Here is a 72,089-nt window from a genome sequence, read left to right on the forward strand (position 1 = left end):
GGAAGGCACAACGCTGTGGGGAAACCGTGCTTTAGCTCCCGCCGTTCACTGGGTGAGAGGATGCCGTGTACCGTGCACTGTGGCTGGGAGCCCGGGGAACGGCCTCCCTATGTAATGCCGAGGGAGACAAAGGCCAGAGCCGGGGACGCCTCTCGACTCAGCTCTCGTTTCTGGGGCTAATACCGTTGCCCCGTGTGTGCGGGCAGGCCGAAAGCCAAACACCTACCTCCGAGGAACCACACTGTAGGGAGTCATGCTTCAGCCAAAATCGCCGTTGCTGAGGGTGGAAGCTTTCTGCTGTGTGCGTACGAGAGAGCCCTGCCGCGGAGTCCAACAGCGTCCTCTGGGTGAGACTCGGGCCGAGGCAGAAGGCAGACACGACTCTGCACTGGTTTCAGCAAGCTAGCCCTGCGGCCCCACTTCTGCAGACAAGTCCAATGGCTAACGTGCAGCTCGAAGCAGGGAAGAGAAACCGTGCTTCAGCTACAGCCGACATCCCCGGGGGAGAAAGCGGCGTACGGTGTACCCTGGGTGAGAGCCTGGGGAACGGGTCCCATTTCGTACAAGCGAGGGAGAGAAGCAGGCCGGTGCGAAGGCACCTCTCAGCTCGGCTCTTGATACCTGAGGCTAATGCCACCGCTCCAGAGTGGTTTGGAAGGCTCAGAGCGCAGCACTGCCTCGGCAGGAACGAGCCTGTAAGGAAGCCCAGCTTCCACTCCCGTCGCCTCTGCCCAGGGTGGCCCCCTATTCAACTGTGCTTGTGTGCCAACCTGGGGAGTGGGTCGCAGCCGAATTCCAAGGGAGAAAGACCCGCTGGGTCCAAGGCAACTCTCGACTCAACTCCTCTTTCGCGGAGCAGAGCCGTCCGCCCGCTGGGTGCGTTTGGTCCTAAGTGCCATCCACCAAGCGCAGAGGAAGAAAACGGTTCCGCTTGCGGACCCACCGCCTCGCCCAAGAACGCCCTTCCCAAGGGCAAACCTCAACTGCTGTGTGTTTGTTTGTGGAAGCAGGAGAAATGGGAACTAGACGTTACGCTCACTGAGAAAGTGGCCTGCAAGCAAGGCTCCTCCTGACTCCCTTCTTGCGTGAGGAGGTGAGCCCTGCTGTACGCTGTGTGTCTGGATGCCTAGGTACCCGGCAACTACTGCAAAGAATCCAAGCTGTGCAGTTACCGCACGGCAGCTAGCATTGTTGTTCTTGGAGCTGGAGGAATCGGGCAGTGTTCGTGTAGGAGAGACCGGGGAACCGATCCCATCCGTGAAACCGAGTGAGAAAGAGAAGCGTTCAGAAGGCAGCTCTCACAAACCTTTTGTTTGTTTCAGGAGGTTGGGCCTGTGTTCCCGTGTGTGCTTGGCCTGGCAGGCATACAGGCAGGCACCTCACTCGAGAAGACAACGCTGTAGAGAACCTGTCCTTCCTCTCCCGTCGCCCTCCTTCAGACTGGACGCCTCTGGCCGTGAGTGTGCGTGCGAGTCCTGCAAGGGCCTATGAAAGCATATTCTGAGTGCGACTCAGGACTTGGCAGAGGAAGGCAGAAGACGGCTCCCCTCTTGTTTCAGGAAGCCAGGCCTCGGCCCCACATTGCCCAGGAAGCCTAACTGCTGGCGTACTAACTCAAGAAAGAGCAGTGGAGAGGGACAGGGTTTTGGAGAGAGCATCGCTATACCGGGCTTGAAAGCACTTGCAGTGAGTGTCCTTGAGAGACTGGGAAAAGATCGCTTCAATCGATGGGCGAGAGAAACGGCTTCATGCAGGGGCAACTCTCCAATGAGCTCTAGTTTCAATGATAGCAGCGTTAGTCCCGCCTGGGTGCGTGGAGGCCCGAGCCGCAGGGGGCTCCCTGGAAGGAACAACGCTGTGGGGAAACCGTGTTTTAGGTCCCGCCGATCACTGGGTAAAAGGATGCCGTGTACCGTGCACTCTGGCTGGGAACCCGGGGAACGGCCTCCCTACGTAAAGCCGAGCGAGACAAAGGCCGGAGCCGGAGACGCCTCTCAACTCAGCTCTCGTTTCTGGGGCTAGTACCGTTGCCCCGTGTGTGCGGGCAGGCCGAAAGTCAAATACCTACCTCGTAGGAACCACAGTGTAGGAAGGCCGTGCTTCGGCGAAGAACGCCTTGCTGAGGGTGGAAGCTTTCTGCTGTGTGCATGCGAGAGAGCCCTGCCGGGGAGTCCAACACCGTCCACTGGGTGAGACTCGGGCCGAGGCAGAAGCAGAACACGACTCCCCACTGGTTTCAGCAAGCCAGCCCTGTGACCCCACTTCTGAAGGCAAGTCCAAATGCTAGCGTGCAGCTCGAAGCAGCACCGGGAAGAGAAACCGTGCTTTAGCTACCGCCGACCTCCCCGGGGGAAAATGAAGTGTCCGGTGTACCGTCGGTGAGAGCCTGGGGAACGTGTCCCATTTCGTACAAGCGAGGGAGAGAAGCAGGCCAGTGCGGAAGGCACTTCGCGGCTCGGCTCTTGCTACCTGAGGCTAACGCCACCGCTCCAGAGGGGTTTGGAAGGCTCAGAGCGCAGCACTGCCTCGGCAGGAACGAGGCTGTAAGGAAGACCAGCTTCCTCTCCCGTCGCCTCTGCCCAGGGTGGCCCCCTTTCCAACTGTGCTTGTGTGCCAACCTGGGGAGTGGGTCGCAGCCGAATTCCAAGGGAGAAAGACCCGCTGCGTCCAAGGCAACTCTCGACTCAACTCCTCTTTCGCGGAGCAGAGCCGTCCGCCCGCTGGGTGCGTTTCATCCTAAGTGCCATCCACCAAGCGCAGAGGAAGAAAACGGTTCCGCTTCGGGACCAAGCGCCTCGGCCAAAAACGCCCTTCCCGAGCGCAAACCTCATCTGCTGTGTGTGTGTTTGTGGAAGCAGGAGAAATGGGACCTAGACGTTACCCTGACTGAGAAAGAGGCCTGCAAGCAAGGCTGCTGTCGACTCCCCTCCTGGGTGAGGAGGTGAGCCCTGCTGTGCCATGTGTGCCTGGATGCCTAGGTACCGGGCACTACCGGAAAGAATCCACGCTTAGAGTTACCGCAGGTTAGCCTGCATTGCTGCTCTTGAAGCTGAAGGAATCGGACAGTGTTCGTGTAGGAGAGACCGGGGAACGGGTCCCACCCGTGAAACCGAGTGAGAAACAGCAGCGTGCGGAAGGCATCTCTCACTCACCTCTTGTTTGTTTCATGAGTTTGGGCGTGTGACCCCGTCTGTGCTTAGCCTGGCAGGCGTAAAGGCAGGGACCTCACTCGAGAAGACAACGCTGTTGAGAACCCCTCCTTCCTCTCCCGTCGCCTTTCTTCAGACTGGAGGCCTCTGGCAGGGAGTGAGCGTGCGAGTCCTGCAAGGGCCTCTGAAACAACATTCTGAGTGAGACTCAGGACGGGGCAGAAGAAGGCAGAAGATGGTTCCCCTCTTGTTTCAGGAAGCCAGGCCTCGGCCCCACGTTGCCCAGGAAGCCTAACTGCTGGCGTACTAACTCAAGAAAGAGCAGTGGAGAGGGACCGGGTTTTGGAGAGAGCATCCCTATACCGGGCGGTCAAAGCACTTGCCGTGCGTGTCCTTGAGAGACTGGGAAAAGATCCCTTCAATAGTTGCGCGAGAGAAACGGCTTCGTGCTTGGGCAACCCTCGAATCAGCTCTAGTTTCAACGAAAGCAGCGTTAGTCCCGCCTGGGTGCATGGAGGCCCGAGCCGCAGGGGGCTCCCTGGAAGGAACAATGCTGTCGGGAAACCATGCTTTAGCTCCTGCCATTCACTGGGTGGGAGGATGCCGTGTACCGTGCACTGTGGCTGGGAGCCCGGGGAACGGCCTCCCTATGTAAAGCCGAGCGAGACAAAGGCCGGAGCCCGGGACGCCTCTCGACTCAGCTCTCGTTTCTGGGGCTAATACCGTTGCCCTGTGTGTGCGGGCAGGCCGAAAGCGAAACACCTACCTCGGAGGAACCACACTGTAGGTAGTCCGTGCTTCAGCGAAAATCGCCGTTGCTGAGGGTGGAAGCTTTCTGCTGTGTGCTTGCGAGAGAGCCCTGCCGCGGAGTCCAACACCGTCCTCTGGGTGAGACTCGGGCCGCGGCAGAAGGCAGAACACGACTCCGCACTGGTTTCAGCAAGCTAGCCCTGCTGCCCCACTTCTGCAGACAAGTCCAATGGCTAGCGTGCAGCTCGAAGCAGCACAGGGAAGAGAAACCGTGCTTCAGGTACCAACGACCTCCCCGGGGGAGAAAGCGGCGTACAGTGTACCATCGGTGAGAGCCTGGGGAACGGGTCCCATTTCGTACAAGCGAGGGAGAGAAGCAGGCCGGTGCGGAAGGCACCTCTCGGCTCGGCTCTTCCTACCTGAAGCTAACGCCACCGCTCCAGAGTGGTTTGGAAGGCTCAGAGCGCAGCACTGCCTCGGCAGGAACGAGCATGAAAGGAAGCCCAGCTTCCACTCCCGTCGCCTCTGCCCAGGGTGGACCCCTATTCAACTGTGCTTGTGTGCCAAACTTCGGAGTGGGTCGCAGCCGAATTCCAAGGGAGAAAGACCCTTGCGTCCAAGGGTACTCTCGACTCAACTCCTCTTTCGCGGAGCAGAGCCGTCCGCCCGCTGGGTGCGGTTCATCCTAAGTGCCATCCACCAAGCACAGAGGAAGAAAACGGTTCCGCTTGGGGACCAAGCGCCTCGGCCAAAAACGCCTTTCCCGAGCGCAAACCTCATCTGCTGTGTGTGTGTTTGTGGAAGCAGGAGAAATGGGACCTAGACGTTACCCTGACTGGGAAAGAGGCCTGCAAGCAAGGCTGCTGTCGACTCCCCTCCTGGGTGAGGAGGTGAGCCCTGCTGTACCCTGTGTGCCTGGATGCCTAGGTACCGAGCACTACCGGAAAGAATCCGCGCTGTAGTGTTACCACAGGGTAGCCTGCATTGCTTCTCTTGAAGCTGAAGGAATCGGACAGTGTTCGTGTAGGAGTCCCACGGTCTCCTTCATCCTCTCCACTGCTCTTTCTTGAGTTAGTACGCCAGCAGTTAGGCTTCCTGGGCAATGTGGGGCCACATGCCTGGCTTCCTGAAACAAGAGGGGAGCCGTCTTCTGCCTTCTTCTGACCCCTCCTGAGTCTCACTCAGAATGTGGTTTCAGAGGCCCTTGCAGGACTCGCACGCTCACTCCCTGCCAGAGGCCTTCATTCTGAAGAAAGGCGACGGGAGAGGAAGGACGGGTTCTCTACAGCGTTGTCTTCTTGAGTGAGGTGCCTGCATTTACGCCTGCCAGCCTAAGCACAGACGGGGTCACACGCCCAGACTCATGAAACAAACAAGAGGTGAGTGAGAACTGCCTTCCACACGCTCCTGTTTTCAGACGGTTTCACGGGTGGGACCGTGAACGTCGAGCGTGCAGCTCGAATCCGCACCGGGAAGAGAAACCGTGCTTCAGCTACCGCCGACCTACCCGGGGGAGAAAGCCGCGTACGGTGTACCGTCGGTGAGAGCCTGGGGAACGGGTCCCATTTCGTACAAGCGGGGGAGAGAAGCAGGACGGTGCGGAAGGCTCCTCTAGGCTCGGCTCTTGCTACCTGAGTCTAACGCCACTGTTCCAGAGTGGTTTGGAAGGCTCATTGCGCAGCACTGGCTCGGCAGGAACGAGCCTGTAAGGAAGCCCAGCTTCCACTTCCGTCGCCTCTGCCCAGGGTGGCCCCCTATTCAACTGTGCTTGTGTGCCATCCTGGGGAGTGTGTCGCAGCCGAATTCCAAGGGAGAAAGGCCCGCTGCGTCCAAGGCAACTCTCGACTCAACTCCTCTTTCGCGGAGCAGAGCCGTCTGCCCGCTGGGTGCTTTTCATCCTAAGTGCCATCCACCAAGCGCAGAGGAAAACGGTTCCGCTTGGGGACCCAGCGCCTCGGCCAAGAAAGCCCTTCCCGAGCGCAAACCTCATCTGCTGTGTGTTTGTTTGTGGAAGCAGGAGAAATGGGACCTAGACGTTACCCTGACTGAGAAAGAGGCCTGCAAGCAAGGCTGCTCTCGACTCCCTTCTTGGGTGAGGAGGTGAGCCCTGCTGTACCCTGTTTGCCTGGATGCCTAGGTACCCGGCAACTACCGCAAAGAATCCAGGCTGTGGAGTTCCCGCACGGCATCTAGCATTGCTGTACTTGGAGCTGGAGGAATAAGACGGTGTTCGTGTAGGAGAGACCGGGGTACCGATCCCATCCGTGAAACCGAGTGAGAAAGAGAACCGTGAAGAAGGCAGCTCTCACAAACCTTTTGTTTGTTTCATGAGGCGGGGCCTGTGTTCCCGTGTGTGCTTGGCTTGCAGGCGTAAAGGCAGGCACCTCACTCGAGAAGACAACGCTGTAGAGAACCCGTCCTTCCTCTCCCGTCGCCTTTCTTCAGACTGGAGGCCTCTGGCCGTGAGTGTGCGTGCGAGTCCTGCAAGGGCCTATGAAACCATATTCTGACTGCGACTGAGAACGGGGCAGAAGAAGGCAGAAGACGGCTCCCCTCTTGTTTCAGGAAGCCAGGCCTCGGCCCACGTTGCCCAGGAAGCCTAACTGCTGGCGTACTAACTCAAGAGAGCAGTGGAGAGGGACAGGGTTTTGGAGAGAGCATCGCTATACCGGGCGGTGAAAGCACTTGCGGTGCGTGTCCTTGAGAGACTGGGAGAAGATCCCTTCAATAGATGCACGAGAGAAACGGCTTCGTGCTTGGGCAACTCTCGAATCAGCTCTAGTTTCAACGATAGCAGCGTTAGTCCCGCCAGGGTGCGTGGAGGCCCGTGCCGTAGGGGGCTCCCTGGAAGGAACAACGCTGTGGAGAAACCGTGCTTTAGCTCCCGCCGATCACTGGGTGGGAGAAAGTCATGAACCGTGCACTGTGGCAAGGCCCCGGGGAACGGCCTCCCTACGTAAAGCCGAGGGAGACAAAGGCCGGAGACGGAGACGCCCCTCGACTCAGCTCTCGTTTCTGGGGCTAGTGCCGTGGCGTGTGTGTGCGGCTAGGCCGAAAGCCCACCACCTACCTCCGAGGAACCACACTGTAGGAAGTCCGTGCTTCTGCGAAAATCTCCGTTCCTGAGGGTGGAATCTTTCTGCTGTGTGCGTGCGAGAGAGCCCTCCCAGGGAGTCCAACACCGTCCTCTGGGTGAGACTCGGGCCGAGGCAGAAGGCAGAACATGACTCCCCACTGGTTTCAGCAAGCCAGCCCTGTGGCCCAACTTCTGCAGGCAAGTCTAGTGGCTAGCATGCAGCTCGAAGCAGCACTGGGAAGAGAAACCGTGCTTCAGCTACCGCCAACTTACCCGGGGGAGAAAGCCGCGTACGGTGTACCTTCGGAGAGAGCCTGGGGAACGGGTCCCATTTAGTACAAGCGAGGGAGAGAAGCAGGACGGTGCGGAAGGCTCCTCTAGGCTCGGCTCTTGCTACCTGAGGCTAACGCCACCGCTCCAGAGTGGTTTGGAAGGCTCAGAGCGCAGCACTGGCTCGGCAGGAATGAGCCTGTAAGGAAGCCCAGCTTCCACTCCCGTCGCCTCTGCCCAGGGTGGCCCCCTATTCAACTGTGCTTGTGTGCCAACCTGGGGAGTGCGTCGCAGCCGAATTCCAAGGGAGAAAGACCCTTGCGTCCAAGGCAACTCTCGACTCAACTCCTCTTTCACGGAGCAGAGCCGTCCTCCCGCTGGGTGCGTTTCATCCTAAGTGCCATCCACCAAGCGCAGAGGAAGAAAACGGTTCCGCTTGGCGACCCAGCGCCTCGCCCAAGAACGCCCTTTCCGAGCGCAAACCTCAACTGCTGTGTGTTTGTTTGTGGAAGCAGGAGAAATGGGAACTAGACGTTACCCTGACTGAGAAAGAGGCCTGCAAGCAAGGCAGCTCCTAACTCCCTTCTTGGGTGAGGAGGTGAGCCCTGCTGTACCCTGTGTGCCTGGATGCTTAGGTACCCGGCAACTACCGCAAAGAATCCAAACTGTGGAGTTACCGCCCGGCAGCTAGCATTGTTCTTCTTGGAGCTGGAGGAATCGGGCAGTGTTCGTGTAGGAGAGACCGGGGAACCGATCCCATCCGTGAAACCGAGTGAGAAAGAGAAGCTTTCAGAAGGCAGCTCTCACAAACCTTTTGTTTGTTTCAGGAGGTTGGGCGTGTGTTCCCGTGTGTGCTTGGCCTGGCAGGCGTAAAGGCAGGCACTTCACTCGAGAAGACAACGCTGTAGAGAACCTGTCCTTCCTCTCCCGTCGCCCTTCTTCAGACTGGAGGCCTCTGGCCGTGAGTGTGCGTGCGAGTCCTGCAAGGTCCTATGAAAGCATATTCTGAGTGCGACTCAGGACTTGGCAGAGGAAGGCAGAAGACGGCTCCCCTCTTGTTTCAGGAAGCCAGGCCTTGGCCCCACATTGCCCAGGAAGCCTAACTGCTGGCGTACTAACTCAAGAAAGAGCAGTGGAGAGGGACAGGGTTTTGGAGAGAGCATCGCTATACTGGGCTTGAAAGCACTTGCGGTGAGTGTCCTTGAGAGACTGGGAAAAGATCGCTTCAATCCTTGGGCGAGAGAAATGGCTTCGTGCAGGGGCAACTCTCCAATGAGCTCTAGTTTCAATGATAGCAGCGTTAGTCACGCCTGGGTGCGTGGAGGCCCGAGCCGCAGGGGGCTCCCTGGAAGGAACAACGCTGTGGGGAAACCGTGTTTTAGGTCCCGCCGATCACTGGGTAAAAGGATGCCGTGTACCGTGCACTGTGGCTGGGAGCCCGGGGAACGGCCTCCCTACGTAAAGCCGAGCGAGACAAAGGCCGGAGCCGGAGACGCCTCTCGACTCAGCTCTCGTTTCTGGGGCTAGTACCGTTGCCCCGTGTGTGCGGGCAGGCCGAAAGCCAAACACCTACCTCGGAGGAACCACAGTGTAAGAAGTCCGTGCTTCGGCGAAAATCACCTTGCTGAGGGTGGAAGCTTTCTGCTGTGTGCATGCGAGAGAGCCCTGCCGGGGAGTCCAACACCGTCCTCTGGGTGAGCCTCGGGCCGAGGCAGAAGCAGAACACGACTCCCCACTGGTTTCAGCAAGCCAGCCCTGCGGCCCCACTTCTGAAGGCAAGTCCAAATGCTAGCGTGCAGCTCGAAGCAGCCCCGGGAAGAGAAACCGTGCTTTAGCTACCGCCGACCTCCCCGGGGGAGAAAGAGGTGTCCGGTGTACCGTCGGTGAGAGCCTGGGGAACGTGTCCCATTTCGTACAAGCGAGGGAGAGAAGCAGGCCAGTGCGGAAGGCACCTCGCGGCTCGGCTCTTGCTACCTGAGGCTAACGCCAGCGCTCCAGAGGGGTTTGGAAGGCTCAGAGCGCAGCACTGCCTCGGGAGGAACGAGCCTGTAAGGAAGCCCAGCTTCCACACCCGTCGCCTCTGCCCAGGGTGGCCCCCTTTCCAACTGTGCTTGTGTGCCAACCTGGGGAGTGCGTCGCCGCCGAATTCCAAGGGAGAAAGACCCGCTGCGTCCAAGGCAACTCTCGACTCAACTCCTCTTTCGCGGAGCAGAGCCGTCCGCCCGCTGGGTGCGTTTCATCCTAAGTGCCATCCACCAAGCGCAGAGGAAGAAAACGGTTCCGCTTGGGGACGTAGCGCCTCGGCCAAAAACGCCCTTCCCGAGCGCAAACCTCATCTGCTGTGTGTGTGTTTGTGGAAGCAGGAGAAATGGGACCTAGACGTTACCCTGACTGAGAAAGAGGCCTGCAAGTAAGGCTGCTGTCGACTCCCCTCCTGGGTGAGGGGGTGAGCCCTGCTGTACCATGTGTGCCTGGATGCCTAGGTATCGGGCACTACCGGAAAGAATCCACGCTGTAGAGTTACCGTAGGGTAGCCTGTATTGCTGCTCTTGAAGCTGAAGGAATCAGACAGTGTTCATGTAGGAGAGACCCGGGAACGGATCCCACCCGTGAAACCGACTGAGAAACCGGAGCGTGCGGAAGGCATCTCTCACGCACCTCTTGTTTGTTTCCTGAGTCTGGGCGTGTGGCCCCGTCTGTGCTTAGCCTGGCAGGTGTAAAGGCAGGCACCTCACTCGAGAAGACAACGCTGTAGAGAACCCGTCCTTCCTCTCCCGTCGCCTTTCTTCAGACTGGAGGCCTCCGGCAGGGAGGGAGCGTGCGAGTCCTGCAAGGGCCTCTGAAACCACATTCTGAGTGAGACTCAGGAGGGGTCAGAAGAAGGCAGAAGACGGCTCCCCTCTTGTTTTAGGAAGCCAGGCCTGTGGCCCCACATTGCCCAGGAAGCCTAACTGCTGGCGTACTAAGTCAAGAAAGAGCAGTGGAGAGGAACCGGCTTTTGGCGAGAGCATTGCTATCCCGGGCGGTGAAAGCACTTGCGGTGCGTGTCCTTGAGAGACTGGGAAAAGATCCCTTCAATCGCTGGGCGAGAGAAACGGCTTCGTGCAGAGGCACCTCTCGAATCAGCTCTAGTTTCAACGAAGCCAGCGCTCCTTCCGCCTGGGTCCTTGGAGGCCCGTGGCCGAAGCGCCTGCTTGGAAGGAACAACGCTGTGGGGAAACCATGCTTTAGCTCCTGCCGATCACTGGGTGGGAGTTAGTCATGAACCGTGCACTGTGGCTGGGAGACCGGGGAACGGCCTCCCTACGTAAAGCCGAGGAAGACAAAGGCCGGAGGCTGAGACGCCTCTCGACTCCGCTCTCGTTTCTGGGGCTAGTACCGTTGCCCCGTGTGTGCGGGTAGGCCGAAAGCCAAGCACCTACCTCGGAGGAACCACACTGTAGGAAGTCCGTGCTTCTGCGAAAATCTCCGTTCCTGAGGGTGGAATCTTTCTGCTGTGTGCGTGCGAGAGAGCCCTCCCCGGGAGTCCAACACCGTCCTCTGGGTGAGACTCGGGCTGAGGCAGAAGGTAGAACATGACTCCCCACTGGTTTCAGCAAGCCAGCCCTGCGGCCCAACTTCTGCAGACAAGTCTAGTGGCTAGCATGCAGCTCGAAGCAGCACCCGGAAGAGAAACCGTGCTTCAGCTACCGCCGACCTACCCGCGGGAGAAAGCCGCGTACGGTGTACCGTCAGTGAGAGCCTGGGGAATGGGTCCCATTTCGTACAAGCGAGGGAGAGAAGCAGGACGGTGCGGAAGGCTCCTCTAGGATCGGCTCTTGCTACCTGAGGCTAACGCCACCGCTCCAGAGTGGTTTGGAAGGCTCAGAGCGCAGCACTGCCTCGGCAGGAACGAGCCTGTAAGGAAGCCCAGCTTCCACTCCCGTCGCCTCTGTCCAGGGTGGCCCCCTATTCAACTGTGCTTGTGTGCCATCCTGGGGAGTGTGTCGCAGCCGAATTCCAAGGGAGAAAGACCCGCTGCGTCCAAGACAACTCTCGACTCAACTCCTCTTTCGCGGAGCAGAGCCGTCCGCCCGCTGGGTGCTTTTCATCCTAAGTGCCATCCACCAAGCGCAGAGGAAGAAAACGGTTCCGCTTGGGGACCCAGCGCCTCGGCCAAGAAAGCCCTTCCCGAGCGCAAACCTCATCTGCTGTGTGTTTGTTTGTGGAAGCAGGAGAAATGGGACCTAGACGTTACCCTGACTGAGAAAGAGGCCTGCAAGCAAGGCTGCTCTCGACTCCCTTCTTGGGTGAGGAGTTGAGCCCTGCTGTACCCTGTGTGCCTGGATGCCTAGGTATACACCCTGCAACTACTGCAAAGAATCCAAACTGTGGAGTTACCGCACAGTAGCTAGCATTGCTGTTCCTGGAGCTGGAGGAATAGGACAGTGTTCGTGTAGGAGAGAACGGGGAACCGATCCCATCCGTGAAACCGAGTGAGAAAGAGAAGCGTGCAGACGGCAGCTCTCACTCACCTCGTGTTTGTTACATGAGGTTGGGAGTGTGGCCCCGTGTGTGCTTGGCCTGGCAGGCATAAAGACAGGCACCTCACTCGAGAAAACCACGCTGTAGAGAACCCGTCCTTCCTCTCCCGTCGCCCTTCTTCAGCCTGGAGGCCTCTGGCCGTGAGTGTGCGTGCGAGTCCTGCCACGGCCTTTGAAACCATATTCTGACTGCGACTGAGGATGGGGCAGAAGAAGGCAGAAGACGGCTCCCCTCTTGTTTCAGGAAGCCAGGCCTCGGCCTCACATTTCCCAGGAAGCCTAACTGCTGGCGTACTAATTCAAGAAAGAGCAGTGGAGAGGGACAGGGTTTTGGAGAGAGCATCGCTATACCGGGTGGTGAAAGCACTTGCGGTGCGTGTCCTTGAGAGACTGGGAAAAGATCCCTTCAATCGTTGGGCGAGAGAAACGGCTTTGTGCAGGGGCAACTCTCGAATCAGCTCTAGTTTCAACGAACGCAGCGTTTGTCCCGCCTGGGTGCGTGGAGGCCCGAGCCGCAGGGGGCTCCCTGGAACGAACAACGCTGTGGGGAAACCGTGCTTTAGCTCCCGCCGTTCACTGGGTGGGAGGATGCCGTGTACCGTGCACTGTGGCTGGGAGCCCGGGGAACGGCCTCCCTACGTACAGCCGAGGGAGACAAAGGCCAGAGCTGGGGACGCCTCTCGACTCAGCTCTCGTTTCTGGGGCTAGTACCGTTGCCCCCTGTGTGCGGGCAGGCCGAAAGTCAACCACCTACCTCGGAGGAAACACACTGTAGGGAGTCCGTGCTTCGGCGAAAATCGCCGTTGCTGAGGGTGGAAGCTTTCTGCTGTGTGCGTGCGAGAGAGCCCTGTCGGGGAGTCCAACACCGTCCTCTGGGTGAGACTCGGGCCGAGGCAGGAGGCAGAACACGACTCCCCACTGTTTTCAGCAAGCCAGCCGTTCGGCCCCACTTCTGCCAACTCAGCTTTCATTTCTGCCCTTAGAGACTCTATGTTGCCATTAATTGATTTCTCCATTTAGCCATTGTCTTCACAATGGCTAGCCTGAATTCCATCTCCAACATCTTGGTTATATCTGCACCCATTTGTAAATCTGCAGCATAAGTCATAATCTTTGAGTCTTTTCTATTTGGGGGGTTTCTCCTCCTAGTCATTCTGTTGATGGGTGGTTGAGGGAATGTATAGAGTCCAATTTATTGACCAGAACCCAAGCAAGATGCACCTGTTTTCTAGGGACCTTAGGGTTGCTGGCCTCTTGTTTTCCCAGCCTTCTTCTGTGGGAGTGGCCTGCTGTGCAGTTACTCAGGCAACCCTGTTTGAGGGGAGTTGCCCTGCCCCCCTGTGGTGGGAGATGGGATCAGTGGAACCAGTTTTGCGGGCTTTTGTTCCCTGAGGGATTTCCCTGGTGGCTTTGCAGGTCTCTTCTGTGAGTCAGTGCAGAAAAGACCATTTCCAACCCCCTGCCTCAGAGCAGAGAGATCGCAGTCTGTTCTTCAGTGAGCTCTCCAGGCCACACTGTCTCCGTTTCTGTCCATGCTGCTATAAACTGCAGCGGCCTGGGTTGTCACCCCTTTGCAGCGCTCCCGGTCCTGCCTCCAGGTCAGTGCCCGTCTGTGCCCTTTGTGCTTCTAAAACCGCCAGCCACTCCCAGTTCGCACTCGTGACCCCACCACTCTGGGTTTCCACCCTGGGGCCTGCCCTAAAGTCCTTTCCCCGCCGCTACCGGTCTGTGAGTCTGTGCCCTGTCCCCAGCAAGTGAGGCTGTTGCTCACCAGCGGTGTAGGATCCCCCCGGCCCGGCACCCTCTTGCTGCCATTTATGCTCTGATATCTGCCTGCAGAATCACAGCTCCCCGCTTCGTACCTTGAAACCAACGGCCTGCAATATTCTGTTTGTAGGGATCCAGATCCTCTTACATCTCAGGCTGATTTCGTGGATACTCAGAGTGGTCTGGTAGATATCCAGCTCAATTCTGGGGACCAGTTGAAATAGGGTCCCCTACTTCTCCGTCATCTTTCCTCCAACCGGCTTTTTGTATCTTTGCCTTTTCTTTGTAACTAAGCCATTAGTTCCATGAGTGGAACTTACTTTGGGATTCTTGGGGGACTTCAGATAGCCAAGGTTGCTACCGCTCTGACCTCTGGACAAGTAATAATGGTCATGGCTAACATCTATTGAGCCAAGCACTTCATGCCAAGTGTTATACAAGCATTCACCTATTTAGTCATCAAAAGCACTGAATAAAGTAGATTTTGCCTTCTCAATTTTGCAGGTGGGAAAAATGGAGACCAGGTTAAATTTATTTGCATAAAGCCACATAGCTTGTAAGGAATGGAGTCGAGAGTTAAACAGACATGGTTAGAGAAACTCTGGGCTCATGTCTTACAAGCATGTGTGTATGGATGCATGTACGTATGCTGCAGAGATTAGGTCCTTAGCTCTGGCAGACTATGAGGGTGCAAGATGTCTTCAAACTGAGAAGCAGTCAGCTGAGGATGGGCACAGGTGTCCAGATGGGACCCTCGCTCACTAGCAGGAGCAGCTGCAGCAAGTCGGGAGGTGTGAGGGCCACCTGGCTGCCACCTGGCAGCCAGGAGCCCAGGCTCTGGAATGTCCTCTGAGGACCTGGCTTCCCACGTGGGTGAGAAGTGGAAAGATGAGACTGCTGCCCAGGCCCCTGCAGAGGTAGGTATGTGAGCTTTCAGGAGAGGCTGAACAGCCTGCCAGACGCTGACTGGTGGGATGGTAGGGGCTGGCAGATGGGGTGGCTCGGGAAGTGGTATTTCAGACTGCAGTTGCCCACATAACCTCATGTCTCATCGTGAGCTTCAAGTCCATCCTAACCTCTGGGCTGGTCAGCACGATTTCAGTGGAAGGAAGGGGCGTTCAGCAGGATGGGGGGTAGGGGTTGATGAGGATGAGATCCTCCACCTCTCTGAGTCTCCTTGTCTTCATCTCTGAAACTGAATGGTAATGCCTACCTGGTAGGATTCTTTTGAAGCTTAAACGAGATGCTGCTTGTCAAGAGTTTTGTTCCTGCCTAAGATGGAATAAGTGCCCAGAAAGTGACGGCCAAGAAACAAGAGAACAAAAGACAATGCGCAGAGAAAGTGTGTTTCTGAGCCAGCAGGTGAAAGTCAGAGTCGCTCGGGGGTGAGGAGGTCTTCCCTGTGACTCCCCCCACCCCCACTCTCTTTTGTCCACACCCTTTTTTCCAGCCCAAAACATTCTGGTGCTCTGGAGAGGCAGTCTGTGTGAGTACTGTCCTGACAGCCTTACACAGACTGGGCAGGAAGCAAAACTGGGGTTTAGGAGTGTCTCACAAGAGCTAAAAGGAAACTTCGTGGTTTTATGACAAATCTTGAAGAAAACACACTACAGGGAAGAGGCATCTAGAAAGATTTAGCATTGTTAATACCATGGCATTAAATTCAGGAATTGAACTTGACACCTGGCCTCTGAGTGCTGACGCTGTGACAGGCACCGGGCTGGGCAAAGATAAGGAAGACATCATTCATGCCCCAAGTTATCACGTCCTTCAGCTTGAGGAATGTCAGCCACTGGCTGTGTGCCCCTGGGCAGGGTCGACCACAGCAGTTGAGAGGAGAGGGTGGGCTGAGATGGGGTTGGGGGACCCTGGGGTGAACAGAAACCCCTTGGTTCCTGCTGGACGAGGATTGCCACCCTCTACACGTTTCCTTCTCATGTTTCCTTCAGAGCATTCTCAGGATTCCCCTGGCTAGTTGTCTCTACTCAGTTTTCAGTACACATCTGCTGGGTACTGGTTTGGTTTTGGTTTGGTTTGGTTTGGTTATTTTTTGTCCATGACCCTGGCCAGGCAGAGAAGGGCCTGACAGTGACAGATAGGGACCCATCCCACCATTTGGGTCCATTAGCTGAGCTATCAGGTTTACTAATATGAGAGCAGCTTCAACTCCTAATTGAATTCATCTGGAGACATTACAGGGCTGGAGCTGCCAGGAGGGCAACAGGGCCCCTGCCCCATTGCTTCGCGATTAAACACTCAAGTCCAGTAAATGCTGCGAGTCTTTATCTGTGTAATTATGCTGTCTTGGGCCCTTGCCAGCACTCCATCGGGGGCCTGGAGGTTTAAAGCCTCCCACTGTTAAAACTCTGGGGCTCCATAGAGAGCATCACTGTCTGGGCCTCAGGTGGTGAGGCACCAAACACACAACGATCCCTGTGGGGGGGGATCCAGCCCGACGGGCTCTCCCTGCATCTCGGAGCCCAGGGCGAGAGTAAGGAAACAAGCCTATAAAGAATCCAAGCTTCAACTCATGTAGCATCTCACATGCCACAGGGTGGCAACATTTTCAACTGTGTTTGTGTGCCAACCTGGGGAATTGGTCCCAGCAGAATTCCAAGGGAGAAATAGCATGGGCCCAAGGCATCTCTCAACTCAACTCTTGTTTCGTGAAGCTAGGTCGTCTGCCCCATGTGTGCGTGTCGTCCTAAGTGCCATCCACTTACCCAAAGGAAAAAATCTGTAGAGACCCCGTGCCTCAGCAAAGAGCGCCCTTCCTGAGCACGAAATTCATCTGCTGTGTATTTCTGTGAAAGCATGAGAAATGGGACGTAAATGTAACTCTGACTGAAAAACAGACCTGTAATGAAGGCTGCTTTCGAATCACCTCATATTTTAGAGGGTTAGCACTGCTGTGCCCTGCATGCCTAGATGCCTAGGTACCAGGCCACTAACACAAAGAATCAATGCTGCAGAGTTACTGGCTTTAGCTAACATTGCGGCTCTTGAAGCAGGAGGAAATGTACAGTGTACATCTGTGAGAGATAGGGGAAAGGGTCCCATACGGGAAATCGAGGGAGAAACTGGGTCATGCAGGAGGCAGGTGTCAACTCACCTCTTGTTTCATGAGGCTAATACCGTTGCCCCGTGTATGCGTGCAGGCCTAAAACCACCCACCTAACTCGAAGAGAAAAACTGTAGAGAATCCGTGCTTCACCTTAAAAAGCCTTTCCTGGGATCGGAAGCATTTTGTTGTGTGCAGGCATGAGAGCACTGCAAGTGAGTCCCAAACCTAAATCCGACTGAGGCTCATGCCACGGCAGAAGGCAGAACACGACTCCCCACTTGTTTCATGAAGCTAGCACTGCGGCCCCGCTTTTGCAGGGAACTCTAATTGCTAGCATACTAACTCAAAGCAACAACAATGCAGAGAAACCGTGCTTTAACTACTGTCGACCTCTCTGAGGGAGGATGCAGTTTACGGGGTACCGTGTGTGAGAGCCTGGGGAACGGGTTCCATACCAAAGGCGAATGAGAAAAGGTCAGTGCAGAAGGCACATCTGGACTCAGCTCTTGCTACCTAAAGCTAACACTACTGCTCCATGTGTGCTTGGAACGCTCAGTGCTCAACAGTGACTTGGAAGAAACAAGCCTGTAAAGAATCCAAGCTTCAACTCACGTCACCTCTCCACAGGGTGGCAACATTTTCAACTGTGCTTGTGTGCCAACCTGGGGAATGGGTCCCAGCAGAACTCTGAGGGAGAAATAACCATACGCCCAAGGCACCTCTCGACTCAACTCTTGTTTCCTGAAGCTAGGTCGTCTGCCCCATGTGTATGTGTAGTCCTAAGTGCCATCCACCTAACACATAGGAACAAAACATTAGAGACCCCGAGCCTCAGCAAAGAGCATCCTTCCTGAGAGCGAACTACAGCTGCTGTGTGTTTTTGTGAAAGCATGAGAAATGGGACGTAAATGTAACTCTGACTGAGAAACAGACCAGTGAGGAAGGCTGCTCTTGACTCACCTCATGTTTTAGGGGGTTAGCACTGCTGTACCCTGTGTGCCTAGATGCCTAGGTACCAGGCCACTAACACAAAGAGTCAATGCTGTAGAGTTACTGGCTTTAGCTCACATTTGGTTCCTGAAGCGGGAGGAAATGTACACTGTACGTCTGTGAGACACCGGGGAAAGGGTCCCATACGTGAAATCGAGGGAGAAACAGGGTCGCGCAGGAGGCAGCTGTCAACTCACCTCTTGCTTCATGAGGCTAATACCGTTGCCCCGTGTGTGCGTGCAGGCCTAAAGCCAGCCACCTAACTCGGAGAAACAAACTGAAGAGAATCCGTGCTTCACCTTAAAAAGCCTTTGCTGAGATTGAAAGTATTTTGTTGTGTGCATGCGTGAGACCAAGGCAAGTGAGTCCCAAACCTAAATCCAAGGGGGCTCAGGCCGCAGCAGAAGACAGAACACAACTCCCCTCTTGTTTCAGGAAGCTAGCACTGCGGCCCCACTCTTGCGTGCAAGTCTAATTGCTAGCGTACCTACTCTGCGAAACAGCACTGTAGAGGGACCATGTTTTAGATTCCATCACTGTTCCAGAGGGTGGAAACGCGTTCAGTGTGTGTGCGTGAGAGCCTGGGACACGATCCCATAAATCACTGGGCGAGAGAAACACCTTCATGCAGAGGCACCTCTCAAATCAGCTCTAGTTTCACGAGGCTAGCACTCCTCCTGCATGTGCGTGCGGACCTAAGTTCCAGGCACCTCCCTCAAAGGAACAACACTGTAGAGAAACGGTGCTTTAGCTACCACTGATGTCTCGATGGGAGGAAGCAGTATACTGTGTACTGTGGGTGAGAGCCTGGGGGACGGCTTCCCTACGAAAACCCGAGGGAGAAAAAGGCCGGTGCCGAAGACACCTCTCGACTCAGCTCTTTTGTCTGAGGCTAGTACCGTTGTCCCGTGTGTGCGTGCAGGCCCAAAGCCAACCACCTAACTCGAAGGAACCACACAGTAGAGAATCCGAGCTTCAGCTAAAATAGCTGTTCTTGAGGGTGGAAGCATTTTGCTGTGGGCATGCATGAGAGCACTGCAAGTGAGTCCAAAACCATTTTCTGAGTGAGACTCAGGCCACAGCAGAAGGCAGAACAAGACTCCCCAGTTGTTTCATGAAGCTACCACTGCGGCCGCACTTTGGCATGGATGTCTAATTGCTAGCGTTCTAACTCGAAGCAACAACAGTGTAGAGAAACCGTTCTTTAGCTACCTTCGACCTCCCTGAGGGAGGAAGCCATTTCCAGGGTACCGTGGTTGAGAGCCCTGGGAACGGGTTCCATACGTAAAAGTGAGGGAGAAATACGCCAGTGCTGAAGGCACCTCTCGACTGAGCTCTTGCTACCTGAAGCTAACACTACTGCTCCATGTGTGTTTGGAACACTCAGTGCTCTTCACTGACTTGGAAGAATCCCACCTTCAACTCACGTCGCCTCTCCACAGGGTGGCAACATTTTCAACTGTGCTTGTGTGCTAACCTGGGGAATGGGTCCCAGCAGAATTCCAAGGGAGAAATAAGCATGGGCCCAAGGCACCTCTCGACTGAACTCTTGTTTCCTGAAGCTAGGTCGTCTGCACCCTGTGTGTGCGTAGTCCTAACTGCCATCCACTTAACACAAAGGAACAAAACTGTAGAGACCCCCTGCCTCAGCAAAGAGTGCCCACCTGAGCGCAAACTTCATCTGTTGTGTGTTTTTGTGAAAGCATGAGAAATGCGACCTCAACGTTACTCTGAGCGTGAAACAGGCCTCTAAGGAGGCTGCCCTCGACCAACCTGCTGTTTTAGGATGTTAGCACTGCTGTACCCTCTGTGTCTGGATGCCTAGGTGCCAGGATACTAAGTCAAAGAATCAAATCTGTAGAGTTACTGAACTTTAGCAGCTAACATTGCTGTTCTTGAAACTGGAAGAATTTCGTGTTCGTGTACGAGAGACCGGGGAAAGGGTCCCATACGTGAAATCGAGTGAGAAACTGGATCGTGCAGAAGGCAGCTCTCACTCACCTCTTGTTTCATGAGGCTAGTCGCGTGGCCTGGTGTGTGCATGCAGGCGTAAAGCCAGCCACCTCACTCGAAAAGACAACACTGTAGAGAACCCGTTCTTCAGCTTAAATAGTCTTTCCTGAGAGTGGAAGCACTTTGTCCTGAGCGTGCATGAGAGCACTGCAAGGGAGTCCGGAGCCATATTCTGAGTGAGACTCAAGGCGTCACCTCCACCTTGGCTTCACTGTCTTCCTCACGATAGAATGTTCCCAAGCCAGGTCCTTGAATTACTGGGGGGACAAGGGGCTGCTAATTTGTCCCCCTCTCCTACTGAAAATTAGGTTTTGCTTTCCTCCATCACAGACTCAAAGAAGACATCCTATCTTCAAAAACAAAAATGGACTTTAAAAATTCACTTGTACCTTCACAAACACTAGGAACTTATGATTGAAATCATTTGAAATTTGTTTTATTTTATCTCTAGGTTGCTGCTTTACAAATAAGCAAGTTTGTGAATATGGATTTCGATTTTCACTGATTCTTGACCGAGGCATACTTTGAACTATATTTTTAAAAAGCCCTTTTAAAATAGCATTAAAGGAGAATAATTAAGGTTCTAGAAGTCTGTATGTCCCAGCACAACACACACACTCAACACCCCTAAGAGAGCGTGTGTGTACTGTAAGTTCATCCATCCCCTCAATCCCGGGAAAAGATCCTAAAACCTGCCCAGAATGTTTAGGGAGAAGATCTAAACCCATCTTCAGCTGTCCAGTGCCTCTCAGTCTTCTGAGTTATTGTCTTAATTAACCGACTTCTCTTGCTACCTCCAAAGGCCACTGGCTCATGAAGCAGACTAAGTGAGTGTAGACAGAAGTGGGATCCAGCATGAAGGTTTCCAGATCCTTTTGCATTTCCCCCCAGGTGGTGGTAGATGCCCTGGTGGGTGCCATCCCATCCATCATGAATGTCCTCCTCGTCTACCTCATCTTCAGCATCATTGGTGTGATCTTCTTTGAGGGGAAGTTTGGGCAGTGTATCTAGAAAACCAATGGATACTTTTCTCTTGTGCCTCTGTCTATTGTGAATATAATATCTGACTATAAAGATCAGAAGCACGGTGGCAGCTTCTTCTAGGTCAATGTGAAAGTCAACTTTGATAATGTTGCGATCGGTTACCTAACACTTCTGCAGGTGGTAAGTCTGGAGATTAACCATGTCTCTTCCTTTGGCTACTTGATAATGTGGATGGTCTGGTGTCTTCCAGAAGTTGCTTTGTAGAGACTTTGCAAGGGCTAGCAATCAGTGTGAGCTGAAGTCACTACTTATTCCTACAGACTAGCATGAGGCTAAAAGCAATGTCACAGTGGTACAGTTAGACAAGTGTGGGCTGGCAGCACAGAATAAAGGGATGAACCTGCAGTGCAATTGTATCAGGTGATGATTTAGAATTCACTATTTGTACAAAATAGACACGATATAGCCCCCTGTTCAGTCCTCTACTGCAGATCCTCTCCTAGACAGTAACAATTGTATTCCAGGTCTATTATAATGATAGAAAGTGTTGGTGGTGATGACAGGCAAACACATTCACACACCCATTCTTTCATCCATACCTTGCCCTCATCCAATCAGGTGTTGATGCAATTGCTGATACATTTGTCACGCACTTACCCACACCTTCCTACATCCCACTGTTTGTTCATGATTGGTTCAACAAATACTCCCTGAGTAGCTGTGGTGGGCCAGGTGCTGTGCTTCGCCCTTGCAGGTATAGAGGACTGCCTCCAGGGGGCCCGTGATATGAGAAAAACAGACAAGTGAATCAAAACGGAGTTCGGTGTAGATAATGCGCAGACACTGAGTGGCCTCTGCTCCTTGTTTCCAGGCAACCTCTAAAGGCTGGATGGACACCGTGTATGCAGCTTTGGATGCCCGAGATGTGAGTCCAGCCTGCCGTGCCTTCTGCCTTCCCCTCGGTGCATTCCACTCACATCAGTCTATTTGAAATGGGCTGAAGGTGGCTTTGGTACCAGATAAGGCAGTCCCCCAACAGCCTGGTCTTATCCCTCCCTGGAGCAGTGTCCAGCTGGCCCTCTATTGAATGTTGAAGCCAACCTCACCTTTTCCCTTACAGGCACACTCCCTGGGCTTTTCAAGTTCTCCCGCTCACCATTGAGGAAAATGTCAGATAACCTCTCCAGGATTGTGTGTAAGGACACTCCCTGGGCAGAGGCAGGAGCAGGGTGGTGGCTACAACAAGGGTATTATCATGGTAGCCGGGGGGAGGAGATGGACGCTGCTGAGGACAGACCCTTTGCTGCTGTGGCAGAGCTGATGCCCTGCCCCAATTCCCTTGGCCCACCTCTTGAGGTCACTCTGGTGCTGTGCTTCTGATTCTCTGAGACTTGACTTTCTTCAGGGTCAGAGTTTGCTCAGCAGCCCCTCCCCTAAGGGCAGGGGATTGAATGTTCATAGGGACAACCCTCACAGGTGAGTCTCGGGAGTCTGCAGATAAATGCTCCAGCTTCCCAATCCCTTAGAGGTACAATTCTGAGGTGCATTCTACACAGTTCATTGGAGAACCCCAACAGGATGGAACACCAGTTGCCCCCCAGTGATGGGCTGCTTATCAACACCCCCTTTGGCTTTTCTCCTGCTTACCTTCCCCCTCCCTCAGTCCTGCTTCCTGACTCCCGAACAAACCACCCTCCCACACCCAGGTTCTTGTCTCAGGGATGAACACAAACATACACCCACCTGCTCCCCATGCCTCACCTTGTCTGTTCACAGGTGAACTTGCAGCCCAAGTGGGGAGACAAGGTGTACATGTACTTATACTTCATTATCTTCATCATTTTTGGTGGCTTCTTCACATTCAGTCTCTTTGTTGGGGTCATAATTGACAACTACAATCAACAGAAAAAAAAAAAAAGATAAGTGGGGCTCAGGTGTTCCCGTGAATCTTCCACTCCCTGTCCCCTGACTTCATGACTAAAGAAAACACTATTCCTAGCCCTCGTGTCTCACCAGGAGCCCAGTTTTGGCCTTTAACACCAATACCCACCTTTGCACCCTGATTGCAGCCCTTACCCCTGCCTGGTGTCGTGGGGCTGCTGCTGGAAGAGCTGCATTTCTCTGTGTCAACAATATCCCTGCTTCTGTCTGGGTCCCCTTCCACTCTCCCAGAGTGCCCAGGTCTTCCCAGCTGGAACCAGGTGTGCGGGGTGTGTCTCAGGGGACCCTTGGGAAACATCAACAGGGAAAGAAAGGGCTCCAGCACTTGCTGCCTCTGTCTGGAGCTCTGACCCCCAGAAGCACCAAGTCAGGAGGCCTCAGCAAGGGCCAGAGCTCCAGTATTGGCAGAATCCCAACCCTCCTTGGGATGGGGAGAAAGACCTATGCCTCCATGGATGCTGACTCTGATGAATAGGAACCGAATCCTAGATAACCTCTCACGTTTACATTAAAATGTTAGGGCATTAAAGGTGTAAAATGCTTTCTTGTTACCCTCTATTAATCCTTTCATTTAACACCCTCCATTCCTCTGAGGTAGATGAAGCACCCCTTTAGACTAATGTAGGCTGAAATCCAGAGGAAAAAACAGGGTCCTATGGATAAGTCACATGGATAAGGGCCCAGCATTGGTTTTGGCATCATACAAACCTGGGCTTGCATTCCCAACTCAACCACTTGCTAGGTGGCTGACCCTGGCAATTTCTAAAAACTCTCTGCACCTCAGCTTTCTCATCCATTCAGTGGAGTTAATAATACCTACTCATAGGATTCTGGTGAGAGGAAAGTAAAAGCCTGTTCAAGAAGGACCTAGTTTAGAGGTGCCTGGGGGGCTCAGCTGGTTAAGTGTCTGACTTCAGCTCAGGTCATGATCCTGGGGTCCTGGGATCAAGCTGCCACCTTGGGCTCCCCACTCGGTGGAGAGTCTGCTTCTCCCTCTCCCTCTGCCCCTCCCCCCTGCTTGTGTGCTCTCTCTCTCTCTCTCTCTTTCTCTCACTCGTTTTCCCTCTCAAATAAATAAAATATTTTAAAAAATAAAAGAAGCAACTAGTTTAAGACTGAGCTATTATACTAATATAATTCAAAATAAATGTCAAATGGCATGGGTCTTCCCACCTATAGGAAGTCCTTGGCCAGAGTTCTGGGCATAAGAAGTGGGCAGCCCTTTTCTGCCCCAGAGGGACTCAGCAAGACAGCTGTGAAGTGCTGGTCAATGTCATCAGCACCCTAGAGGGCTTTGAGACCATTCAAGCAATCCCTTCTCCCATTTTATAGATGAGGCAACTGAGTACGACCTTGCCAGGGAGTTGGCCATGTTAGGTGATAGAATGAGATAAACCAGGGTTGAAGTTGGGTGGGGGTATTATATTTGCTGACTCCTTGCTCAGGATTTTCAGTGTTGCCCTACCCAGTGCTCCCAAACCTCTGCCCCTGCCCCACTGAGATGTCTCTCCCTGGAAGCTCTCTGTATCCACAGATTTTCTTAAAATCTCCTCTCAAATCCCAGAGATCTCAGCCCATTTCCCGAGCATTTGCAGTGATCTCAGTTATACAAACATGCTATGGAAATGCGAAGAATTCACATTATGCCAGGGAGTGAAAGGTGGGGGGTTGAATGAAGGAGGTCTAGAGGGTCCTCAAAAAAAACCCAAAGCTAAAGGAGGAAGGCATTTTTGATGTTGGAAGTTCTGGCATTGTAATAGCAGAGGGCAATGCAAATTGGATCAAGAGTTCTCCAAAGACCCTTGGATAAGGCAGTAACTGTCCTTAGCTCCTCCTCTCCAGGAAGAGGTTAACGGTTTGGATCTCAAGGTCTTTGCTGCAGAAGGAGGCCCTGAGGGAAGCTCTTGTCCCTGGCAGGAACTATGATTCCAGAAGCCCAGTGGTTTTGACTAAAATGATCAGGCTGGTTGCAAGGCTCCGATTTAAAATGATATTTACCTTCTCCTTAGGTTCCACTCCCAAGTTCTTCCCACCCTCTGCCCATGCAGTACCTCTGGGTTCCTGCAGGAGAGAAATAAACAGGCTTTGTGCCAGAGACTCAGGCAGGGAGTCAGAGCTGGGGCTCATTCCCACCCACTCTGTCACTGGTTGTGGCACCTGGGCTGGACACTGCTTGATTCTGTCCTTGACATGTCTTTCTTCAGAGAAGGGAGAAGGTAGAGATGTTCTTCTTCTCCAGCATGCTCTGATTTTGGTACTCCAGGGGGTTCTTGTTGCTTTAAAAACAGTGGTGTGTTTTATCCTCTCCTGTACTTAGGGGGCCAGGACATCTTCATGACAGAGGGGCAAAAGAAGTACTACAATGCCATGAAGAAGCTGGGCTCCAAGAAGCCCCAGAAGCCCATCCCATGACCTCTGGTGAGCCCCAGAGCTTCCCTGAAGCAGAATGTGTCTGGAAATCCAACTGATAGCTTATTCCAATGGTGGGTAAGGGTTGGCCAGCACTCTCTGTGAAGGGGGAAATCTAGATTGAATTTGGGGATGATGTAATGAGAGTTCCCAGTCCCAAGGAATGAGAAGTCTAAAAGAAGGAACTTTGGTCTTCCAAATATCTCCCACAGGTACTCCAAATAGACCTGTTTAGGGAAGTACTGAGTTCTGCAAACAGTTTAGGGTTCAATCACAGGATTGGGAGCAGGTTAGGCTAAATGATACTAAATGTGGTAAGAGCCCTGAAATGAAGCATTTGTGTGGTTATGCATCATGATCTAGGTTGCAGGCTCACCCTAAATTCCACCCCATGCCTACAGTAGACAGATGGGAAATGGCCAAAACCCAGGCCCCTGGGATCCTGGTCCCCATCACGGTCATGGTAAATAGGAGCCAAAAGTTATCCCATTGTTGTGTTTAAAGATTGACCAAAACTTTAAGAAAAAAGAAAAAGAAGAAGATAACAGGAGAGGAAGAAAAGGGGAGTATGTCAGAGGGGGAGACGAACCATGAGAGATGATGAACTCTGAAAAACAAACTGAGGGTTCTAGAGGGGAGGGGGGTAGGGGGATGGGTTAGCCTGGTGATGGGTATTGAGGAGGGCACGTTCTGCATGGAGCACTGGGTGTTATGAACAGACAATGAATCATGGAACACTGCACCAAAAACTAATGATGTAATATATGGTGATTAACATAACAATAAAAAAAAAAGATTGACCAAAACTTAGAGCTATACTCCACTTCAATTCCTTTATTCACAAAAACCCTAAGAGACATGGCCTTTTATTCCCCGATGAAATGCAACACTCAAACCATACATATTATCACCTCAGTTCTTCTCAGTCCTCCACCAGAAGATAGAAAATGTCAAACCTCTAGTTGGCTTCCGTTGAGAGTGGATGAACAGGTTTGAGAGTGGGAGTATTGTTATGTAGGAAATGTACAATGAAACTTCTTCCAAGAATTTCTGAGCCATCAGAATGGAACTGGCATCTTGTCCGTTTACATAACCTTTCTGTGGTTAAGATGCAGTATCTGTGAAGAAAACTACAGGTGCTTATGCCATTAGACTCCCCCCCACCACCACCACCACCACCATCAGGGCAAAGCCTAAGGACCTGCAACAAAGGAGAGGAACTTTCCCTAGAATTAAGGAGACATATATTCTATTGGCCAAGGCATTAGGATTTCTAAATCAAGGCATGGGGTTTGTATAAGTTACTAAAAACATCATAAGCACATAGTCTTGAAAACATTTATGGGAGAAAAAAAATGCTATGACCTTTGGATATACTTTCCTTGGAAACAGTGGTCATAAATGTATCCCTATGGTCAATTCTGATAAGAAGTGTTATAATGAGGGGTGATAGGATGTTCAGACCTCTGTAGGGGCAGAGATTTCCTTCCAAATCCCCCATCAAATCAAGATATCTGGGGTTGAGTGAGCCTTAAGCCTCAGGGAGTACCCCTCTGTCAGCCAGTCCAATGGGCAGGAACAAGCTCAGAATTAAAAGATGTAGGTAAATGGGCTAAGCCCAACCAATCAGCATCAAGTCAGAGGAGGAGGAGCCTGAGACTTACAGAGAAACAAGCAGCTGAGTCCCTGCTGGCCTTCACTTGGTGGCTGGACTGATGCTCAATCTACACTTGAACCAGATGGTAAGGAGTCTGTGCTAGGGACATCCCTTGGCAAAATCATGACAATTGTTAGTACCTTGTCCTACACACTGCTCAGTCTCTCTATAACATCTCAGATTCTCCCCTTTTATCAACTAATCCCACAGGCCACCATAGCTTCCTCCTCTCAAGGAGGACAATTTCACTGGGATAGGATGAGCTGCATTTCAAAAAGGGACCCTGGAGAGGACACTATCTTAATACAAAGGTAGGAACCTAATGTTGAAATTCCAGGCACTACAGTCAGAGTGGAAGCCAATGGTTGGGCAGGAAGACCTATGACAAAATCACCATTTCTCCTAATCAAGCCATAACCAAGACCTTCCAAGGTTGGCAATGGGGGAGGCTCGCCACATGGATAAGGGAAGTGAGACCTCACAGCCCAACTGTGTTTCTGAGATTCATCATCCCTTTGGATGGGAAGGGGGTGAATTACTAATTAACTATCGATACTGTCCTAGCTTTAGTGGAGGAATGTGGCTCTCTCCTTAATACTCTGTTCCAAGCATAGCCCTTTGTTCCCCTTATCATAGCCGAGGCAAGTCTGGAACATTTAACCAAGACTTTGAAGTCTTAGGGGTTCCAAAGGGGAAATCAGCAGAGCGGGGGCCCAAGCAGTAACGGCATTTGGCTGATCTCCAGGGTCCACAAGTCTTGGCCCATCCTTGCTCCTGGCCAGCATCCATATGGCAGACAACATCTTGGCACCCACCACCCAGTGGGACAAGCCTGATCATCTGGCTTCCTCAAAGTCCAGAGCCAAGAAAGAAACACAAGCAAAAAGAGAAATCCCCACTCCTACCTAAGATTCACCTTCCCAGATCCAGCTCTCTTTTCATTAGATTATTGGCCCTGGAATGCTCATCTTCTTCCCTTAGCAGTCCCAACAGGTTAAGCTGGTCACATAAGCTGAGCATTGATACAGGAGTTCTGATCCCAGGTGCATGGGTGCCATTTCACAGCAGGGTCAACCTGGGATACACACACACACACACACACACACACACACACACACACACACACTCACACTCCTCCTCACCACTGGCAAAGCTCAAGTTCTAAATTGTATGCTTCTTCCATAGGAAAGACTACAGCTTCCACAAGACTGGGAAATTTTATTCTATAACATTCCCTGCTATAGAAATTACTAAAAGCAGGTTTCACATACTTCACTTTATAGGAAAATAGGCTCTAGGATATCACATCATCACTTCATCATCTCTGAGAGCACTGAGAGTTGCAAAGAAGTGAACCCTGCCCACAGGTTAAGCCAAGAGCAGCCAGCAAGCTGCTTCATTCCCCAGCATCCAAATATCCAGGGCAAACTCAATGCCTACAACTTAGTGATGTTGTCACCTGCTCTGTTTAATTAGAAGTTGTGTGGTCATAAATGGCCCTTTATTTTTTCACCATGTTCAGTGATGAAATGGAAGTTATTAGTGGCTCTTCAATCCCTCTCCCACTCCAGAAAAGACACGGGCCAGCAGTTATGCCCAGAGCCAGACCCACTTGGGTCTGATTCTTTGCTCTAACCCACAGGGTAGCAACCTCTACCCAACAGAAACAGAAAGCAAGACCCAGCCTCTGTCACAGCCCTTCTCCCCCATGTCTGCTTTGCAGGTCCTGTGAGCTCCCTGATGAGACTCATGACAGGGTCCTCTCTGCCTCCACTCATGCAGAGTCCGGCACATAGTATACATTCAGTAAGTGCCTGTTGTATAGAGTGGCCTTCTAATTTTATTTGAGGTGTGAGTAATTCAGAGCTGTCCATTCTGTCATCCATTCATTAATCTATTTATTGAGCATCTACTGCATGCCATTGGGGATACTCGGCAGACACTGGGGATAGAGCAGTGAGCAACACATACAAAGTTCCTGCCCTTGAAGAGACTATAATCCTGTGACATAGGAAAAAAAATGGGTGTTATACGCAAACAATGAATCATGGAACACTACATCAAAAAGTAATGATGTACTTAATGGTGACTAACATAACATAATTAAAAAATATATTTAAAAAATTAGTGAAAATCGCACATGTACCAATTCACAGGGTGCAGAGATTCCTAAGAGAGAAGGAATGGGGTGAAGAGCAAAGGGTGCCTAGGACTGAGCCTTGAGGTACTCTAACATCTAAGGGTTGCATAAAGAAGACTCAAAACAGAATATCCAGAAAGGCAAGAAAAGAACCAGGGAAGTAAGGCATGACGGAGACTAAGAAAGGAGAGTTTCAAGGTGGCAGGTGTGGCAAGCAATGCCAAACAAGTGTCCTTGGATTTACATTCTGGATGTCATTGGTGATCTTAACGAGAACCATCTCAGTGGCAGGATGGGGACAAAAGCCATTTGGAGGTGAAGTGGGGAGTGAGGGGGAACAGTGATTGCACAACATGCCTTCAAGAATTTGGCTGTGAAAGTGGGGGGAGAAGTAGTGTGGTAGCTGGAGGGAGATGTAAGGTTCAGGAAGATTTTTTTTTTCTTTAAGCTAGGAACAGCTAGGTCATGAGAGATTTAGCTAAGGAACCAAGAGGTAGTAGCCAAGAGTGGAAGTCAGGCCAAAAGCCTCACTCCTCAGTAATGAAGCCGAAGGACCAGGAGGTTGGTAAGTGGCAGCAATGAAGAAGAGATGAAGGTAAACTACCTAGATGACACAAGCTTCAAAGGAGGAAGGGTTTTGCAAGATTCAGGAGGAGCAAAGGTCTGGAAGTTACAGTGGGAAACAAGAAGGACTCCAGGCCTACCCTCTTGCCCTGGAGTACTTGGGGTGGGGGAGAATGAGCAGCCACTGAATTTGCAGTTCTTGAACTCATCCTCTGCAGGCACTATGGGAACACAATGTTAAATAAGACATGGCCAGGGCGCCTGGGTGGCTCAGTCGGTTAAGCGACTGCCTTCCACTCAGGTCATGATCCTGGGGTCCTGGGATCGAGCCCCACGTCTGGCTTCCTGCTTGGTGGAGAACCTACTTCTCCCTCTCCCTCTGCCTACTTGTGCTCTCTGTCTCTCTGTCAAATAAATAAATAAAATCTTTAAATAAATAAATAAGACATGGCCCCATCCTCAAGGAGCTCGCTATCTAGTAGAGAAGAAGCGAAGCACACAGGAAATGCTAGAACTCAAGGCGGACTACGAAGCCTGTGAGAGGAGAGAGGAAATAGGCAATGTGGTGTGATGTGATAGGTGATTAGGGAGATCTCCCTGGAAGGGGCTTAAGAAAAATGGATCACTCAGGACTATTGGGATTTAGATAGCCAGGAGATGGGATGGGAACAGCTCGAAAATGGTGCACCAGTGAGACAAAAGTGCCTGGTGACTTCAAGGGGGTGGGAAAGGCAACAAGGACTTGAATTGAGGCATTGAAGAAGAATCAACTAAGAATAAGATTTTGGAAGGAGTAAGGACAGGACTTGGCTTCTGTTTGGATGTGGTGTGAGGAAGACAACAGACAGATTTTAGAAAGCCATCTATGGAGAATGCAGCCTCTCCAGATGCCTCTTGTATGTTGGCCAGAAAGGCCCTGATGGACCATCTCTTGTTTTCTCAGAACAAGTACCAGGGCTTTGTCTTTGACATTGTGCCAGACAAGCTTTCGACATTGTCATAATGGTCCTCATCTGCCTCAACATGATCACCATGATGGTGGAGACTGATGAACAGAGCGAAGAAAAGACAAAAATCCTTAACAAAATCAATCAGTTCTTCATGGGTAAGTGTGTCATGAAGATGTTTGCCTTGCAGCATCACTACTTCACCAAAGGCTGGAATGTGTTTAACTTGATTGTCATGGTCCTCTCGATTGGGAGTAAGTGGGCTTACAGGTGGTGGGGAAGCCCAGACTCTGCTTGGGGTTGTTTGGGCTGTTTTTTTGTTTTGTTTTGTTTTGTTTTGTTTTGTTTTGTTTTGTTTCCAAAACCAAGAGGACAACAAACGTTTTTAATATACATTACATGTTAGAGGAGCCCAGTATTTGCTGCTTTCCAAAAGCGGCAGATTTAAAATGCCCCTGTCCTCTCTGTGAAATGGAGAGTTTCCATTGGCATTTTCCATGCTGTCACAAAGTGTTTTTAGGCACCTACTGTGTGCATAGCCCATTGCCTGAACTTTGGGGCTGATGGGGACAGTCAGGCACTTCTCCAGAGAATATAAGATGATGGAACTTCCAGAGGGCCTTCTCTTGATGGTCTTCAAAGAGGAGAATGGGTGGTACGATGTGAGGTGAGTCATTAAATACTTTCTGGAAAAGGAGATGGTTGCCAGAAGAGTGAGCAAAGACTATGAGTGTTCAGAGGAGATTCTTAAGTCAAAGATCTGCAGTTAAATCATTATATAACTGTCCACTTAGGGAATGTGAGTGATAGACAAGTCAAAGATCAATGCCAAGAGATCAATGCTCTTAGGGCCTAGTCTGGGTGTTTGAATGATAGGCCCAGTATTTGGGGGCCAACGAGTGTTCAGAGAAAACGCATAAGGTCAGAAACGCAAGTGGGGAATGGAGCCACCACAGTTGAGTGCTTGCTGACTTCTGAGGACTGGGCTGGGCTCCTTGGGAGCCTTCACAATGGCTCCCTGAAGGAGTGTTATTATCTTCATTTTATACATTTAAAATTGAGCCTTACAGATTAAGAAAGTTATGCAAAGTCATACAGTCTGTAAAGGGTAGAGCTGAATTTAGACCAGGCTAATGTCCTTCTAATGAACTAGCTGCCTCCTACCAACAACCAAGAGAATGTCCTTAGCCTTCTTGTGGTTGAGGCACAGTTTAGCCTTACAAAGGCCAAATGACAGTGCACCAGGTTTACTTTGCATTACAAATATATCCTGACCTGTTATATCATGACCTGCTTAATTTTCATGTCAGAACATTGCTGTAGATTTAATTTTCCATTGATTTACCATCAAGAGCTAACAGCATCTAAATACAACTTGGCAGCACTTCATCCATCTCCCCACCCTGGTGCTGAAACACAGCCTTGGGTTGTGTTTATTTGTTTGGGAGCTTTACGTTTATTTTTGTTTTCTGTTTTGTTTTGTTTTCCTGTTGCTGCTGGTTTTTTGTGGGAGGTTTGTTTTGTTCGTTTGCTTTCCAAGTGAGAAACTCTAAAGGTCACTTTCAGTTTACAGTAGAGAAGAGAGCTTGCTTATGTGACTTCCCTTAACAACACTATAGAAATAAAATATACTCAAAGTACTCCATTCTATGATGGGGACACCTTAACTACCAGTGCCTATGACCTGCACAGCAACACCATCCACTGGTTAGAAATCAGTCATAGAGACAGCTGGAAAACAAGTGAAAGAACCCACCTCTTCCTCCTTCTGCCCTCCCCCTCTCATTTTCTTCCTTCCCACTTGCAAGACATGGATTGAGTATCTAATTGCTACAAGTATGAAGACTCATACTACCTTGAAGTATTATGTAGACTGGCTGGCTGGCTGGCAGAATCTTAGTAGGTTATATAGACACATACCCCACGCTGTGGAAAAATATCCCAGTTAAACTTGCTTTAGGAGAGGGGCTTTCATAAAGATTTTATAATACAATATTATAACTACTTCCCAAATCTCTTCCTGTTTCCTTCCTCCTTCCAGCACAATACTGTGACCACCCATATTCATATGACAAAAGGCAGGTAGGGGAAGAGCGTCAAGGGAACCCTGGCAAGGAGAGAGAGCTTGCCACTACACTCACCATTTGTCCTGAGAGATTTTGAATCCTGTCTGACCTAAAGGCTTCATCTAATCTTTTGCGGTCCCAATAGACATCCACGGCCCCAAGATCAAGCTTCACAAATTTTCAAGTTAGATATCATATAGGGAGACTTTTACATTCTTCATCTTTCCAACTCTGTTCATAGTTGGGGGGTGGGAGGGCCATAACTGACACTAAACAAACCCATCTCCAGGCCCTAACATAGAGTTCAAACACAGCCGGAGATGAAAGAAACAAATAAAAGCCATTATGCAGACAGCTGGCCATTCAAAACCTGTCTACTTTAGCTGTCAGCAAGTTGCCCGACTCTTCAGACCACCTTATAATTAACACCAGGCTCTGTACAATGATCCACAGGACCATGTACAGGAACTGAGTCAATCTTCACAATGGGAGATGGGGAGATGAATCACAGGGGATCCTGGCCTTCACAGAGCACAGGACCAGGAAAAGGTGGACGAAAAGGCCTGTCCCAAGGCTGAATTCTCAGGGAAGAGTAGGGCCTGTGTCATAGAGAGAACCACACAAAGGCTGTGTATGTGTGGAAAAATGTGTAGTCGCTTCCAGTTAACCTAGGCTGCGGAAGATAGGGCTTTGACCATGGAGGCTGACTAAGAAGAAGACATTCCGGGTAGAGAGAAAGAAAGATAAGAACAGGGTGGGAAGCGTGGGTCTTACTTGAGAGAGAAAAACTTATGCAATGAGCACGTGCTGAGCCCCTACTTTATGCCAGCCACTGTGCAAGGTTCAGAAGGCCCAGAGTCCTTGAATACAAATACTCACATGGAGATCCATACAGAGCAGAGATGGGACAGGGATTGCAGCCAGCTTTGTCAGGGCTCATGCTTGCAAGTACTGATTAGATCATTCCCCCCTCTTCTAAAGGCCTGTATTTTCTGCGATTCTTACCTCACTTGAAAATTACTTCTCCCAGTGCTCTTCCGAGTCATCCACCTGGCCCAGATTGGTCACATCCTCAGGCTGATACAAGCAGCCAAGGGAATCCGCACACTGCTCTTTGCCCTCATGATGCCCCTGCCTGCTCTCTTCAACATAGGACTGCTGCTCTTCCTTGTCATGTTCATCTACTCCATCTTCGGCATAGTCAGCTTCCCCCATGTAAGCGGGGAGGCTGGCATCAACAACACGTTCAACTTCCCAGACCTTCGCCAACAGCATGCTGTGCCTCTTCCAGACCACCACACCAGCTGGCTGGGATGGGCTCCTCAGCCCTATCTTCAACACAGGATCCCCTTTCTGTGACTCCAATCTGCCCAACAGCAATGGCTCCTGGGGGAACTGTGGGAACCCAGCCATGGGCATCCTTTTCTTCACCACGTACATCATCATCTCCTTCCTCATCGTGGACAACATGTACACTGCCATGATTCTGGAGAACTTCAATGTGGCCACGCAGGGGGGTAGCGAACCTTTGAGTGAGGATGACTTTGACATGTTCTATGAGACCTGGGAAAAGTTTGACCCAGAGGCCACTCAGTTTATTACATTTTCTCCCCTCTCAGACTTTGCAGACACCCTTTCAGGGCCCTGCAAATCCCAAAACCCAGTCGGAATATATTAATCCAGATGGACCTACCCTTGGTCCCTGGAGATAAGATTCACTGGACATTCTTTTTGCCTTCACTAGAAATGTTCTCAGAGAATCTGGGGAGTTGGATTCTCTGAAGGCAAATATGGAAGAGAAGTTTATGGCAACTAATGTTTCAAAAACATCCTATGAACCAATAGCAACCACCCTGCAGTGGAAGCAGGAAGATATTTCAGCTACTGTCATTCAAAAGGCCTATCAGAGCTATGTGTTACACCACTCCATGACAATCTCCAACCCCCCCAGGTGTGCCCAGGGCTGAGGAGGAGGCTGTGTCACCCCTAGGTGAAGGCTTTATTGTATTCATGGCAAATGAAAATTGCACACTCCCAGACAAATCTGAAACTGCATCTACCACATCTTTCCCACCATCCTACGACAGTGTCACTAGAGGCCTTAGTGATCGAGTCAACATGAGCACATCTAGTTCAGTGCAGAATGAATTATGAAGCTGTCAGTAAGAAAGCAACTGCCCTTGGGCCCTAGGGAAGACACTCCAGCATGGACCTAACCAGTCCTGATGTGACCTTCAGCTCTGTGATAACTCTTTCCCACTAAAGGTGGCACCCAGTTACCACCTCATCAATGCATGCCACCAGTCACAGTGTCAGAACTGGGCAGAGAATGCATTTGGTGCCCACCTTTGGAGAAGCCCTCAAAACCAATAGGAGTCAGAAGCCAAGAGCATCTACACTGTGACAACCATTTGAATTTCATTATCAGGTGATGTATTCTCTTACTTGCCAGAAAATGTCCTTGGTCCTTTTATTTTAATTGTGACCAGAGCTTCCATTTACTCTGATAAACTTCTCAGGACCAGAACTTCCAAAGATATATTGGCAAGGATGTTGTTGAAGGTCCAAGTTAGTCCTCTGTGAAACACCACACTGAAGTTGACAATGTTATTTAGGATTCTGCATGACTGCATGTTGAGAGCTGCCAGACAATTGCTCTTGCCCAAGGTAACACCTGTGGTCTATGTCATGAAAGGCCTTTGAGATAGCCATTAAAATTAATATTTGTAAAGGTATATCAAGACCAATGTAACATCTTAAAGAATCATTTTTAAAAGTTATGTGATACTGACATGTGTCATAGATCACTTCTTCATTTTCAGGGTTCCTGATATTATTTTGCAGTTTGAGCTTGAATCTAGATGAAGCAGGAAGGAGCACTGTCCTGAGAGTTTGTTTTAATCCTAAGTATTCCACCAACTGCCATGCTGCCTGCACCACACTCTTTCCCTTCTGAACCTCAGTTTCCCCACTTGTAAGAGTGGTGGGAGGTGGGAGACAAAATGGACACTCTCTATAGTCCTTCCATTTCTTGCTTTAGAACAACTCGTTGGTGCTCTGCACCAATTTAGATAAGGAAAACACTCCTGAAGTTACAATGGCCAGACTTTTCTGCTGTGTAGCTAAAGAGGTAGCTTTTGGATACATTCCAGAACGTGTTCCACATCTCATAGTCAGGCTTTAAGAAGGACGGTTTTCACATTCTCCTTGGGCCAAGATTCCAAAATTAGTATCATCAAAAGAAAAGGGACATTATGAAAAAGATTATCTGAAAGATAAAATGTATCTCAATATTTTCTTAAATACATCCTGCAAATGGTATTAAGTACCCATCATATGGCAGGCACACTCTAAGCACAAGAGATAATGGAAACTAAGCCCCAAATGATTAATTGGATTTATGCAGTGAGTGGAGAAAGAGTTGTCAGAAAAGAATATTCAGGCCAAAGAATGTGGTGGGTCTTAAGATGAAGGAGAACAAGGAGTTTGTGTGACAACATAGGACGTAAAGAATCATAATGACAGCCATGATCTTCTGTCAGCCCTTGGGACATTTCCTGCCACAATAACAAGGATCAGGTCAATTTGTTGACATATATTTGATCACTTCATAAGATTCCCCATTTGTATAATTACAAACCCTAGTGACTAGTCCACCATACATGCCTCATGGGTACAGATTTTCTGAGGTCTTGATCTCCTTTCTCTGTCATTGTTGGCCCATCAGAGGCTGAAAGGCTGTCAAGGTGTTTGTTGGGGTTTGTCAGCACCCAAAGATGTAGGTTAATAAGACAATGATGGAACAGCTGAGGGCTGGGCTGTCCCAGTACAAGTCAGATGTTCTACAGGTGTGTGGTTTGTATCTTAAGGATGAGTTCAACAAAATGGCTCTTCTCATGGGTTCCACTGAACAAAGGAACACAGATATCAATGGTGTTGCTTCTTCAACATCAAAATCCCATGCAGTCAATGAAAATGCCATCTAAGACAGCTGGATGGACAGAGAGGTTGGGGACTGGCTTATTTTTACGCTATGTGTAAATGTACCCAATCATCACACTAGTTTTATTAAGTAGATGATATTATTCTCAAAGAGATTCTTGATACATTTTTTTGTCCCAGGATGTAAGTTGAATTGTGCACCACCCCCCGCCCCCACCAAGATAAAGTTCTATTGAAGTTCTAACCCATGGTAATAATAGTCACATGCAAATGGGACCTTATTTGGAAATAGAGTGCAGATGAATCAATCAAATTAAAACACAGTCATACGGGATTTAAGTGGATTAAATGGGCCCTAATCCAATGATAAACGTCTTTAAAACATGAGGCAAATTTGGACATAAACACACAGGGAGAAGAATGCCATGTGCAAACACACACAGAGTGAGAAGGCAGCTTTGTGAAGACAGAGGCAGAAATTGGAATGATGCGGTTGCAAGCCGAGGAATGCCAAGTATTGCTGGCAAGTAAGAACGACTAGAAAAGGGCAAAGAAGGATTCTTCTCTGGAACCTTTGGAGACAGCATAGCCCTATCAATACACTGATTTCAGACTCTGGCCTCCAGAACCAGGATAGAATACATTCCTATTATTTTAAGCCACCTACTTTGTAGTACTTTGTTACAGCAGCTAGCAAGCTAACACACTCCACATTTATTTCCATACAGATGCATTTCCCAAATTATGATGGCAACCACTGGAAAAGTAATGCAATATGCACAGCTTGCATTGCCCAGAGTTTTCAGAAATTTATTTAGTGCAAATGCAGGCTTAGCCCTTGAAAATTTCACTAGATCTAGTTTCAAAGTTCAGCTGGTGGTCCAATTACAAGAGAGGAGCAAATCTGAGATGTCCAGGGCAGATGGAGAGTCAGAGCTAGCTTCTCAGCCTCACCCATAGGAAATGGCACTGGAATCTCTCTGACCCAGATTATGAGTATACCTAAATGCTGAAGGGAAACAAGAGGCAGAACAGTGGTCTGACTGTATAAATATTTGGAACCTGCAGGATCCTTAAAATGTCTCTACCATAAACACTACCCTGACTCTTTTTTGTTAAGATTTTATTTGTTTATTTGACAGAGAGCACAAGCAGGGGGAGTGGCATGAAATACCTTATCCTTCTAATGGGTTTGGGGCATGAAAATTTCCCAAGGACACCCCACTCCAGCTCAGGAAGCTGAGGAGGCCACGTCCTGTAAGGGTTACTGCCACGGCCCGGACTGTGGTTCTCAGGTGCCTCACTGAAGGCCCTGGTCAGATGAAGGGATTCTGCAACTGTGGGGGGACACATAACAACAGTGTCTCAGGGTGACGCTTGTCTCCCATAACAGCGCTCGTCTCCCCTTTGGTTTTAGGGGAAGGTTGTCAGATTGTGGTGACCCAGGAGCCATCACTGGCAGTGTCTCTAAGAGGGATGGTCATACTCACTTGTGGTCCTAGGCTTGGGTAAGTCTCTACCAGTAACTGCCCTGGCTGGTACTAGCAGACCCCAGGCTGGTTTCCCCACCCCCTTGTCTACCGGATAAAGAACCATCCCTCTGAGGTCCCTGATCACTTCCCTGGATCCATCTCTGGGAACAAAACCACCCTTATCATCACTGGGGCTCAGCCTGAGGATGAGGCCAACTATCACTGTGCTACGTGGGTAGTGGTGTGCATGGAGTGATTCAAATCTATGGGAGAGTGCAGCCAGAACTTCTCATGGGCTCAGAATGGCTCAGCCCTTAGAGGCAGGAGAGAATGTGACAGGGGGGATAGTCAATACCACCATGGGAAGTGAGACTCCCTGGCCCCATTTTCCTGTCCAGTGGTCCATGACCATGTGCCCCATTCCATCTCTCCCAGGGTGTGTCCATCTCTCTAGTGTGATCCTCCAAGACTGGGATTCCTCTCTCATTGCTTAGATTGATGGGGAGGGGGCTCAGATCCAAAATATATCCCCAAACAGTGAGACTCAGTTACCTCACTGCTCCTTGTGAGATGCTCCTTATTCAAGTGCATCAACAAACATGCCTTCAGAAGTATATTGCAATATGGGCCTCAAGAAGCAAGAAACGTCTCATATACACAAGCAGGGGGGAGGGGCAGAGGGAGAGGGAGAAGCAGACTCTCCACCGAGTGGGGAGCCCAAGGTGGCAGCTTGATCCCAGGACCCCAGGATCATGACCTGAGCTGAAGTCAGACACTTAACCAACTGAGCCCCCCAGGCACCTCTAAACTAGGTCCTTCTTGAACAGGCTTTTACTTTCCTCTCACCAGAATCCTATGATCCTCTCAATAGATGCAGAAAAAGCATTTGACAAAGTACAGCATCCTTTCTTGATCAAAACTCTTCAGAGTATAGGGATAGAGGGGACATACCTCAATATCATAAAAGCCATCTATGAAAAACCTACAGTGCATATCATTCTCAATGGGGAAAAGCCGAGAGCTTTTCCCCTAAGGTCAGGAACGCGGCAGGGATGTCCACTCTCACCACTGCTATTCAACATAGTATTAGAAGTCCTAGCCACAGCAATCAGACAACAAAAAGAAATCAAAGGCATCCAAATTGGCAAAGAGGAAGTCAAACTCTCACTCTTTGCAGATGATATGATACTGTATGTGGAAAACCCAAAAGACTCCACCCCAAAACTGCTAGAACTCATACAGGAATTCAGTCAAGTAGCAGGCTATGAAATCAATGCACAGAAATCAGTGGCATTCCTATACACCAACAAGACAGAAGAGAGAGAAATGAAGGAGTCGATCCCATTTACAATTGCACCCAAAACCATAAGATCCCTAGGAATCAATTTAACCAAAGAGGCAAAGGATCTGTACTCAGAAAACTATAAAATACTCATGAAAGAAAAGAAGACACAAAGAAATGGGAAAACGTTCCATCCTCATGGATTGGAAGAACAAACATTGTGAAGATGTCAATGGTGCTTGGAGCAATCTACACATTCAATGCAATCCCCATCAAAATGCCATCCACTTTTTTCAAAGAAAGGGAACAAAGAATCCTAAAATTTGTATGGAACCAGAAGAGACCCCGAATAGCCAGAGGAATATTGAAAAAGTAAAGCAAAGCTGGCAGCATCACAATTCCGGACTTCCAGCTCTATTACAAAGCTGTCATCATCAAGACAGTATGGCACAAAAACAGACACGTAGATCAATGGAACAGAATCGAGAGCCCACAAATGGACCCTCAACTCTATGGTCAACTCATCTTCGACAAAGCAGGAAAGAATGTCCAATGGCAAAAAGACAGTCTCTTCAACAAATGGTGTTGGGAACATTGGACAGCCACATGCAGAAGAATGAAACTGGACCATTTCCTTACACCACACACAAAAATAGACTCCAAATGTTTGAAAGACCTAAACGTGAGACAGGAGTCCATCAGAATCCTAAAGGAGAACACAGGTAGCAACCTCTTCGACCTCAGCCGCAGCAACTTCTTCCTAGAAACATCGCCAAAGGCAAGGGAAGCAAGGGCAAAAATGAACTATTGGGATTTCATCAAGATAAAAAGCTTTTGCACAGCAAAAGAAACAGTCCACAAAACCAAAAGACAACCGACAGAATGGGAGAAAATATTTGCAAATGACATATCAGATAAAGGGCTAGTATCCAAAATCTATAAAGAACTTATCAACCTCAACACCCAAAGAACAAATAATCCAATCAAGAAATGGGCAGAAGACACGAACAGACATTTTTCCAAAGAAGACATCCAAATGGCCAACAGACACATGAAAAAGTGTTCAACATTGCTCGGCATCAGGGAAATCCAAATGAAAACCTCCATGAGATACCACCTCACACCCGTCAGAATGGCTAAAATTAACAAGTCAGGAAACGACAGATGCTGGCGGGGATGTGGAGAAAGGGGAACCCTCCTACACTGTTGGTGGGAATGCAAGCTGGTGCAGCCACTCTGGAACACAGTATGGAGGTTCCTCAAACAGTTGAAAATAGAGCTATCATACGGTCCAACAATTGCACTACTGGGTATTTACCCCAAAGATACAAATGGAGGGATCCGAAGGGGTACGTGCACCCCAATGTGTACAGCAGCAATGTCCACAATAGCCAAACTGTGGAAAGAGCCAAGATGTCCATCGACAGATGAATGGATAAGGAAGAGGTGGTATATATACACAATGGAATATTATGCAGCCATCAAAAGGAATGAGATCTTGCCATTTGCAACGACATGGATGGAACTGGAGGGTGTTATGCTGAGTGAAATAAGTGAATCAGAGAAAGACATGTATCATATGACCTCACTGATATGAGGAATTCTTAATCTCAGGAAACAAACTGAGGGTTGCTGGAGTGGTGGGGGGTGGGAGGGATGGGGTGGCTGGGTGATAGACATTGGGTAGGGTATTTGCTATGGTGAGCGCTGTGAATTCTGCAAGAGTGTTGAATCACAGATCTGTACTTCTGAAACAAATAATGCAACATACGTTAAGAAAAAAGAAAAAGAACAAGATAGCAGGAGGGGAAGAATGAAGGGGAGTAAGTTGGAGGGGGGAGACGATGGACCCTGAAAAACAAACTGAGGGTTCTAGAGGGGAGGGGGGTTGGGGGATGGGTTAGCCTGGTGATGGGTATTAAAGAGGTCACATTTTGCATGGAGCACTGGGTGTTATGCACAAACAATGAATCATGGAACACTACATCAAGAACTAATGATGTAATGTATGGTGATTAACATAACAATAAAAAATTTTTTAAAAAGATGTATTCAGGTGCTAGATGTTACTGAGAATAAAAATAAAGCGTTCATCAGTGTCTGCCCGCAACAGCTCTTGACACCCTGGGTTCTGAATATTAACTTTTCCTAGCGTTTCAGTTCTTGTTAAAATAGCATTTCCTGCTTCATCTCCACCTTGAACCTGAGGTTTGTGCAGAGATTCATCTTAGCCGACATTCAGAACTCCTTTTAGAGGCAAGAGATCTTGAAACTATTTGAATTCAACTGTTGGAAACCTTCAAAGAAACAAAAAAGAAAGTTCAGTGCATTCTACTTTGCAGGAGAGAGAGGAAAAGCATGAGGAACAGAATTTACCCCAAGGATTCATTAAAAGACGGCAATGCCTTCAGCAGGATGTTCCCTCCTTAGGCAGCTACCTGCACAGTGCTGGGATGCCCGTCCCCCTAATTCCTTTGGGCTCACTCCAGAAACATGGTTGTTTTATAAAGCTTCAGTGACCTTTTCCTTATACAAATTAAGGCAAAGAAGTGAACTAAAATATTTAAATGAGAAAGTTGAAAAGGAGAGTTTTCTGGGTAGCTCCACTTTTCCAGAAGATTCTATCCATCCAGATTGTGCTGTCACCTGTGTGTCCCCACACACCATGGTTTCAAGGTAAAGTCTGGCCTCACAGTTTCATGGTCAGCTCAGCGCCATGAGTCTAAGGAAGTGGAACAGAATGCTTTTGGGTTCCTTATTGAACTGGTTATCTTTGGTGCTGTGACTGATGGTTCCTTACTGGAACAGGTACAGAGGAAAGCTGACTCCCAGGAACTAGCCCCCTTAGATTGCCCTTCAGATGACACCATCCCGACAAAACGCCATAAAGACGGGTATTTCCCGAGAGCCGGGAAGCATGGTTTGCTCTTTGTGATCAAGCTGGTTCTGGTGGGTCACCTCATGCTAAGTATCAGATATTAAAGTACCCGGTTTTGTCAATACCTGTACCATTTAAAGAAATTCTCAGAAAAGAAGGACACATGGAACATCTCAGGAAATTCATTAATTCACCTCAAATCTTCCTCCTTCCATTCCTATGTAATGGTGAGAGCCAATTGCTAAAAATCAAACAAATGGACATGTTGAAGATATCAACCAGTAGGAGACAACTTCGGGGGGAACTTTTAAATAAAATGTATTCAGATGTGTTTGAATTATGCATTGGTGAAGACATTCAGAATTTCCATGACTGTAGCAACAATGATTACTCTTTGTTCTTAAGGGCAACACAGATTTCCAAGATTTTGTTTTGTTTTGTTTGTTTTTCCTACAAAGCTAGGCTTTGCAAGACAAACATGCTTATCCTTTAGAGACATGGGATTTAAAAATCTCTAAATAAAATGCCAACTTCATGAAGAACTTGTGAGTGTATTTTTATTTTTCCTGATTTTGTGATCTTTCCCATTGCTGTGGAAAGAATGCCTGAGGTTGCTGCATTTCTGGGGATGAAAAATCCTAAGCGACTCTCCTACTCAGGAAACTTGGGGTGTGGGCAACCTCTCTTACTTGAATGAAAAGAAGTTCCAGTTTTGAATCCTGGGTCTGCAGTTAACTAGCTGTAGGCTTTAGGGAAGTCATTGTCTTCGCCTGTAAAATGCTAGAAAGGAACACCTGTCTCATGGGGTTCTGGCACTGTGAAATCCAACGATGCAAATTCTTTCTTTCAACTGTGGCCACACCGCATGTAGGATCCTACAGAACCCTAAAATCTCTTTGAATCAGAAAGTAAAGAAGAAGAGGAAAATAAAAGATCACCCTTCTCCTGCCCGCCATATGGCCAATGACCAATAAGTGATATGCTTGATGCTGAAAGATGTGAACCAGGCTTCAGGGTTCGGATGGGCCCTTTGGACAATAATCCTTCATCAATGGATGTGTATTCATCCATCAGAGGTGCATCCTGCCTGGTTGTCTCTCTGTGATGCTAGCAGGCATCGATGATCATTGCTACAGCTGTTATTTCATGAGGGAGTGATGCGGTCATAGTCTTTTTCTATAATTTCTTTACTTAGTTAGCTGGAGTATCTCCATAAAAAGAAACTTCCCCTCGGTTACTATGAAAAAGCAGGGTAGATGCTTGATTTTTTTCCCTTCTTTCGTAGTTTGCAAAGTAATGCATTGATCTGCTAGCCTCCTCAGAAGCTGACTGATGAGCTTTTAAAGGTGTCATCATAAACTCGTAGATGCAAATATTCCTGGTGGGTTCCAATCCATTGCAGCTTTCCCTTGATCGATGATCCAGTTGTCTCATCTTTGGGCAGTGGGAGCCTCTCCTGGCCCCTTTTGACCCCACACAAGTGGTCTTGAGATCTTCCTTGCTTCTGGCTGCCAGAAGACATTCCAGGCTCATCCTGTACATTTCCCTCTCCACACCTGGACTCGGCCATTTCCCCAAGTAATCCTGGTTTCTTTCAGTGGGAAATGGTGTTGGGAGATCAATGTGCCCTTGGAGCACCCAGTGCTGCTGGATGGTCTTTGTGTCTAGGATTTTCAGCAGTGCCCCTAATTTTCTATGTTGTTGTTGTTTTTAAAGATGAAATGCATCATGAATCCATTCTGTTATTTCCAATTTAAGTTCAGGACCAATCCAGGTTTATTTAAGCAGACTGATCTTAGGTTCCTGTTTGCTAGTATTATATTTAGGGCATTTGCATCGATACTCACAAGTGAGGTTGGTCTCTGGTTTGCTCTTTGGAGTATTCTTTTTTTTTTAAGATTTTATTTATTTTCTGACAGAGAGAGAGAGAGACAGCGAGAGAGGGAACACAAGCAGGGGGAGTGGGAGAGGGAGAAGCAGGCTTCCTGTGGAGCAAGGAGCCTGACGCAGGGCTCGATCCCAGGACCCTGGGATCATGACCTGCCCCAGCCGAAGGCAGATGCTTAACGACTGAGCCACCCAGGAGCCCCTGGAGTATTCTTTATCAGGTTTGGAAATTAATGTTATGCTTGCTTAATGGAAAGACTTCAGAAGTTTTCTTTATTGCTTAGGACCTAGGCTAATTTATGTGGCAGTGGGATTATCTAATCTCCAAAGCTTTGGTAGAATTCTCCCTTGAAACCATGTTTTGGCAATGCTTCTTGAGGGGGACACCTTAATTGCCCTGCTTCTTCCATACAGATGACCCCCTGCCATCTGCCCTGGTTCCGTGTGGGTCTGTCCCAGCCAGCGTCTTCTCAGGCACACGGCGCCTGGAGGGGGTCGTTGGGCATCCTGCTCGGGTGGAGAGCCACCATAAGGCAGGCAGGGAAAGAGGGCCAGGAGACCCTGCGATCCGTCTGCTTTTCAGGTTGCTTTCCAGAAGCAGGGTTTTTATGCCAAGAAGAAGAAAGGGCAACAGTGGGATTTAGGGGGAAACTTTCAGAAGTTGACTTCTCAGAATGTTGACTTGCTCATCGAGGCTTTTCAGTATATTTGACAGCTATGGAGAGCCATCCATGAAGACAAATGGGGACAGTCCATTTCAGAGAGCTTGGCACATTGAGCTTCTGATTTCTCTGAGGAGGACTCCCTTCTTTGTGAGGTTTCTAACAATGTCTGCTTAGCAGCCTTCGCCCTCACCAGGCAGGAGAATAGGTTGCTTCCGACATTATTGGCCCTGCCCCTCAGCAACCATCCCACTGACCTCTCATTTGTGCTTTAGGCTCCACTGTTTGAGATCTATTTGTTTTATTCATTCTGTTGTCCAGTGCCAGAGAGAAGTGACCCTGAGAGAGGGACTCAGTCACTCACCTGGATGGGACTGACCCGATCAGCTGCCCCTTCATGACAGGGGACTATGAATGGTCTCACTTGGGTTGGGGGGACATACCACAATGCACCAAGAAGCTGCAGAGAGGGGCCTGAATAGTTGGAAACACTCCTGCAAGGAGAGATGGGCCCAGGGAGTGTCTTTCTCCAAGGCTAACAGCACTGACCCATGCCGCATGCACATGTGAAGGGTGCCATGGGCCCAGGAACACTGTGGCGGGGGGAGGGAACACCAGCCACCAAGTCTGCGGAGAGCTGCTCCTTCAACTGCAAGTTGCTCTGACCAAACTCATAGTCTCAGCTCTTGCAAACATGCAAATTTCTGTCAAGGGAAACAAGGTTTACTTCTTACTAAAATATCTGTAGAAGAACCAAGTTCAAATAATTATTCCAGACCCCACTTCCCTTTCACTCTGCTTCACACACACACACACACACACACACACACACACACACGTGCCCGTGCATCGTGTGTTAAGCTTTCTGAAAGTCGAACTGAAAATAAAGCCTCAGAGGAGATGGAAAACTGGTATTTTTTTATTATGTTATGTTAATCTCCATACATTACATCATTAGTTTTTGATGTAGTGTTCCATGATTCATTGTTTGCGTATAACACCCAGCGCTCCATTCAGTACGTGCCCTCTTTAATACCCATCACTAGGCTAACCCATCCCCCCTACCCCCTCCCCTCTAAAAACCTCAGGAAAACTGGTATTTTTTAAGTCAAATCCATGAAGACAAAGGAAGGAACAGAAAAACTTAAAGATTTAAAAGAGCAAATCTCAATGGCAGGCTATTGAAAGATCTTTCCACTTCTCCACTCCCACCCAGGGACGCACAGCTTTAGAGTAAGGGAGAGAGGTATCCGTGAGCTTATGCATGGTATTGCACACAACCAAACACGAGAAATTGGGAAAAAAAGTGGAGAGTTGCAAAAGCACTTTAAAAAGTATATATACAAATACAAAAAAGATTAAAGAGCCATACATCAAAATGTAAGATGTCATTTGTAAGTAGTGAAATGATGGATATTTTCTTTATTATATATATTTTTTTCTTTTTTAATTTTTTTATTAACATATAATGTATTATTTGTTTCAGGGGTACAGGTCTGTGATTCATCAGTCTTACACATTGCACAGCGCTCACCATAGTACATACCCTCTCCAATGTTCATCACCCAGCCACCCCATCCCTCCCACTCCCCACCACTCCAGCAACCTTCAGTTTGTTTCCTGAGATTAAGAATCTCTTATGGTCTGTCTCCATCTCTGGTTTAGTCTTGTTTCATTTTTCCCTCCCTTCCCCTTTGATCCTCTGTCTTGTTCTCAAAATCCTCGTATCAGTGAGATCATATGATACTTATCTTTCTCTGATTGACTTATTTCGCTTAGCATAATACCCTCTAGTTCCATCCACATCCTTGCGAATGGCAAGATTTCACTTTTTTTTTTTTTGATGGCTGCTCTTTACTATACATATATATTTCATCATATTACCCGAAACCCAAATGAATGGGTTTTTAAAAGAAGAACCATTCTCTGGCCTCGCTAGACCAAGCAGCACCGGCAGGCACCCTGCCCCAGCTGGCCCTCCAACCCCTCCAGGGCAGAGCGGGGAGGGGGACTGTTCCCACCTTTGCTAGCTGGAACACACACCACACAGTCCCACCCCTCACCCAAAGTTGACAAAGCCTTGCAAGCCAGAGGGGAGAGCACTTTGAAATGATTTAAAAAATACTTTATGCAGGTGAGATTCACATAACATAAAATTAAACCATTTTTAAAGCGAGCCATTTAGTGGCATTAAATCCATTCACACTGTTGTGAAACCACCACCTCTGTCTCCTTCCAGAATGTTTCCATCTCTCCAAAGTAAAGCCCATTAACCATTAAGCAGTTTCTCCTCCTTCTCCACCCCCCCCGCCCCCTGCAGCCCCTGGCAACCACCAATCTACCTTGGGTTGCTAAGATTTCTTTTTAAGGGAACATTTTTACTTTCCTTTTGTAAAGCAATTTTGGAAACTAACCATAACTCTGTTTTGACCTCTGTAGAGGCAAATATTCTGCTGTCGTCCAAGGGTAATGGCATGTCTGGGCAACCTTTCCCAGGTGCAGCCCCCCTGGCGGTGGCTGGATTTCTGGCTGTCAGAACCTAGAGTCCAGAAGCCGGCCCCAGCCTCAGCATTCCTTGGAAGAGAAGCACAGCGCTATCTCGCTATCTTGGGTAGGCCCAGGGCAGGGGCATTGCTGTTTTCTCTTGCAGAAAACCTTCTCTTTCTTGGCTTTGCAGTGTTAAGTGGTGAGTTCAGCATAAAAATGACTCCTGAGAAAGCAGGCCTGTTTCAGACCCAGGGTGTGATTGACCTACTTCAAGCCCAGGAAGCTGACAGCCCTGAGGGCTCTGTCCTACCTCCCCAGAAGGGCCCCAACAGGGACCCCTTCACTTCAGACAGGTTCCAATGGGCCTAAAAACCCCATCTAGGAAGCAGTACATGTGAAGGATTGTTCTGAACCAACTCATGACTTTGAAGGTGAAATTCCCAACAAGCTTAAACTTCCACTTCAGGCAGGAGCACTTCTGATAATTTAAAGTAAGTTTGCTGGAGTGGGAGGGATGGGGTGGCTGGGTGATAGACATTGGGGACGGTATGTGCGACGGTGAGCACTGTGAATTGTGTAAGACTGTTGAATAACAGACCTGCACCTCTGAAACAAATAATACATTGTATTTTTTTTTAAAAAAAAAGATAGTAGGAAGGGAAACATGAAGGGGGGGAATCAGAGGGGGAGAGGAGCCATGAGAGACTATGGACTCAGAAAAAAACTGAGGGTTCTAGAGGGGAAGGGGGTGGGGGGATGGGTTAGCCTGGTGATGGGTATTAAAGAGGGCACGTACTGAATGGAGCGCTGGGTGTTATACGCAAACAATGAATCATGGAACATCAAAAACTAATGATGTAATGTATGGTGATTAACATAACATAATAAAATAAAATTTAAAAAAATAAAAAAATAAAGTAATGGCTCTTTAACATTTGCAGGGGCCTTTGGAAGGAGGAAAGCTTAACTACCTCATCGGGGCAATTGAGGGAAGGAAGGTGATGGGGAAGGAAGAGGCAGGTGGAGGGAGGCATGACTGGCAGCCCACTTGCAAAGCATTAGCCTGACCATCTCCTGGGCTGGGCACACAGAGGGGTACCCGGGCTCCCGCCCGCATGTCCCTGACATCACTGCAGCCCCACTACATCCTAGAGGCAGGCAAGCACTCTATTACCCCCGTTTCAGGAATAAGACACCAAGTCTTGGTGTGTTTCCAAGATGCCCTCTCCCCAAGCTCCAGAATAACCTGCCTAGTGAGTGGTGAATCCTGGCTGGAATCCACCCATGCTCAGCATCTCAGTTCAGCTCACCGGTCCTTCTACTGCACCTTGGTTGACAGTTTCAAAATGCTTTCTGATACCAAGCACCCTATGTCGTCTCCCATGTCCGCCTCTCCCCTATTTCTCTCTCCCAACTCGGGCTGTCCCCGGGCCACCATCTTGGCCGGACTTAGCTGTTGCTGAGGACAAAATGCACCTGTTGGATTTTCCTTTCAGGTTTCTAGGGGAGAATAAGAGAGTGTCAGAAGAGAAGGGGAGGACTTCAGATGGCTCAGAACTCGGCTGGATGCTCACCTCTCTGGGGTCATCAGGAGGCTCAGTCGCCCAGACTCCTGCTTTGAGTTTGCCTCACAGAGGTAAGGCATAATCAGCACAGACATGGCAAATGCAGAAAGATCACAAAGCAGAAAATCAAAGTGATTTATGAATGGTGGGTAACCCTTTGGGGAATGCTCTCCTGGTCCTGTTCCTGGGCATACATATGTACCCGCCTTTACATTTTCTGAAAACGGGAGAATATATTTTGCATCTTGTCCTGGTGACTCCTGTTTTCACTGTGGGCTAGATTCTGAGCGGTAACAACTAGTTTATCATCCGGATTGATCTGATCCTTTGTGTTCGGACATTCTGGTTGTTTTCATTTGTGCCCCTGAAAGGAGCACAAACGCCCATTTAGGGTTTTTCCAACCCTATTTGTACCAAGCTCCTCTACTTACGTGTGTCAAAAATTCTTTGTGCACTCATCCTTCCTTTTCATCTGCAGTGCTATGTTCTGGGGCTTGATCCAAAATGTTATTATTGAGTTCCAGAACATAAGCAACTTCTGCAAGAACAACTGCAATATTTTCATTATTTTTAAATGAATATTCCAATGGTACTCATTGAAACTCATGTTTTTTGAAAACTGCTTTTATTGATCTCCATAAGTTTTGAAAATACATATTTTCCATGCCTTTGAACTCTCAGTTTTGATGACATTTATTCATTCAACTATGAATATATTTAAGTAATGTTTAAGGGAATATGCATGTGTGTGTTTGTGTAGAACAATACTTGAGAACCCATATTTAAAAACGTCTCCTAATTTCTTTCCTACAGGTACAATGGCTTGGTAGAAGAGTCTCTGCTCACAATCTTTTCCCTCAAGGGTTTAAAAATTTGATAGTTTTTAAATTTCAGGCATTTTGTCATATAATGAAAAAGTCTCAGGGGGGCCTGATTTTTTTTTCCTTTTAAAAAAACCAACACTTTCTAATCAAAGCAAAGGAAATACTTGGTTTTAGAGGTCAAACAAGACTTTTCCTGTCCTTTGCCATCTCTCTTGAAGTACCCAGAAGAAGGCCTTTGTAATTCTTGGAGCTGTTTCTAAATACATGCTTACAGTCTTGATCTCTTGCTGTGGAAAGAACACACTCCCTCCCAGGCCCTGCAGCACCTCACACCGAGTCTTTGCACAATTTTTGGTCAAATCAGTATTTGATGTTTGTTCTTATGCTAATGAAAATATTTTTCACAGTGAAGGCACTTATACCCAAAGCATACGTTCTTTTTTTTTTCCCCTGGAACAACCTTTTTCCTTTCCTTGATGCCCCCTCACCCCCGTTAAAATCTGTTGTTCTATGCACCTATTTTAAATTCAACCTTAAACCTTGCTACAGACTCTAAAACCCCTTTGATTTGGTCACTCACATTCTGTAATTTCTTTTGTCTTGGTGGTGTTCCCGTGCCCTCTCACCCCCTGCCCAGTCTGGTCCTCCTGCGGCCTCAACACAGCGCTCACTGAGGGACATCTCTTCACCATCCCCTGCCGTGTTCCCTTAGCCTTGCTACACTGTGGGCTTCCCTGCTTTGCCGATTTGATATCTTCCTCCTTTTGGTTTAATCCCTTCATTCCATGGAAGATATTCTTCAATAAGACCCCGAGGAAGGGTACATGGGAAGTCACGTTCTGATTACCTTGAAATGTTGGCGCATTTCTTTATTCTGTTCTCACGTGTGATCAAAAGTGAGGTTGGGAGTCCTGACACTTTCTCGTGCTCCTGGCGTTGCTGTCAAGAAGTCTAGGCCACTCTGGGTTTCAACCTCATCCAGCAATCAGTTCCTTCTCTCTGAAAACATTCTGGGCTTTTCTTTACCCCCAGTGAAACATCTCAAGGATTCTCAGGGTATGAGGCTTCCTTCAGTCACTGCGCCAGGCACTGGGCCCCTTCCACTGGGAAATTCATATTCTTTAGCTGTAGGAAAGGTTTTGAAGGATTTATTTGATAATCACGTCCTCCCTCTCTCCTTTGCTCTCTCCTGCAATTCCAGTTAGATGGTCTTGGGCTGCTTTTCTAACACTCTTGGCTTTTCCCCCTCTTATTTTTCAACCTATATTTCCACTTTCTGGTGGATTTCCCCAACGTCAAATATCCCCTTTGGAAAGTTATGCTAGCACGTTTCCATTCCCTGTTTTCGGCATCACCTCCCGTTTCATGGGTGCCAAATCTCTTACCTCTCCGAGGGCCTCCGTTTTCTTTATCTGCCTGTTGCTTTATGTGTTTCTTCTGAGTTCTTTTAAAAAAACTTTTTATTGATTTTGGTTTCTGTCTCTCATATTCAATGCTTCACTCAAATGAAGGGCCCATCTTGGCTGTCCATTCACTTGAAAGGCCGTATGGGTGGTGGGCTTGCTGGCCAGCAGGCCCCACCATGGGCTGACTGGGGATGGGGTCTGACTCTCCTCCTACATGAGTGCATGTGGGTCTTTCCTTTTGTGCCATCCGGTTTCTAATGAGGGGAATCCTCTGATGTCGTATCAGTGTCCTTGGAACTCCATGACAAAGGCAAGTAGGGGATCTTACCATGCAGTGTGTGGAATGACACCCTGCCCCAACTTCATTCAAAACCATCACTGAAAATGAACTGACATTGATTGTGTGTGGCTCCAGAAACACAGAGATAACTGAAGATTGGCTCCTCTGGGATGGTGTTTCTCTAATTTCATGATGGGTAGGAATCAACAAGGGAACTTGTTCAGTAAGAGTTCCCAGGGGCCACCAGCAGAAACTCTGATGGAGAAGGACTGAGAGAGTCTCCCAGCCTGCAGCTTTAGTGGGCACTGAGGGGCTTGATGTGTGGTCTACACCCATGCCTTGACCCTGACCTAGTCACGGAGACATAAGTGATCACATGACAGGGGGGATGGCACAGGTATGGAGAGGCCACGCCTGAAGGACGAGCCTCTGCCCATGGAAGGTCAGAGTGGGCTCTGGAGAGGAGGTGGGTACAGACGGTGTGAAGAGCAGGGGGGCTCAGTCAGGGAGACAGAGCCGGAAATGCTTCTTGCTCCAGGGAGAACAGAGCGCACACGTGGGCCTGTGTGTATCACATCAGCTGGCTGGGGGTTCCAAGGAGATGACAGGGGGCCATGATTTGGGTGGGCTTATCAAGGTCCTTATGAGTTAGTGTGAGTCAGGGGCAGAAAGCAGGACTCAAGCCAGTAAAGACTAGGGTGGAGAGGGCAGAGTAAGGGAGCCTGAGGGGACGTCCCGGTGCCCAAGAAACCCCTGGATTCCTGGGTGCTGCTGCACCCCTGGGGCTGACTGGAGCCTGGTAGGAGCTGGGCGGTGGAGGAGGGGCTCCTGGCCTTAGCTGTGGAGGAAGACACAGCCTCGAAGTGGGGAAGGTGCAAGGGAAGAAACACCCTGACTAATTTGCCCCTCCCAACTCTTGCCTTTGGATCCAGGGATCTGGGAGGTGCAGTCAGCAACAGGTGGTGGGCAGACTGACAGGGCAGGGGCATGAGCTGGAGAATGGCGTACCCTGTGCACCCTTTACCGTCCAGAATCCATCTCGCCCTTGTTCAGATGGAGAAACGTCCACCCCCCTCCTGGGGGGACACGGAGTCTCCTCAGCTGCAGGGTCAGTCACTCCCTGCTTGTCCTCAGCATCTGCACCACTGGTACCCTTCCTGCAGGATGGAGACGGAGGAGAGGATGAAAGAAAGAGAACGTAACAGAAACCGCGTGCAGCTCTCCGGTCCCCACCCCTGCGGCTGGCCTCCCGCCGACCCTGATAGTCCTAACTTCCGTCCAGGGCCTGCGATAGGTGGCCTCATAGGGCAAGGCGACTCTGCAGGTGGGATTACCTTCAGGAGCCCCAGGTGGGTTGAGAGCCTGGATCACACAGGTGGCCCGATGTCACCACAGGGTCCCTAAAAGTGGAGTGAGCACCACTGAAGAAGGGTCAGGGAGACTTGACGGGAGAAGGGTCCAAGGCCATGCTGTTCCTCCTGAGGTCCGCAGGCCGAGGGGCTGGTGGCCCGCCAGAGACCTCGGTCCCACAGCCAGGAATGTGCAGGAGGCCGACCTGCCCCTGGAGCCTGCAGAGGGAACCGGGCTACAGCCCGATTTGGCCTGTGGCCTCCAGGCGTGGGGGAGGGCCTGTAAATCAGGAGACTTGGTACAGCCCCCGCAGGAAGCAAGTGCACTTGGTTGCTCCAGCAGATGCCTCTGAGGGCACAGGCAGCAGAGCCCTCAAAGCCAGTCTGGGTCTCCGCTCAGGTGTCATGCTGCCAATGACAACTTTCCAAGGAGCCCTTCTGCACTTCTGTGAGCTCCCAGGACACCTTCTTAGATGAGGAGCAAGTCCTCGGTGAGGGGGCAGGAGGTCTGACCTGCCCATGGCTCCAAGCCCTCCCCTCTGTCCTGTGGGCACCTAGCCCAGCTCTGCCAGGTGACGGTGGCAGGTGGCTCCAGGGAAGCCTGGGTTTCCGCAGAGATTGCACACAGCTGTGCCCTGTGGGGGCCGCGCGAGCAGGAGTCTGGGGGGAATCCTGACCATCTCCCCAATCTGTATTGCCCAGGATTGCAGGAGATGCCCGTAGTGCTCCCATCACCCACCTTGATTGTTCCTTTGGTCTTCCCAGTTGAATGGGATCTAAAGTAATCAAAATGTACTTGACAAAGCCCTCAAACAGCCCAATGAAATGGCCTGGGCTTAGCACCTTCTTCAGCCTCAACCCAGCACCCTTCGTGCTCCGCACACCCTCGCCCTTCGCAGCCAGAGTGATTCGGTCCCCCTCCCTGTCCTGCCTACAGAGAGACGGCCAAGCCCTGGGTCTTTGTTAGTGCAGAGGAACAGAATTAGTGAATTAAACCGTGTTCATTTCCTCACCTTTAGAAACCGGGGTGAATGTGCGAGAGACAAAGCAGATACTCAGATGATCTCTCCCCGCCCACCACCGAGGGTCTCAGTTCAGTCACATTTTTCAAGAAGGACTTCCTTGCTGCAGAAGCCATGTGGGGCTTGGGGGTGACACACGGAAACGCAGGTGAGCCGGTCGGGGTCCTCAGTCTGTTGGGCATCTCCCTCCTGACCCCACGCTGCCGTCCTAGTGAATTTGCTGGGACCCAGAGGATGCCTTCCCCCAGCAAGCCAAGTTCAATGTGTTCCTGAGACATGCGTCTGAAAGAAACCCAGAGGCAGCTCAGCATCCTCCAGCCTCACAAACAGATTCATCTGGGCTTCTTTTCTGTGTTTACTGAGGCTGGGGAAGGAATCACACACTTTTATAAGATTTCCAATAGCAAAGGTCAAAACAAAAGAGAACAGTTTCCACTTTTGGTCAGAACTCGCAGACACAGAAGGCAGCTGTCCCTAGGAGTCAGTGGGCTGAGGGCCAACACTTGTCCCCGAGGTCCCTGGGCTTCTTGAGTGTGGGTGGGCAAAATTCTTCTCTCCCAGTGTTCCTGCACTTCTTTGTCACCTTTTCCTTTGCTCACCTGCCTCCCCCTCAGCTAGACCAGGAACACCTCAGGGGCAGGGCTCTCTTTGGACTGTTCACCTCCACACCCACACTTCAGCAGGGGGCCTGCCCCAGAGTGGGTGGACCTCCACCACGAATGTAAGTTGAATGGACTTGAAGGTGTCAGAGACACATAAGAGCCAATGGGGACAGACCCAGAGATGCATGACAGCCCATAGGGACAGACCTGGAGACGCATGACAGCCAGTGGGGACAGGCCCGGAGACGCATGACAGCCAGTAGGGACATACCCGGAGACGCATGACAGCCAGTGGGGGCAGACCTGGAGACGCATGACAGCCAGTGGGGGCAGGCCCAGGGATGCATGACAGCCAGTAGGGGCAGACCCGCAGATGCATGACAGCCAGTGGGGGCAGGCCCGGAGATGCATGACAGCCAGTGAGGACAGACCCGGAGATGCATGACAGCCAGTGGGAATAGGCCCAGAGATGCATGACAGCCAATGGAGGCAGACCCAGAGACACACTAGAGCCAATGAAGACAGACCTTCTGTAAAACTCATGGAAAAGGAATTTGAAAGAGAAATGTCCTGTCTGTATTGGCAGGGGTAAGGAGAGGGTCTTGACTCTGCTTCATCTTTAGAATTGGTTTGGCTGGGTTTTCCAGGACAGACCATCAGCGTGAGAACCCATCCCTACTCTTCATGAGTGTCTGTGGAATCTGTATGGTCACACCGGGAGGGCACCGATACAGAAGTGTGGTCCAGGTGAGGTCCCAGCTGGGAGTGAAGAAGCAAGGAGAACACTCACTTCTGGCTCAGAGAGACCCTGTTCTCCACTCTCGATGCAAATGCTTCACAATTAATACCCATTAAGTTTCACACATAAAAAAGCCTCCAGAAAAGTGTGTGTTTCTGAGTGTCATTTGATTTAATACTTCATTATAAATGGCATTTTATTATACACAGGGTACTTTGATCTGGTAACCAGCCTGCACTCAGGCAACACAATCAATATTAAAGTATTTGTTGATGAATAGAGTTTATTTTTAGCTGAAAAGATGGCCAAGTAGGAGGCCACATGGAGGAGATCAAGGTTGCATGGGAACTACCTCATCAGACTAGTGGGGAAAATGGTTATGAATGCTAATAGGAGTCCCATGCACGCCTTGGAGATGTGGGGCTCTCCCTGGAAGGATTTGTTGGAGAATAAAGCTCTTTGGTCCTAATAATTTGGAAAAAACAAATGTGTCCTTCCATCTCCCAGCCTTCAGCCAGCTCAGCTGGAATCTCCCTGAGCATTTGCCAAATCTCTTCACCCTCCTCTCTGGGGCTCTGAATCTTCCTTTTCTGGATTCCTTGTCATGCAGAGTTCTTCCCATTGTAGCCAAGGCGCCTTCCAGGAGAGGACCCAGGCTTGGGGTCAGGAGGGGGCGTGCTCCTGGGTTGTGGAGGGGCGGAGTTCTCACTTCAGTGATGCCCTCCTCCACCAAGCCAGCTTGGTTGTTGTACTGTAGAAGTTTCAGCTTTGGGTCCCTTTCAGGTGGCCCTTGGCACGGAAGCCTGTGAGCCTCCCCCGGCCCCCACTGCAGGCGGAGGCATGGCATAGTGCCAGGGAGCCCAGCCATGGCATCCTGGGGGTGCCGCATACACTCATGCAATGCAACAGCCCCACCCCGGGGGCAATGGAGTCCACAGGATGAGAGTTCAAGGGACACGATGCTCCATGCTTCTAGGAGGCTGGGAGAGAGCGACAAGGTGGCAAGGCCTCCGAGATAGGGCGGGGCTCCTCTTGGGTTCTCTGACTTGGTTCCTAGCTTAGTTTCTTTCCACAGAAGCAGTAATAAGAGATCCAGATGGCCCGGCCCCCTCCTGACACAGCAGCTGGTGCACAGAGAGCCCCAGCGACTTTTTATCCTTGCCATGGGGACGTGGAGGACAAGGGGGAGGATGGAGACCCCCATCCCTCTGCACACCCACATCCAGATAGCTTGAGTACTGTGACTGGTGCTTTCTTTCCCTGAAGATTATAACAGTTTAATGTGAACTTCAGAAATGCTGGTGTCCTGACCCTCTGTCAGGTGGCTCTGGCCCCAGGCCGGGTGAAAGCAGGGGTTGGAAGAGCAAGGGCAGTGCTTATGTGTGATGGAGGGGCTCCGGGCAGCCCCTGGGCGGTGGGTCTGCTGAAGGCAACAGGGCCAGTAGCCAGGAGGTTTCCCGTGCCTGTACAGGATTATAATCTCTCTGCCTTCAAGTCTGTCTTCACACTTGGAAAGGCACATCCTTCTTCATTACTCTACGTAGTCATGACTTTAGCTCATCCTCATCCTTGTCAATTTGAGGGACAACTTGAAAATTTCCAGGAGGAAAACATTCTTTGAGGGATGGCTGGGTGGCTCAGTCAGTGAAGCCTCTGCCTTCAGCTCGGGTCATGATCTCAGGGCCCTGGGATCGAGTCCCACTTCAGGCTCCCTGCTCAGTGGGGAGTCTGCTTCTCCTCCCTCTGTTGCTCCCCCTGCTTGTGCTCCTCTCTTTCTCTTAAATAAATAAATAAAATCTTAAAAAAAAAAGAAAACATGCTTTGAGATTTTGGTGGAAGTGCATTTAATGTATAAATTAATAAATTAAATAAATCTAATGTATAAATTAAGAAACTGAAATCAAGGTATTCCTCTACATGGCCAGAGTTGGGAGAAACGTTGCCAGCTGTCTGGAGAAGGTCCCTGTAGCTGTTTTTCACTTGGTCCAGGCTCCAATCCAGCCTCACATACTGCGTTTAGGGGCCACTCTTTAATCTCTGTAAATGGAGAGCAGCTCCCGACCCCCACTCCCTTTTTGGGTTTTGTGACCCTTTTGAAGAATCCAATCAAGTTGTCCTGCAGCATGTCCTCCCACCATCTTCTCATAAATGGCAGAATTTCCTTTTTTCTCATGGATAAATAATATTCCATTTTATATGTATATATCACATCTTTTTTATCCATTTGTCCATCAGTGGACACTTAGGACTTAGGTGGTTTCCAAATCTTGTCTACTGTGAATAATGCTGCAACAACCACGGGAATGCAGATATCTTTTTGAGATACTGATTTGATTTGTTCAGAATGTACACCCAGAAGTGGAATTGCTGGGCCATATGTGTTTTCCACAGTGGCCGCACCAATTTACATTCCCACCAACAGTGCCCAAAGGTTCCCTTTGCTCTGAAGTGTTTGCTCACCAAGACTTACCTGTTGTCCTTTTGATAAAAGCCAACTAGCAGGTGTGAATTGTGGTTTTGATTTACATTGCCCTGAGGATTGCTGAGTGCTGTCGCCCACCTTTTCAGGTAACTCTTGGCCATGTGTATGTCTTCTTTGGGAAAAAAAAAATGTTTATTCGGGTCCTCTGTCCATTTTTCAATTGGATTACTTGCTTTTTTTGTATTGAGTTGTATGAGTTCCTAATACATTTTACATATTAACGCCTTATCAGATGTGTAGTCTGTAAATATTTTCTCCTATTCTGCAGGTTGCCTTTTTATTTCATTGATCATTTCCTTCGCTGTGCAGAAGACTTCTTATAATTTTCTTTAGTTTTCCTGCTTCATCTTGTTTTGTTACCATAGGGATGCTTCCCTCATAAAGGAGATAGTCTTCCCTCCTCTTCTAGGATTTGGAGCATATTAGTAAAAAGAGAAGCTTCCGTATTTCATTTTTTTAAAGAAAATTGTCCACCATATATAAGATTTCAAATAGATTAGTCCAAAATCGTTCATTTATTTTTGTACTTTGATCACTACTTAGCAGTGATTCTTCTTCTTCTTCATTTCTGATATTTATTCATGCCTTTTTTCTTGGTTAATCAAGAAAAGAATTTGTATTTTTTATCAATCATTTGTAAAGAATCAGCTTTTGAGGTTTTTGTTTCTCCGTATTACTTCTTGATTTACTGTTTCCATAATTGTGAATTTGTTATTTTCTTATTTTGTTTTTCCTTCGTCTTACATTGATTTTCATATTTAAATTCTCATATTGAATTGTTAGCTCATTAATTTAAAATTTCTCTCATTTTCTAACATATGTATATTCATATCATAAATTCCCTATATCCTTTCATCCACTTCCCACAGATTCTTGAGTAGTTCCTTTTTTGTCATTCAGTTCTCAGTATTTATAATCTCCATTACAATTTCTTCCAGATCCATGAGTTATTTAAAAGTGCTATTTAGTTTCCAAACATATGGGTGTATTTTAGCAGACTTTAAAATTTTATTTATAAAATCATTGTGGAGTGCATGTTTTCAAATCATTGGAATTTTTCAATACTTCCTTTATGATCCATTATGTATGTACTCAAATTTTAAAAACACATTTTATGAGTTTGAAAAGAATGCATAGTCTGAATCTGTGGAAATCTCGGAGCTCCCTCTCTTCTGTCTCCACCCCCATTGCCACCCCCATCCCCACCATTTTATATGTAAAATATAGAAAAGCCATCCCTATCCGGATCCCCATCTCTGTCCCCATCCCCATCTCCATCCCCATCCCCATTTCCAGCCCCATTCCCTCCCCGTCTCCATCTCCATCCATATCCCCATCTCCATCCTGATCCCCATCTTCATTCCCATTTCCATCCCCATATCTGCCTCTGTCACCATCCACATCTCCATCTCCACCCCCATCCACTTCCCAACTCCATCCCCATCCCTTTCTCCATCCTCATTCCCTTCTCCAACCCCATCCCCATCTGCATCCCCAGCCCATCTCCATCCCCATCCCATCTCCATCTCCATCTCTATCGCTCATCTCCATCTCTATCTATATCCCATATAGCAATTAGAGTGTTTCAATCTTTTTTATTCTTGCTGATATTTGGGAAGCTAGATTTATCTGTTAGTAAGAGAAGTGTGTTAGAATATTTTACTTTGATTATGGATTTGCCAACTTGTTATGGTTCTGTCAGTTCTTGCTTTGTATGTGGTAAGGCTGACCTGTCTGATGTGTGTGTATTGAAGATTATTCATCTCCCAGAGAGCTCTTGCTTTTATCCTTAAAAATGATCATTTTATCCCTAATAATACTTTCTGTCTTAATGTCTCTTTTGTCTCATATTTATAAAGCCAGTCAAGCTTTCCTTGTTCAGCGATTGCCTATCTTTCTCATCTCTTTATTTACATCCTGTGTTTCCTTGCATTTGGGGTGTTTGGGGTTTTTCTCTCATGCACTGTATGTAGCTGAATATTTTGTAACTAGTATGTGCAATAAACACAATTTATGCGGTAGTGAGGGCAGGACTTTAGTTTTGTTCCCTGTCTCTTTAAAGTGAGTTTATTGGTGGTCAGGGCTTGGGTGGTCCCATACTCACCTCTGACTTCTGGTGTGCCGCCTCAAACACATCTCAATTCAGAAATCAAGTAAGTGCAGCTGAGCTGTTCATTGAAATGGTTATATTCATTTACCACTCTGTCCCCCCCCCCCCATGAGCTTTGTGGTTGTGGAGTTGACAGCCCTCACAGAGGTGCCGACTTCGGCCAAGCTAGAGTCCTTGGAGAGAAGAGAGGAGTGTATGTGTGTGGGGGGGTGCTTCCTCCTTGCAGGTCCAGCAGAGGTTTTAAACAGCTCTTGTGGGGCACTTTCCGGTTCTTCGGAGCTGTTCTTGCCCTCACTGGCAACCCTGTGCAGGAACTCTGGGGTCTGCTCCTCTGCTGGGATCTCAGAGGGCCACTCTCCTGTGGCTTCTGCTGCTGAAGGTCCTCTAGACACTTTGGGTGGTCCTCCCGGGCAGGGCCTCACATGTCTGTTATGTGTGTGTGTGTGTGTGTGTGTGTGTACACGCATGTGCATACTTAGTTCTGTTTCTTGTCTGTCTCTTGCCCCGGTCTCCCGCCCTGGTTCCTCCCCTTTTGTATGCCCGGCATCTGGTTCAGGAGGGCTACTTGTGTCTAACCACCTCTGGTTTCGTGAGCCTTCCCACACCTGGGAAAGTACCTGGCCACTCCTCTGTTTGGGCGGGAGGAAGTTATCAGTCTAGAGCAAGCCCTCAACATCAAACCTATACAGCTTCTCCAAGAACCACAGCTGAGCCTGTTCTCTTGGGGTGAGAAAGGTGTCACCCCTCCCACCCTTCCCTCCTGGGAGGGTCTCAGCTATAAAAACCCCTTCCACCACAGGCATGTTACACAAATCTATGTTGTCCCCACAAATCTATATTTTCACCATATTCTTGAGTGTGTGAGTTCACAGCCAGTGGACTGGTTCTCAACTGTTTCCTTTGTGAATCTGATACTTCATTTAGGATTTTCACATCCCTTTATCTTGGTGTCTAGTCAAAACTTCAATTTTAGGATCTATTCTGTTTTTTTTTAAATCTGTGCTTTCATTTATATATTTTTTAAGATTTTATTTATTTGTTTAACAGAGAGAGACACAGCGAGAGAGGGAACACAAGCAGGGGGAGTGGGAGAGGGAGAAGCAGGCTTCCCGTGGAGCAGGGAGCCCGATGCGGGGCTCGATCCCAGGACCCTGGGATCACAACCTGAGCTGAAGGCAGACGCTCAATGACTGAGCTACCCAGGCTCCCAAAAAATCTGTGTTTTTAGAAAGATGATTTAATTAATTTACATTTATTGAGTTTACTGACACATTTGGACTTATTTCTAGCATCAGTTTTTTCAACATTATTTTCCTTAGTTGTTTTTCTCTTTCCTGACTTTGTTAGATTGAAAGTTTTATCTTCCCGTTACATGCTCTTTTGAAAGTTAAACATTTTGTATCTGTTCTTTTAGTGGTCGCCTATAATTTTTTATAACTCTTTAGTGATTTAACTTATTTTTCAAATGCATTTGGTAATTAACTCTAAGCTCCCTTTATAAAGAAGACAAGAATCCAGGGACACAATAACTTCCCTCTGAACTTTCTACTTCCTATTTTCCACGTTCTTATTTAGAATTTTAGTTCCTGGCATTTTTCAAATAGATATGTTTTTCACTATTATTATTATTGTTATTATTGTACTTTATAATAAAGACCCAATTTGGACTTTTTACTGTATTATCTAAAGTTTAATATCTAATTGACCAGACTATTTTACTTCTTTCTTTGCTCACTATGTTTTATGATACTCCTTTATTGTTTTGGGGGCTCATTTTGTTGTTGTTAAAGTTCACTCGGCATTCAAGGGTCTATGGCAATGAATGTCAGACTTATCTGCACATTAGAAAAATCCCAAAGCCCAGGCCCCACCCCAGCTCAACTAATCATAATCTCTGGGAATGGGACACAGACATCAGCATTTATGAAGCTTCCAAGGTGATTCCAATATAAAAAACTCAATCCTTCTCATCTCTCAGTGAACTTCTTCAATTTGGGGACTCATATTTCCTCAGTTATAAAATAATTCTATTCTGTTATCTGCCTAAGTATCCGCACTTGCCCATTTTCTCCTTCAGGAACTCCTATTAGATGAATCTCGGATTCCATCAACCTTCATGTCTCTGAACTTATTTTTCATCTCTCTGTGCTACATTCTGAGTGATATCCTTAGCCCCATGTTCTAATTCATTGGTTCCCTCCTCTGTTATATCTAGTATAAAATTTTTTTAAAAAGATTTTATTTATTTATTTGACAGAGAGAGACACAGTGAGAGAGGGAACACAAACGGGGAGTGGGAGACGGAGGAGCAGGCTTCCTGCTGAGCAGGGAGCCTGATGCGGGGCTGGATCCCAGGACCCTGGGTTCATGACCTGAGCCAAAGGCAGACCCTTAAGGACTGAGCCACCCAGGCGCCCTCTAGTATACAATTTAAGCCATCTTTTGACTTTTTTTTGTTTATTTCAATGGCTGTTTTTCAGTTTCCAGATTTCCAAATGGATTTTCTTAAACTTGAAATGTCTGTTCTCACTTAATGGTTGTCACTCCTTCTATTTCCATAAAGTCTAACAATTGAACGTCAAAGTTCTTTTCAACTTGCTTCATTTCCCCTCTGTTTCATTAGGTATGAGTTCTCCCATGATTTTGTTCTATTAATTGTGTCCTATGGCAATAGGTTTTGTCAAGTGTTTTATACTTTTTATTTGTAAATTCACCTTGTCTGGGAGTTTTCCCCCAAGCAAATTTGTGTGCAAATGTAAATTATAAAATTAGAAAACCCCAAACATCTGAGAAAGATAGAGGTTAGTATCTAATATCCTTATTAAGAGAGGGACTCATGCAAGTAATAAAGGCAAGAACAAAGTTTTCAAGAAATTCAAAACAGGGTCATAAGCAGACCTTCTATTACAAAAAAATGTTTAATAAACTACCCAAGTAGTCAATGTCCCTGGTAGTCAAGAAATGCAAATTAAATTAAGATAGCAATTAGTTCTATTTTCATCCATTGAATTACAACAAAGTGAAGAGAGGGTAATAGCTAGTGCCATTGAAGGTTTTAGGAGACAGAAACTTATTCACTGTTGGTGGGAGTTTAACTTGTCAGGGAAGCAATTTAACCATGTCATAACAATGCTTACTCACCCTCTCACTCATTCACTGAGAACTTTACTTACTCTGCATCAAGCCAGGTGCAGAGCTAAATATATTACAATCATGAGACATATCTATCAAGACCAAAAATTCCTTCTGTCTTGGTGACTTTTGTAAATACCCAACAACAGGAGGACGGTTAAATAAATTAGGATACATTTTGCTTCCAGAGTTTTCTTGACAGGAGGAAAACTGAATACAAAATTTTTAGAGCAAGACAAGTTGGGCTCAACAATGCAAGAACACACATAGAACATCATCTGGACGGAAATATAAACACACGTCAGGAGCAATTTCTTTTGGTCAGATTGAGGGTGATTGTTTTTATGTCTCTGTACTTTTACGTATTTTCTGAATTTTCTACAATGTGACACAATTAGTTTACCCAGTTTAAAAATGTTAAGCGATGGAAAGCAGGCATTTAGGCAGAAATGTTTTACAGATAGGTAACTTTTTTTTTTTTTTTGCATGCTGAAGCCCATCTCTTGAATGGAAACAGCTGAATGTTCTCCTATCCCTGCTTCTACCTGCTGTTACCTTCCCATCAGTCTGTGCTATGTAGTTTTCTGACTCTCCTTCTTGTCAGTCACATCTATTAATAATCAATCTTCTATTTCTTCAGGCAGCAGTTTCCTTTGGGAAGTTCTGCCTGTTAGGAAGTTTTGCTTTAAATTGAACTTCAGATATATATTTGGTGGTATTGGATATTGATTTTGTTGTAAAACTGTCTTTGAGGGCTCCCTGGCTCTGGATAGCAATGCATACTGTCCCATTCATGTCTGAAATGCACTGCCGATGTTCAATAGTATGCCAACAGGTGCCATCAGCCTCCAGGGGACATTGGGCAATGTCTGGAGACATTGATGATCATAACAACCGGGAAGGGGGTGTGCTACTGACATCTGGTGGGTGGAGGTCAGGGATGCTGCTCAACATCTTAACGGTGCTCAGAACAGGCACACACTGAACAAGCTATTTGTCCCACAATGTCAAAAGTGCCAAGATTGACAGACCCTGTATTATAAAAGAATTTAAAAGTTTTTTCTTTACAAAACCCATAGGTTTTTAGAATTGTTTTTCATTTTTTTGGTACCAAAAAAAATACTATTAATGCCTTTTAGGTCAATACATCACCCTTAAATATTTTTTAAAGGTTTTATTTATTTATTCACGAGAGACAGAATGAGAGAGAGAGAGAAAGAGGCAGAAGGAGAAGCAGGCTCCCCACGGAGCAGGGAGCCTGATGTGGGACTTGATCCCAGGACCCTGGGATCATCACCTGAGCTGAAGGCAGACGCTTAACCGACTGAGCCACTCAGGTGCCCTAAATATTTATTTTTTGCAAGTGATTTTTTAAGTTTCAAAATGTCCCTTATTAGTAAGAAAAAAATAGCATTGAATAACTTACTAATCACTACCGACCCTCTGATAACTAGAGGGATTATAGGCTTTCAGGACACAAGGCATGAAATGGCATGCTTGGGAAGTTATTTTGGGTATCTATCAGATCTCCCTAGAAATGATGGTCTTCAGACTCTGGAGTGAAGCTCTAGGAGCCTGACTGCCAACCCTGAGATGTCCTTCAGTGATACCTCACTCTCACTGTTTGGCCAACCCTGCAAAGGATCATCAGAATGGGTCCAAGCATGCTCATGCAGAAGATCCTCCTGCAAGGGCAAAGTGAAGACAGATGTTCTGTCTTTGTTCAAAACACTAACACATGAGAACCTGCCTAATTTATGTCATTTTGCATTTCCATTAGCAACACCTTCTGCATGAAACCATTAGCGGGTTGGAGGCATTTTAGGGAGGGCTCCTTGGCTCAGTTCCAGAGGTCAGGGAGATGGCCTGGCCGCATGCAGTGCCCTTGGGAAACTGGACCCTCAGGGCAGGCACTAACTAGCTGTGTGGCATTGAGAAAGTCGCTTCAACTCCCTCTGTCTCAATTTATCTGTAACACAAAGAGATTATATGAGAGCATCCTCTGGTTCCTTCATTCTTCTAAAATGCTAGGGTTTTAGAGGGTTACCTCAAAAAGACAAGACAAACACTGCCAATTAACAGTGCAGTGTATTCTATAAATTATTCTTTCACCACTGTTTCCTCTTCAACTCTGGAAATGGATTCAATTTTCTTTTCACAGAGTTTCTTTAACAAAAGCAACCTGCCTCACTGGTTAATACGAGTTTACCTGGGACGATTTTAGAAGGAAAACAAGTTCAAAACATTGTTTGAGAGGAAATGAAACCAGAAGTTAGTTGCATATGGATGTTTAAAATAAATTTATAAGCTAAAATGTATGACAAATTTCTCTTCTAGCCGGTGTTTCTTCAAAAAAAAAAAAAAAGATACTTCAAAATAAAAGAGTTTAGGATCTTCACATCTGGTTGCTGTATTTTCGTTTAATTAATAACTGTCTTTGACCATGTTTCATCTGGTAAAGCAACCTAACCGGGAAATAATCAGGAAAGCCTTACCCAACGTATTGCCAATAAATCAGAACACGGCAACTGAAGACATCTGAGTTCGGTTGACCCTTGATCTTTTCATGGACCATTAGGAATAATTTCCATAGGGTTCTTGCAGGTGGAGGAACAAACTGGAAATGCTGAAGATTTGAGTCCAACCAAGAAGGCAGAGCAGGGAATTGGTTATGCTTTGACCAACTTGAACTGTCCCCCCACCCCCCTCCCAGCTGGAATCAAGTTCAAATCCAGCATCATATGGAAATCTACAGAGCCAACTTTCCTGACTTCAGAGGTTCTTTCCAACACAAACTTCAGCTCTAATGATGTGGTGCTAAGTCTGTGGACCAGTGTTTAGGTTCCTTGGGACTGCTCTGGGGCAGTGTGGCAGGCAGGATTCTAAGATAGTCCCCAAATCTCACCCTGGTGTGCACACCCTGTGCAATGTGTGTATGCATATGTGAATATAATGGATCTCACTCTGTGACTAGATTGTTAAATGATGGAGCTGACATTAAGAGGGAGAGATTGCCATGCAGACCTGACCCAGGCATGTGACCCTTGACATTTGGGGCCAGAAATCAGAGACAGATGAATTGAGGCATGAGAGGGATTGCACATGAGGGACAGTCTCCTTGCCCAAGGGCATCACATGGCGAAGGGTGTGGGATGCCCCTTTGAGGGAAGAGTAGCCCCAGGCTGACAACCAGGAAGGAAGTGGGGCTGCCATTCTACAGCCAGAAGGAACTGCATTCTGCCAACAACCTGAACGAGCTTGGAAGTGAATTCTTCCCCAGTCGAGCCTCCAGATGAGAACACAGCCCAGCAGCCACCTGGATTTCAGCTTTGGAGACCCCGTGAAGAGACCCCAGTCACACCGTGCCTGGGCTTCTCATCTACGGGACTGTGAGGTAATAAACAGGAGTGTTTTAAGCTGATGAATTGCTGGTAATCTGTTATGCAGCCATAAAACCGAATGTAGCAGGATTCACATAGGCTGAAGTAATGTAAGTGGGGATGGCAGTGATAATAGGAAGATGCCCTGTCCACACACAAATAACACCCCTTTACAAGGTGTGAGCATCTGCAGGGTGAGAGGCTCCTGACAGCATGTATCCTGCCTGTGCAGCCTAGTTTGAACCCACTCTTCATTGTAAAGGGTTCTGCATTCTGTTGTTTTCTGCTTTGCAATGACTTCGTGGCATCTGACCACATCACATTACTTAGGGACCGCAGTCCAATCATCTGTATAAGAGTAATGAAATTAGATGCTCTCTAAAGTCAGAGAGGCGCCTATGATCTGTTATGGTTTGGTGATTGTTTACACCCCACTTTCCCAAGTTGTTCGTGAGTCTACGCCCAAGCACCTGGAGCAAGAGGTGTGGGTAGCTCACTGCTTTTTGGACCACAGTGATGTCGGCCTATTCAGTGCTCATTCATTCCACGTGTGGTGACTGTGCATAGAGCAGAAGCTGATTATCATCCTATACAAAGAATCAAGATGAATTATGGTATGAAGGGAGAGAGAGAGTGAATCCGGAACTAAGGCCAGGAGCCAGTGTGGGTGAGGAGGACTGGCATGAGGAAAGCAATTTAGAAGAGCCACACAGGGCAGGACTCCATCCACAGGCCAGGATATTATGATGCCTTTAAAATGGCATTCTGAGAATATGCACACTGCGTGCTGAGGGAAAGAAGCAGGATCTGAAGAAGTACATATGGGAGAATCAGCAGAAATCATGCAAGCTGAGTCTATGAATCCAGTCAGCTCTTCCTCAGCAAGTGCTCCTTCCACAGTGGAGGAAGCAGCAGGGCTGTGGGACCCGGCCCCTCCCACAGGTACACTGCACGTCAGAAACCTCACTGGGCAGCACTAGTGGGTCAGACAAGACACGAGTCACCTAATGGTTCCGGTACTGGCCGTGTGGGTAGTGTTCTTTCTGTTTGTGCGTGTGTGTTTTTCCAGTCCTTTTATGTGGTAAAATAGGCCTAACATAAAATTGACTGTCTTAACTATTGAGTGTACAGTTCACTGATATTAAGAGCATTCACATTGTTGAGCAGCCACCACCCCCAGCCATGCCCAGAACTCTTTAAATCCTGCAAAACTGAGACTCTACGGCCAACAACTTCCCCTTGCCTTCCCCAGCCCTTGGCACCACCATACTCGATGGCCCTCTGAGGGTGACTGCTCTACGAACCTCACACTGGAATCATATGGTGTTTGTCCTTCTCTGATTGGCTTATTTCACATAGTATAATATCCTCAAGTTATCCATGCTGTAGCATGAGTCAGAGTTTCCAGTCCTTTTTTTCTTTTTTAAGATTTTATTTATTTATTTGAGAAAGAGAGAGAGAGAGAGCACGAGCGGGGGAGGGAGGGGCAGAGGGAGAAGCAGGCTCCCCACTGAGCAGGGAGCCTGATGTGGGACTTGGTCTCAGGACCCTGGAATCACGACCTGAGCCAAAGGCAGACGCTTCACCGACTGAGCCACCCAGGCTCCTCCCAAATCCAACCTCTTGAAAATAATATATACATACATACACACATAATTGATTAACCAGTAAATAAATATTTGATTAAAGAGGAAATGGCCATTCCAAATGCAGACTACTAAAACAGTAATTACAATGACAACACTACATATCCGAGTGTATAGAACATGTCCAAACTGTACTCAGAAAAAAACCCGTCTTAAAATATTTTGTTCATTCTTGTTGTCATTTTTATTAATAGCTACTTTTGATAGAGTGTTGACTATATTTTAAGCAGTGATAAGGACTGTATATGCATTATCTGATTTAATTACTCTCTGAATCTTACCAGATAGATGTTAAGTAATTAGTATCCCAGAGTGCCCCCAGAGTTTCCTGTCTTTTAAAGACTGAATAATACTCCATTGTGCGTATACACCACATTTTGCTTATTCACTTGGGTTGCTTCCAAAGTGCACAAATCCTATGTATATAGTTCAGAGCTCTGGGGCGTCTGTGTTTGATCCCCCAGCGGCTCTCAGGTGCCTTCCAGAGGCTTCCCCTCCTGCCCTTGGCCTCCCGCTCCCGGGGACAGGCCCCCAGTTCAGTTTCCCTGCAGCCATCGGGACCCTCGGCAGATGCGTTCAAGGAACAGAGAGACAGAGAGGGAGAGTGGGGGGGGGCGGTCAGAGAGAGGGACGCAGAGGGGAGTCAGAGAGCAAGGGAGACAGGAAGGGGGTCAGAGAGGGAGGGAGGCAGGGGGGAGGAGAGAGAGGGGGGGAAAGGGAGGGGGTCAGAGAGACCCTAGGCATGGGGGAGCCAGAAGTCCAAGCACCAGCCTTTAAAGGTGAGTCCAACTCTAACAGCTGGCTGCTTCTATGCGGTGGGTTTCCCGCGGCTCATCTGGGAGCACTTGGCAGAGCCGCGGACCGCGTGTCTTCCTCTGTCGTGAGAGACCAGGGGCCAAGGTTCCCTGCGGTTGTTGCGGTCAAAGCTCTCCCACCGGACCTTTCCTGAGGACTGAGGACAGGGCTTTTTGATCAGGAGATGCGTTGCGTTCGTTTGTTACACTTCCGTGGGGAGAGAACTAGGGGAGGTAACCTCTGCTCTTCTGGCCCCTGCCCCCCACCTCAGCCCCCCCATTCTCCCAGAGCTGAGGATCCCAGCCCTCCCCTGCCCGGCATGCCACACACACACACACACACACACACACACACACACACTGCACACATGCACGCTGTTCACACACGTGCTGAGCACACATGCTGTGTGCACAACACATGTTGCACACACACACGCTGCCCACATCCCACACACCACACACTGCACACACACGTGCTGAACACACACTGAACACTACACGCACACGTTGCACACACATGCACGCTGCCCACATACCACACACTACATACTGCACACGCACATGTTGCACATGCACGTTGTATACACGCACGCTGCTCACACACTGCATACGCACATGCTAAGCACACATGCTGTGCACACAATACGTGTTGCACACACACCACACACTGCACACATGCACGCTGCCCACATACCGCACACTACATACTGCACACACACATTGCACACGCACGTTGTTCACACACTGCGTACACACATGCTGAGCACAACACATGCTGAGCACACATGCTGTGTGCACACCACACACCACATGCTGCACACACACCACACACTACACACTGCACACATGCATGCTGCACACACACTACACTGCACACTACATACTGCACACACACACATGCTGAGCACACATGCTGTGCGCACACCACACACCACATGCACACACACTACACACTACACACTGCACACACTACACTGCACACTGCATTCTGCACACACACATGCTGCATACTGCACACACACGCACACCGCACTCTGCATGCACACATGCACGCTGCACACATGCACACTGCATGCTGCACACTGCACACACACACACACCGCACTCTGCACACACACACCACACACTGCATGGGCTCGGTCCAGTCTTTTTTCACTCTCTGTCCTAGAGCTTTTGTGCCTGTGTGTGCCTCTCTCTACTCGGTATTTATCAAGAGTTTTTTGGCTCCTTATTACGCATCTTGATCCTCTCTCGTGACTCCCTCAGTTCTCACGGCTCCATCCAGATTGTGAACTTTCTGGGGTCTGAGCTGTGGGCTTCTTTTTCTATTAGGAGTGCCTTCTTGCCCAGCCAGATTGGCGTTTGCTTCTGGGGCAGGGGAGGGATCTCAGGTGCTGCTGAGCTGCTCACCCACATCTCCCCAACTCCCTCTTTCCATCCCCGATACCCTCTTCTGTCCTCTACGTTCCCCCCACAACAGATTGTTAGGGTTATTTGCTTGTGGTTGGTTTTCATTTTGTAAGGTGTAAGATATTCTGGTGAGGACATGCTAAGGCCCCAAGGCATGAGGTCCAGTGTGGGCTGAAACCCATGTAGTCACACCTCCATAACTAGTACCTCGAACCCCAAACAGACCTCCATGTGCTGGCAGTGATGGCTGATCAACCGGGCCCTCGCGTGTTAGCGTCCGTGTGGTAGCTGAGAAGACAAAACCCCAAACCTGGGGCATCTCTAAGTCAACCAGCCAGCTGAACTCTGCAGGGTTGCTCTCCTTGAGCCTGGAGAGTACTGCGAAAGCCCTCACCAGAGGTCTTGTGTGAGACGGCACCTTTTATACGTTAGGGAGCTCACAGATTCTAGTGTCCAAAGGATTAAAGTGTTGGCCTGTGGCTCAGAAACAGTTCTGGGAAGAAAGCTATTTCTACTTTTGGACACACATTCCACTTCCTCCATCATCTGTTGGAACCTGAGCACAACCTGAAGAGGACACGTCTTGGCTCCATTCTGTGAGGAGTCTTTGAGTAACCAAACAACAACGAGTTGCCCTGGATGGTCTACGCAACACGGCATGGCCAGCTGGCGAAGAAACATTCACGTCAGCAGAAATGCTGGTTCTGCTGAGCTTGGATTTTTAAAAACCTGACTCCTACTCCATTGACTTGTGTGTGTGAACCACAGCGGAGCTGGCGTTGCGACTTTGTTTCTCCTTTGTCTCTCCTCTAGAACAAGAATGGCCCCGTGAATCACACCGCTGCGTCTTGGTCATTTGGGAGGGTAAACATTTGGGATTTTGTCGGTTGGCTTTTTTCTTTGATGTTGAATGGACGACAAAAAAATATAACAAAGAAAGAAACATATTCTTAACTCAGACACATACAGTCTCAAACTTTAAAGATTATTCTAGAACCAGAAAACAAAAATTGCTTAACTCTTATAATAGATGCATTTGAGGTAAATTAAAAAAACTTAATCCAAGCCTCTTTTCCCTGAAGACTGAAGAAAACCAGCTGTTTCGTCAGGTTTGCTCTGGAGTGCCATGAGGCTGAGGCTGAGGCCCCTGGTGCAACTCCATGCCATACACCGACTCGAACAAAAGAAACAGAGATTAAGAACCGCTCTCGAGTTGCCCAAGACGCCTGCCCCAAGCGGAGTGGGGCAGTGGTCCCTGGGCAGGAATGAGGTCCCATTGTCTGTAGTCATACTTGGAGGGACAAGCAGTTTTTTGATTGTCCAGACCGCCCCTGGAGATGAATGCCATCACCATGTGAAAGGCACAGCCCTTCTGGTGCGGGCGTTTGCCAAGGTGCTGGAGGGTACTCTTCCTACCTCTCTGACCACGGGGAAGATGCGCCTGGGATCTGTCCCTAAGGCAGATCGCTGGATTTGGGGGCTGATGCTACACACTTCACTGGTGAATATTAATATCGTATTTCATTAAAATAATTAGATTTTTTTTTCTTTTTTGTGTGTGTCAGAGCCACGTTTTGACAAATTGTATTTTCCTAGGAAGTTCTCGCTACTTTGAGGTTTTCAAATTTATTTACATTTAGTTTTGCAAAGTGGTTTCTTGTTTTTTTAAAAAATTCTTTTATTTCAATGGCTATCAACCTTGTCATTTCTTATTTTGTGTGTTTGTGTTTTCCTCTTTTTATGATTGGTTTGGCTTGTGGCTTGCCTTATTTTTTTTCTTCTTTTTTTCAAATAACAGGCATTTAAACTTATTTATTAGTTGCATTGTTTTTATTTTTCCAATGAATTAATTTTGGCCTTTACCTTTGTTTTCTTCTTTCTGCTTTCTTTTAAATTACTTCCTTTTCCTCTTTCTGGTATATTGAGTGGAATATTTCCTTTTACTATTTCATCTTCGAGTGATTGAGTTAAGCATAAATTATAAACTTATTTCACTGTGGCTTTTCCATTATCATCATTCTTTTAAGAAATTCTACAATTTAGGTCTGTTTTTAGCCTTTGACCTTAGAGTTTTTAATTGACAGGTTTTTCTAATTGTCTTGAGGAAAGGGCTTTTTGTTATTAATTTTGAGTTTTGTTTCATTGTGAACAGAAAATACTGTTTGCATTAATTCTATTTTCTGGGATTTCCTGAGCTTTGCTTTGCAGCTTGGAAGACAGTGGGTTCTCAAGAATGTTTTGAGTACACATCCTGTCTTTGCTAGGAGATCAGGGTTTTGTGTGCACCTTATTGGGTTTACCATTTAGGTTTTCTGTTTCCATTTTGGTCTGTCGGTGTTCACTGAACCCATCTTTAGCTGAGAGCAGCATACTGATGCTAACTTTCCTGGTTAGCCTGTCTTTCTCGTCACCTCTTCTGTCATTACTG

At 48.4% G+C, this 72,089-nt stretch overlaps 1 pseudogene; it reads left to right on the forward strand.

The window, feature by feature from the left end:
• Window positions 1–2,280: 2,280 nt before the first annotated feature.
• Window positions 2,281–34,501, forward strand: LOC148161578 (sodium channel protein type 10 subunit alpha-like; annotated as a pseudogene).
• The last annotated feature ends 37,588 nt before the right edge of the window (window positions 34,502–72,089 follow it).

The sequence above is a fragment of the Eumetopias jubatus genome, unplaced genomic scaffold, assembly GCF_037043125.1.
Source record: "Eumetopias jubatus isolate StellerSeaLion01/CBP00866 unplaced genomic scaffold, mEumJub1_p1.0 scaffold_125, whole genome shotgun sequence".
NCBI lineage: Eukaryota > Metazoa > Chordata > Mammalia > Carnivora > Otariidae > Eumetopias > Eumetopias jubatus.